The sequence below is a fragment of the Convolutriloba macropyga genome, chromosome 3, assembly GCF_964194025.1.
Source record: "Convolutriloba macropyga chromosome 3, txConMacr16.3, whole genome shotgun sequence".
NCBI classification, from domain to species: Eukaryota; Metazoa; Xenacoelomorpha; order Acoela; family Convolutidae; genus Convolutriloba; species Convolutriloba macropyga.
This window is the reverse complement of record NC_134470.1, coordinates 73289409-73361497: the sequence shown is the minus strand read 5'-3', so window position 1 is coordinate 73361497 and position 72089 is coordinate 73289409. Positions and strand designations below refer to the sequence as shown.

Sequence of the window (72089 nt, the reverse complement as noted above, 5' to 3'; positions counted from 1 at the left end):
ATTATACCAGCTCGTCCAGCCATTACAATTGATATGCGATCGGGTTGACGTCTCATTTTTTGAATTTTGGGTTGTCGGCTAAACCCCCTGTCGGGCAACTCGGCGATCCACACATCTGTATAACTAAATCCGCAATATTGCTTTTTTGTCACGTGCTATAATACAAGCTTTTCTGCTTCATGTGAACATTTCTCAGAAATAGTACACGTTGACTAAGAAAACTACATTGGAATATGGAACAGAAAGTGCATAGAAAGTAAAAAGAACACTCGCTTCTCTACGTGGCACAGAATGTTTGGATCTATTCTGTTCCCCCCCCCCCCCGTGTTTTTATGACCCCCAGTTTAAAATTGCATATAGCACGTTACTATGTAAGAAAACAGCATGTGCTTCTGGGGGTCAAAAAAAACATTTTGCTTACTAAGCTGGGGGGGGGGGGGGGGGGGGGGGCAAAACAGAATAGATCCGAATGTTCATATATTTGCATTTAAAGCATCATAACGCATCATATCACCATATTTGTTATGTTTATTTAGCTGTTGCGAAAAAAGCTACTAATTTTTTAGCTCAAGTTTGCCAAAAAAGTTAAAGAACAAGAGTTGAGTATTCATAGAGGTCAAAAATGTCTAAATCAATCCCATTTTCAAATCCCAAAGAATTCTTTAGTTGTTCCTAAAATTTTCATCAAGATTATCGAAAAAAATATCAATAAAAACACAGTGTTATTGAGGAATTGATTCGGCTTCAACTTAATCCCCTTTTAGTTTATAATTTTCATTTTAAAAAACTGTCAAGTAATCACAGAAAGTACGTTTCAAAAATGTTAGCGAATGTGGCCACAGAGGGTTCGAAACTTGTAATAAAAACCTTAGACCAAATGGGACGGTTATCTGCTAAAATCTTGCAAGAGTCTTGCAAACAACGGTGATCTGCTAAGACGCAAGATTGCAACGGTTATCTGATAAGACATTTACAAGAATCATACCAGATAAGCGTTTCAATTTTTTTGGTTAAAGCACTGAAAAAACTGTACTTTCCGCCCCATTTGAAAACACAACAGAAAGTATCACCGCGACAAACTTTGAAACACAAATTGAGCTAACTAAAAATTATTTCTGTTTTTCAGCATGGCTAATACTCAAAACTTTATGCCGCTCGATTTACAAACTGCGTGGCCAAATTTTGCTGTAATTAAACATGTATCGCCTGGCTTCTGATCATTTGTATCATGTGTCAATTTTTCAAATAAAAATAAAAACAAAAACAGCAACTTTGCAACAAAAAGTCAATTGAGCAGCAAAAAACATCAGAAATGCGTTAACAATCCTTTAAAACGGATTTATTAATAGTTTAAAATAGTAAACAGTGTTTGTTTTAGACCAGAGACACATATGGGTGACTTCAAATAGAAAGCTAAAGACTGACTTTTTGTTGTAGTAAATATAAGAGCTCCATTTATATTTCAACCAATCATACAAAGAATTTTTATTTTGTTACCTAGAGACCCTATTAACACAAAGTACAACTTTTTTGGTCTCAGCCACAAACAATTTTCACTGTGATACTTGCCAAAAAAACAGATGTGACTTCAAGACAAACAAACCGAACAAAAAAGTTACAGATTAATGCTTCTGGGGGTAATGTGGATCAGTTCCATCCGGTGTGAAGTAGGAAATTGTACTCATTGCAAACTACGTTTCTGAGCGGTTTAATCTCGAAAGTCAAAAGTAATCACAAAAAACTAGCCAGTAAACAAGCAAAACGATTTTTTTCCGCTGCCTAATCTTCACTGAAGAACTTCTAGAGGCGCCTATTGGAGGCCATTAAGTTTTTATTCAAAAATGCAGCAGTGAAGCAATTGCGTTCGTAGTAATTGATACAAACTTAGGATCTTTTCCGTTTGTGCCCACAGTTTAGTGGGTTCATGATATTTGCACCCCACGACACATATGCAATGTTTTAACGAAATGATTTACTGTGTAATGACACGTGTTCTGCAACTGGGGTGCATAACGTATTGGGGGGAACAAACAGAAAAGATCCCAAACTGAAATTAGTTGTGCGGCAAAAATTATCAGCCAAACAAAAATTGGCTAAACTCTGGACAACATCTCCGAGAAACTTCGCAATGAATGCTTATTAACAAGACGTATAGAATTCAGTCTACACAATTCAAGATCAATTTCAGATTAAGTTGAAAACGCTGTGAACTTTTATAAAACAAAACAATGATCTGCTTGACTATTAGGAAACAGAGGAAACATATCGGAAAAGACCTTAACAACAAGTCAATTCAATATAATAAGATCTCAACAATTAGCTGATTTAACTGAAACTGGTAATGCTAAAGCAAATGAACCTAAACAGCATATAGGAAATGACCAACAGCGTATAATTTGTCCAGAAAAATAACCAAATTATGAGCTGTTGTGGCATTAGAGTTTTAAAAAAGCTTTTATGAATAATTATCTTTACCACCCTTGGGAAGTTGACATCTTTTCTTGTATCAAATACGCAACAACACAACGACCGTCATTTTTAGGTGGACAACATTTGCAATTTCAATTTGACAAATTTTTGGCTGGAGATTCATTAAATAAGAACTATTTTTCAATATAATTCAATAGAACAATATTTCTTCAGTTCCAGAGCCTAATAAAAAATTCCTTTATCGGCAACGACAACAAAATAATACACAATTTACGAAAAAACAGCATCAGAAGTTGCAGGAAGCAAAAATTCATTGACAATTCTGAAGGAAGGTATCAAAATGGAGAACCAGTAGCTATTATATAATAAATTTATTATTTATCAACCCTTTGGCGACAACCCAAATAAATGATTCGCTTATAAGGCATTAAAAGAAGCATTGCGCTGTTATCGAAAGGCATGGTACGATAGAGATAAGAAGGGAACAAAAATGCCTAAACCAGTTAACTTCAAAAAACACTACGCTTATTTTTTCAAAGCCCGTTTCACACGGGGTCCCAGTGTTGACAAACGCATAAATGAGCAGTAGAGCAGCGATGACGGGGCATATCTTACAGTAGCTGAGATGAAGTGTCGCATAGGGCATATGAAGAGTGGAAAGCTCAAAAATAAGAGTTGAATTACACCTCAACTGTTGACGTTGGTAGAAACAGGACTGAACCCCGTCGTTAAAAAATTTTTCCAGGCACTCTGGGAGAAGAAACAAGACCGCAAAAATACAGAAATAACAAATGTAAAAAACGTGTTCAAGAAAGGTGAAAAACTAGGCTCGAATAACTACAGAAAACATGTAAAACAAATTTTAAAACATTATCTGATACATGTCAAGTTTTTGTCTTTGGGAAAAAAATTCAAAAAATGAGCAGCCAAAACAATTAAGTTTGTCAATTTGAAAAAAGTAAAAAATTTTAGCAAAATTGTGTCAAAACTAAACGGCGTCAAAACAAAAAGTGAATTCTCGCTGATGGTTTTCGACAATCTAAATGCATGCATAGGCAAAAACAAGTGCGAGATACTGCCAAGACAAAATCGGGCCTCACCTGCCCGGATAAAAAGCAACAGGAAAGAGAAACTGCTAGCTAAATTCCCATCACATCAAAAACCTCAGAGTTGAGATCAGCTTCTTTTGTTACGAAACTGAGTAAAAAGTGCAGTTGGCGGCACCCAAGAAAACCGAAACTCTGACTTAAATCTACGGCCTTACACCTAAAAACAAATGTTACAAGATATAAAATGTGAGATGTTCACAGTGTGCTCACTCCAACAGTGACCACAGAATGATCGTAATCACTGCAAGGGGTAACAAGAAAAGGAAAAGTGCTGGCAACTAGAAGGCAAAATGAGAACCAGACAAGAAGTGCGGAAAATTTTGCAATATTGATGAGCAATCTGTAACTCTTAGCTTGGTTGGAAGAAACCGTCAAGGCAAAAGTAGTTTCTTTAAAAACTGTTGCAAATGTCACGGTAGCGCTGTCTTATACAGTGGGGGACTTTAAAAATAAGAGCAACGTCTTCGCTATAAAGCGAAACCGCTGGACAAATTTCGTAACATCGGACGCAAATTAAAGGATCCTAGAACAAATGTCTGTATGAAAACAATATCTTGCAACCAGATTTGACAGCCTCAAGGAAAGATGGTCAGCACTGAACAAAAAAGTGAGGAAAAAACTCAGAGCGTTGGGAGATTGGTAAAAGATTGAAAACCTTTGGCGGCAATCCAGATGAGAGATGCGCTTATAAGGCAATGAAAGAAGCACTGCGCTGTTATCGAGTGCCATAGTTCGATAGAGAAGAGAAGGCAACGAATACGGCTAAACCAGTTGACTTCAAAAACCACTATGCGAGTCTTTTCAAAGCCCGTCTCACACAGGATCTCAGTGTTTACAAACGCATAAATCAGCAGGAGAGCAGCAAAGAATAGGCATATCTAATAGTAGCTGAGATGAGTTGTAGCATAGGGGATTTGAAAAATGGAAAGCTCAGAGAAAATAAAAGAAATACACCTCAAAGGTTAAAAATGCTAGAAACAGAACAGTCCCGTCGTTCTTCCCGGACCTCTGGGACAAAAACAAGTACCACAATGATACAGAAATGGCAATGAGTAAACGTGTCCAAAAAGTGTGAAATTTAGACCCTAATAACTACAGATCACTCTGCGTGCTAGAAGTTGGAGAAGTTGCTCGGCAAAGTTCTGGGAGAAAGATTGGTTAATAAGCCCATAAAAAATTGAAAAATTGCTATTTGGGTTTAGAAAAGGCAAGAGTTGACCGCTACCTATCTGGCTACTCCGAAACGAAATTCAGATAGCAAAAGAGAAGAAAGAAGACGTTATGAAAGTCTTCTTTGATCTGCTCAAAGATTTCGACTCTTAATCGAGAGCGCTGGCAAAAGCCTTCGATGATTATGGGAAAACAAACCCCATCAATTGTCTGATACGAGACAACCATAATGGTGCAAAGTAGAATCTTCAACCGTAATGCTAATGTAGATAATCTGGTCCGCATGGAAAAAAACGCCAAATGCTACAAAAAAGATCGACAACCTCAACGGAGAACTTGAGACAAACGGGTGGGAGATATCATTCCGACGACCGAAACACTCGCTATATCTGATGAACAAATGAACGTGGAGACGGGTGGCAAAGCACTGAAAACGGTGACACGCTTCAAATAACTTTGCGATGTAATCACAACAGGCTCTGATCCCTCAAAAGCAGTGTCAGCAAACTGTGTCAAAACAAAAATATCTCTGTTTAAGCTTGGACTGGCACTGACAAATGGTGTACTGACAATGAACACAAAGATGTTGATAGTAGAATCGTTAATCAAACCTGTGCTTATCTTGGGCTCAGAGACTCTGGTCACACGAACAGTTAACATTGAAAAGCTAAATGCTGTGCTCAATAAATCTAGATAAATGATGCCAAAGCACACAAGGAAATTATACCTTAGTGTGATTGATGTCGAAAAAAAGTCGCGCTGGAGAATATAAGAACTCAGCTGGCTATTCAACGGACAAATCAATGAATTACTATAAGGAGACTAAAAGACAACAGTAAACAAGTGCAAACAAAGAAAAATTTACGCCAAAGAATGGGCTTTAGGAAATAACCTTAAACTATTGAAAGTGGGAGATGTTGATGTGTGGGTGGAATCACCCAGCAGACTGGCATACACTGACGAAATTGCCTCGTCAGTACAAGCTGACGTCGTTCATAAGGACATGGAAACAGGAGAAACTGATAGCACACAGATTTTTCGTGGCCCGCTCTGCTTAAAAATTGACCATGTCAAAACAACTCTACGAAACCACTGTACTAGAGTGCATAATTGGTCAGACACAAAGAATCCAAGCACAGCGTGGAGGAAAAACTGGAGGCTCTCAAGCCCGAAGACACGCCTTCATCCCTGCCTAAGGCCCCTGCCTACGGCCTACAATCTCTAAAGCAGGAGTCTAACGTTACCCTTCTGACTGATAAGCAATCTAAGTGAACTTGCATACATCCCCTCGAAGCTCTATTAGACTAAATACATAAGGTATGGAGTACAAAGATCCTGCCAAGTGGAGGATTCAACACAACAAACTGCAAGGGGACATAATACTTGCATCGGTATTGACAAAAGTCGCTGGCATCAAAATCTCAATGGCGCCGTTGGCCGTGCAACAGCTTCAATCAAAGCGGAGATCAACTGATCTGGACAGTATTCAAGAAGCACATAATTTTTAAAGGAATAAATAACGTGACAATGTGGCTGAATGAGTTAAACGCTAATAGCAACCAATATATACTGCTTGAGAAAACCCATAATTCGTGTCTATATCGCCAATGGTACTCAAGCAAACAACAAGGAACTGTGATTATTGGCAGAACTAAGATTGTTATGTTTGCGCAGCAATTAATCTCAAACGTCAACTCAGCAGTATCTTGTTAGACAATTAGCAAAACTGACTTCGAGTACTAAAAAACTAATTGTTGAATTTTTTATCAGTGGTGACGAAAAGAATTAGTGAAGAGAGAAAAACAGAAAACAGCAGTAGAACAGCATCAACCACTTGAACAGAGAATCGTGAAAACTTTAATCACTAAATTCAAAAGTAGCTTCCTATACCCCTAGCGTACCCGTTTTGTTTTCCTTGCACTGCTCCATTATCTTTAAATTTATATCCCAGATTTCACTTTAATCGATTACAAAGTCATTGAAATTTTTGAACACATCTTTCTAAAAAACGAGCAAAATTCAGCCAAAGCTATGAAATATAGCTCATCAATAACAATTGACTTAGTAGTGGACGCGGCTGGCCATTTTTTAAATTGGTTCTTCTGTTCAATAGTTGAAGTAACTTTCAAGAAAAATTTATCTCAAAAGATACACAAATTGTTAAAATTAAAAAAATCGCGAGAACTCAATATAGCAAAAAAAAACAAAACACATGAAGTTTAAATTCGGTGGCTTTTCTGTCATTTTTTTCTGTGAAACAATTTTTTAAATACAAATCCCTTGGTTCTTAAAGTTAATGACGAAATAACAATTTATAGTCAGATAATACTTGATTTTCTTCTTTTTGAAGAAATCAAAAAAAAATACGAAATGAACCAAAAGATGTTGAAACTGAGGGGCCAACTTTTGTGATAAACCGTTCTGAAAAAAAATTGACAATTTTGACTTGAAATTGATGAAATAATTGTCTCAAGTTCTTCTCTCACAAAAATCAAATTTTTAGGGTTTTGATTCAGGATGGAGAATGTGTTAAAATCATAATTCACAGTGTTTGATAGATGGTAAGTGTTGGCCATATACCCTCAAAAAAGACAGCAAGTCATGCGAAATGATCGAAATTAAACCTAAATTGTTTTGAAGTTGTAGCTAAATTTGGTGCAAACATTTTCACAAAGCAAAATTCTAATGGCTTTTTGTAGTGAAATTATTCTGCCAAGTGCGTTCAGTTGATACCACATATGCTAGTTCCCGATGCCTCAAAAAAGTACCTGAATAAAAGAACGTATGCCTGGCATAGTTTTTTTGCTTGCGTGTGTGTGGATGCGTTTGTGTGCGTGTGTGTGTGCGTGCGTGTGTGTGTGTGCGTGTGTGTGTGCGAGTGTGTGCGTGTATGCGCGCGCGTGTGTGTGTGTGTGCGTGTGCGTGCGTGTTTGCGTGTGTGTGTGCGTGTGTGTGTGTGTGTGTGTGTGTGTGTGTGTGTGTGTGTGTGTGTGTGTGTGTGTGTGTGTGTGTGTGTGCATGTGTGTGTGTGCGTGTGTGTGTGTGCGTGCGTGTGAGTGTGTGTTTGTGTGTCTGTGTGTGCGTGCGTGTGAGTTTGGGTTGGCGGTGGAGTTATTTTTTCAATTATTGTTATTTATGTAAGTTGATGTACGTTCGATTTTCTAGAACCATCAAAAGACGACGGCTCTTGATTCTGTTAGATGATTTTTGCTCTTATTCTGTGTAAAAGAATAAAAATTTTACAATTTACCGCCATCTTAAAAATTATGTTAAATGTAACTAGTCAATATCTTCTTCAAGCTTTCTTTTGCTTTGTCAAAACCGTTAACAAAATGCAGAAACAGCAAACACGCAGGTGCATGATACAAAATGCCGAAAGTCTGCAGTGCCAAAAGTCAAAATGCCGGAAGTTTCTATATTCCTATACCCAAAAAGTTGTTTAAAAGATCTATTCTGCCCCCCCCCACCCCCCCCCCCCCAGCTTAGTGGGCTTAGATTCTTTACGTCCCCAGGCGCATGTGCTATTTTCTTACATATTAACGTGGTGCTATATAATAACATTTAATTTGTAGATGGGTGTAAAACACACTGGGGGGGGGGGGGGGGGCAGAATAGATCCCCATAAACTTTCGTCATTTTAAAACGTGCGAGATGCGTGTTTAAAGCAAGGTTACGAGACTCTGCTTGAAGTCATTGAGATCAAACTTCTGGCGTCGCGGTTCTATATAGACTCCAGAAGTCCTCAGTGACTGCTAGCAGAGTCACGTAACATATACGCAAACTATCAAACTAAGCCATCAATAAGTTTTCACTTTCTCAAAGTCATAAGTCAAAATTTTTGCGGGAAATATTGTGCTAATTTTCCACCAGAGAAACTAACGCTGAAACTCCAGAAGATGGCCTCGCGAGTATTACGTATCTTAGTATCGTTGGCTGCTTTAGTGGCACTAAAAGTTTTCTGCAAACCAAAAGACTGCGATACAGGAGGAGAGTCTAAAAATAACACAGTAACATGCAGCTGCGAAAACGATCAAATAATCAGCTGCCTTTTAACAGCCAAGAAAGACAACCCGAAAATCATCCTGTACAACGTCGCAGCTAAAAACTTCTCGACCGAGTTCAAATTTGAGATCCCAGATAATGTCAAGAAAACTCAAGATGTTCCTGTTTCAGTATCTATCGGGCACATGAAAGACATCCCTGAATTGACATCGTTTTTGCAAGAAGTGGGCAAACAGTTGAAAATAACGAACTTGAAAATAACAGATATGGGGTCACTCGAACCCGAAGTATTAGCGGCCGACCTGGCAACTCAGTCCTCTGCTTCCTTAGAATCAACTGAGTTGACAAACCTATTCGGCGGTTTAAAAAACAAAACGCAATTTGATCTGGGGAAATTCAAGACTATCAGACGGTCGTTTGAAATTTCGGGCATCGAAACAGTTGCTGTGACTATGCCCGACCCGACGTACGTAACTCCTGTAAATTTGACATCTGAAATAGCGACTAGAATCAGTCTATCGACCGTTTCGAACGTAACTGGTTTGGTGCATATATTTCTGAAAGAGAAAGAAGCGAACGAAACTGTCATTTTTAGTGCCAATGGGATGTTTCCTAGATTTTACCGCGAAGATCCATCGCCTAAATTGAAAGTAAGGATTAATCTGGACAAGGGTGCCAACATGATGCTTAAAGAAACGTTCCTCTATAGTGGCGCCAACATAAATCTCAGCTGGGATGCAAAATCTAAGTTCTTAATACCCCCATCTGTGCTTCGTGTCGAATTCGGGACCTTTTCCGACGGAAAGGAAGTAAGGTTTTTAGCTGGACCAAATTTTCCACAGAATTTTAGTTCACTTTTCACTGAAGGCAAATGTTTCGAGCTGAAAGGAATCATAAACGCGGAGGATTTGTGCGAAATTTGCTACATGCATCAGTATCAACTGCACAGAGTTGAAGATAAACTGGAAGAATTGTGCGAAAATGGTCCGAAAAATGAACAAAACGGAACTAACGAAATGAAAATTTGCTACTGGCAAGAGGTCCAGAAAGTACCTGCCTCTTTGGACCAGTTCAAAATTGACAAAACTTGGATTCCGGAGGGAGTTAAAGTATGTGATAACATAACTAAAGATATTGAGGAATTTCTCGATATACATGATAATTTTGACGATTCTACAAGCAAAACGACCAAAAAGAAATCACGCAATGTTTTGCAGTTGTTCACAGTCAGTTTCGGTGTCCTCAAATTATTCGAGTTGATCCGAAATTAATTGGAGTAAAGTTGAAAAAAGCGCTGAAAATATCAAACGGATTAAAAAAGTAGGGATTCACATAAGGATCAAGCATGTCAAACTGAAGATTTTGACTAAGTCAAAAAATGAAGACTTAAATAGCAGTACATTCTAAAAATGAGAAAATTTATGAGAAAATCCAAAAAAAATAGAAAAAGTTACCAACGCTCATATTAATCAAAAAGCTCAACGATTTTCGCCAGCCTAATTAACCGGTAATTTAGTATTTAAAAAGCAGATAAAAACAAGGCAACAAAAACGACAAGAAGTTTGATTTTTTTATTTAATTACAATTACTTAACCAATTACAGAAACGATCAGATTATCTAATCAGTTAGAATCGGAGATATCTCTACAGCAAGGACAATCGGAAAAAAATATGGAGTATGCGCGCAATCAATTTTAGGATGACTTCATAGATTGGCGGGAAATTATTACGGATATTATGATTTTGTCATGTTGATGATATTGATAACTAATTGATGTCGGAGAGTTTAATTTGGGCATAAATTAATGCTACACAACAATGGAAATAGTAACCAAAATTAAATTAAATTTTTCGGAAAATTTGTCTATTGACACAATGCTTTTTGGGTCTTTCCCAAATAGCCCCCCATGAAATTATACCCCCCCCCATTATGGTATATGTACCATGCTCGGGGGGGGGGGCTATAGGTTATCTGACCACTGAGAGGGGGGCTATAATGGGAAAGACCGACTTTTAAGCACGGTTCAATCATTGGGTGGGTCCGTGATGTAATTCCCTCTTGATCAAAAAATGAAGGACTGAGTCTAGAATTGTTCTTTTTGGAGGACAAATGAAGGATTGAGTCTAGAATTGTTCTTTTTGGAGGACAAATGAAGGATTGAGTCTAGAATTGTTCTTTTTGGAGGACAAATGAAGGATTGAGTCTAGAATTGTTCTTTTTGGAGGACAAATGAAGGATTAAGTCTAAAATTGTTCTTTTTGGAGGACAAATGAAGGATTGAGTCTAGAATTGTTCTTTTTGGAGGACAAATGAAGGATTGAGTCTAGAATTGTTCTTTTTGGAGGACAAATGAAGGATTAAGTTTAGAATTGTTCTTTTTGGAGGACAAATGAAGGATTGAGTCTAGAATTGTTCTTTTTGGAGGACAAATGAAGGATTAAGTCTAGAATTGTTCTTTTTGGAGGACAAATGAAGGATTGAGTCTAGAATTGTTCTTTTTGGAGGACAAATGAAGGATTGAGTCTAGAATTGTTCTTTTTGGAGGACAAATGAAGGATTGAGTCTAGAATTGTTCTTTTTGGAGGACAAATGAAGGATTGAGTCTAGAATTGTTCTTTTTGGAGGACAAATGAAGGATTAAGTCTAGAATTGTTCTTTTTGGAGGACAAATGAAGGATTGAGTCTAGAATTGTTCTTTTTGGAGGACAAATGAAGGATTAAGTCTAGAGTTGTTCTTTTTGGAGGACAAATGAAGGATTGAGTCTAGAATTGTTCTTTTTGGAGGACACATGAAGGATTGAGTCTAGAATTGTTCTTTTTGGAGGACAAATGAAGGATTGAGTCTAGAATTGTTCTTTTTGGAGGACAAATGAAGGATTGAGTCTAGAAGGATTGAGCCTAGAATGTTTTTAATTCTTGGCTTGTCTTTCATTTTTACACAGCAAACAATTACAAAGCAATTTAAATCCACAATGTTTTAACAGCATTCCAATTCTAATCACAAAAAAATGAATTTGTTCCCTTTCATCCATGAAAGCACCAATTGTAGATCAGAACGTTCACGTTTTTGTACAATCATATGACCGCAGGAAAACAAAGGCACGTTCACTTGCGGGGTGGGGGGGGGTTGCTTAAAAATTATATGCCATGCACACATTTATTAGGATCTATTCTGTTTCTAATACTTGGTTGCAACCAAGCATTAGAAACAGATTAAATCCAAAAAATGATTTGGAAATATTATTCGAAAAACCTCGGCGCAGCTAATAATTACAAAATAAGCAAATAATGCTCATAATATAACCGTGTTAAACAAAAAATTTTAGATTAGGCGTCCAAAAATCTATACTCTCACTGTGTTTATTATCTGAAAATCTGGTTGATATTCGCAATTTGAGTTTTGTTGTAAATATTGCATCATACAGAGGGCAAATTTTGTCTTTGAAATTCGTTATGGCTCTACTGAAAAGCGATTGAGAGGTAAAACCATATAAGTAACCAAACTGTGTTTTAATAGTCAGTTTTAGCATTTACACATACATTTAAAATTTTAGCATTAACATCAACCCAAAACTCTTAGAAAAAAACTGTAATCCTTTATTGTTATCTTCTGCAGGCTGCACTAAATCTTAGCAAAACCAAAAGTTTGTGAGTATTTCTTGCTTGAAATTTTAAAACCAGCGGACCTTAAATACATTTATGCACGCATAGTTCTTGACTCAAAATTGCTGAATTTAACAATAATCTGTTATAAAAATTACAAAACAAAAGATATATACAGAGAAGAAAAACTAGCAAAGGAGTTGCTGAAAAAATATACTAATTCATAAATTGCTTCAAACATAACCGAATAACGTCGGGCCAATTGCTCTTAAATTACAGTTGTCTTCGGTGGTAGCCAACTGGAGGTAAAAATTGAGAGGTAGCGGAAGTTTGCCGACCTAATTGGCGCGGGTCAACCTCTTAAGAACCGTCCTTCATACCTTGAATTCATGTCTCCCCGAAATAATTTCGGTAAATCGCATACTTAGATACTACTGAGGCGCAAGGTGTAGCAGTGCTACATACAATACAAAACTCAATCAATTTTAGCGCTATCTGATGCTCTCCTACTGTGCTATTGCTGTAGTCTATGTCGACATAGTGAATCAACCAATCACATTATGCCAGCTGGCAAAAAGTATAAACCACCACTATAAAAAGCAGTGAATTTGTAGTAAAAGCACTTTTTCCAACTCTGCGAGGATACAATCCACTGGCTGGCGATTCAAGCCCAGCAGCAGAGGAAAAACCGCAAACAACAAAAAGCTCATCTGAGCGCGGCGGCTAAAAGCTTAGCGATGTAGCTCGAGCAGTAAGAGCTAATGCTTAGCTTATTTCCTCACATTAGTAGTACATACAATTATGCGCTATATTAGATAGTGATGACTGTAACGAAGTACGTTTTTCCAATTCAACGTCTTTTTATCTACGCATATTTTTTACTCTAAAATCTGGTGCGACCGAGCAGCAAAAATTTCACACCTTAAGAATGTGAGACTTTCTTCCTTTCGTTAACTGTTACCACTACTTTCTTTTTTTTTGTCCCCGGAGGGATGAATTTCTTGCCTTCTTTTTGTTGTTATCAATTGTTATTATTCTGATTTCGGACTGCGATGTTCAATTTATTTGTCAGTTACATTCGTTTATTATTGAAAACGCCAAAAAGAGCGTTGCCTTTAATTGTTTGCCTAAAATGGCTTTTTGGTGAGGCAGATTTTGCCCACACATTGGTACCTGAAGATTATTGAATTTTTGCCGTAGCAGATGTGTCAACAAAACACAATAACTAGATGCAACGAAGCAATACAAGAAGAGAAAGTAATTCGGATCAAACAGAGAAGAAGTCAAATTCAAAAACTGAAAAAACTGTTTCAATTTTCTTAAAACTGGGGTGAGATGTAGCAGTGCTACATACAATACACAACTCAATCATTTTTAGCGCTATCTGATGCTCTCCTACTGTGCTTTTGCTGTAGTCTATGTCGACATAGTGAATCAACCAATCACATTATGCCAGCTGGCAAAAAGTATAAACCACCACTATAAAAAGCAGTGAATTTGTAGTAAAAGCACTTTTTCCAACTCTGCGAGGATACAATCCACTGGCTGGCGATTCAAGCCCAGCAGCAGAGGAAAAACCGCAAACAACAAAAAGCTCAGCTGAGCGCGGCGGCTAAAACCTTAGCGATGTAGCTCGAGCAGTAAGAGCTAATGCTTAGCTTATTTCCTCACATTAGTAGTACATATAATTATGCGCCATATTAGATAGTGATGACTGTAACGAAGTACGTTTTTCCAATTCAACGTCTTTTTATCTACGCATATTTTTTACTCTAAAATCTGGTGCGACCGAGCAGCAAAAAATTCACACCTTAAGAATGTGAGACTTTCTTCCTTTCGTTAACTGTTACCACTACTTTCTTTTTCTTTTTGTCCCCGGAGGGATGAATTTCTTGCCTTCTTTTTGTTGTTATCAATTGTTATCATTCTGATTTCGGACTGCGATGTTCAATTTATTTGTCAGTGACATTCGTTTATTATTGAAAACGCCAAAAAGAGCGTTGCCTTTAATTGTTTGCCAAAAATGGCTTTTTGGTGAGGCAGATTTTGCCCACACATTGGTACCTGAAGATTATTGAATTTTTGCCGTAGGAGATGTGTCAACAAAACACAATAACTAGATGCAACGAAGCAATACAAGAAGAGAAAGTAATTCGGATCAAACAGAGAAGAAGTCAAATTCAAAAACTGAAAAAACTGTTTCAATTTTCTTAAAACTGGGGTGAGATGTAGCAGCGCTACATACAATACACAACTCAATCATTTTTAGCGCTATCTGATGCTCTCCTACTGTGCTATTGCTGTAGTCTATGTCGACATAGTGAATCAACCAATCACATTATGCCAGCTGGCAAAAAGTATAAACCACCACTATAAAAAGCAGTGAATTTGTAGTAAAAGCACTTTTTCCAACTCTGCGAGGATACAATCCACTGGCTGGCGATTCAAGCCCAGCAGCAGAGGAAAAACCGCACCAGAGGAAAAGATGACTGTAACTAAGTACGTATTTCCAATTCAACGTCTTATTATCTACGCATATTTTATACTCTAAAAAGGCTCTAAGAGAGCTGCTCAGCCACCTAATACCAAAAAGATTGGAATGAACAGATAAAGGCATCAAACGAAAAATCGGTCAAGTGAAGAATCACAAAAAATATCACATGACTAATATAATTGCTACAAACTTGGTTAGAGAGCAACTGTGAAGCCTTGAGGTATGGTATCGAACTCTTCAGTTCTCACTTTGTTTTTATTGCGTCACATAAAAAAACGAACTCAAAATTCCTTCTCCTAAATTTTAGTTTTCATTATAGAATGTTCTATAAAGTTTCAATGCACCAAACACCAAAAAACACCAAATTTTCAAATACCAAACATTTAAATAGCAAACTTCTAATTGGTCCTTTGTATGTCAGTGTTCTTCTCCATAAGTTCAGTTGTTTTAGGTTTTTGCATGTTTTTTGCACCTTTGTAACTCTTTCAATAGCATTTGAAACCTTCGCTTGCGTTTCAACGTTACGAAGCCGTCTTTAAAACTCAACCAACAAACGTTTGAATGTCGACCAACAAACTCTTTGAAATCAAAAATTGAGCAAAAAATTTTCTTCAAAACTGTGACACAAACTTTAAGAACTGCTTCCCAAGGCTTTGTCTACTCTGAATAGATTAATTATCGTCATCTTTTTTGGTATCAAGTAAATATTTGTGGGCTTGAGAACGGAAATTGTCAACAATTTCGAGACAGAAAATATCAATTTCTTCTCAATGTTTAACTTACCTGCACCGCACAGCTCTCTGTCACGCAACAATTTAATATGGCATCAATCAGCAAACACGAATTATAAACTTATCAAGCGCTTGCTCAGGAAAATGGTAGTACTAATTTCAATTGAAAATCTATAATTGCTCAACAAATTTTTGCTTCGTTTGCTAAACTTATTGCCTTAAAATGACGATAAGACATTTGAGCTCTTTCAAGCTCTAAACAAGGAAGATCCAAAACTATCAAATATGACTAAAGAGGGAAACTATTTAATTCGAAAAAAATGGAATTCTCCGTGCTAAAAACTCTCAAACTATTGACGCAAAAATGTCGATCTAACAAAGTGCTTAATGGCCAAAAATGGAAATTAAAAGATGTTTCAAAAGATGACAAAATGTTCTCTGAAGACATTATTGTGCTAAAACTGAAAAGAAGTACATAATTAGAGTTTACAATGGAACACAGATGCAACCAAATGAAGGAAATTTGGATACCTTGGCTACCTTCATTTTGAAGAAGTGTTATCTAAATCTTCTTCGGCTGGGAAGGGAGGTAGCTTAACTCTTTACAGCAAAGACTTCAAATAGAAAGTCATTTTCTAAAGACAAAATTTGACCGTTACAAAGACTTTGCTCTATTTGTGAACACAAAAGAATTAGCCAGAACGAGGCGCTGAAGGATTTTTCGAAGTCACAATTTTCGTAACTTCTAAGATTTTAGTCCAAAATTAGAGAGGAAGGAACGGTTTAAAACTGTCCGATATAATTATAAAGGTAACATTTTAATCAAAGTATCAAAAGCCGGCAGGAATGATTTTTCCTTATTTTACATTTTTCCACTAGCCTATGTAAATACGGAAATAAATTTGTCAGTCCAGCTTGAGTGTCGTATGCACATAATTTAAATTTCAAGTTTTTGAGAACAACCGAATTGAATTTTTAGGGCGCCCATTACATCCAATTAGCTGCTAATGTAGTCTGCTGGTCAGTCCTTGTAAGATTCTGAACTTTATTAGGCAGCCTAGAACGGGAACTAGCGCCCAGATCTCACAATTCGAAAGGTTTTTGATTGGTGGTTCAATCTTGTTATTAGCCCGTTTATTTGCTCTTCCGGCTCGATCAAAACAGTTAGTGCAACAATTCAATTAATAAACTAAATACTTAAATAACTATCAGGATAATAGTAACTATAACTCCAAGCGATCAAACTATACACTGTAACTCAACTAAAGTAACAATTTAACAGCACTAACTAGTATACACTTAAGAACTACTCGGAGAACTGACTGGTAATCCTTAAGCACAAAGGAACTCTAAATTCTAATCGAATTCCCAAGAAACGATTCTAGACGATTATCTACCCACTATAAACGTCGGTAATCCCGCAAACTATCAGAGCGATCGCTCTGTTACCTAACTAACCCGTCCAGCGATTTTAAACACGCTAGACTACGATCCGAGCTCAACGCTCAAACTTACAGGCAACTCTGCCAAACAACGCGCGTCCGATTTCAGCGACTATTCAGAGCCTCTCGCTCAATCAAATAACACAAGTTCCAGAGCCTCTCGCTCACTTGCAACAGCAATCTGTGCTCGATAATCTAACCGAATCGCAAAGACTACTCAGAGCCTCTCGCTCAATCAACCAGGCAAACTCTGCCAATTAACTCTAATTCTATAACAGCGACTATTCAGAGCATCGCGCTCAATCGCTCCGGCAAAGTTAACGCAACGACGCTTAATAACGATTAACCAGAGCCTCTCGCTCAATAATACCGGCAAACTATGCCAAACAATCGATAATTAACTCGTTCACGGTTTGCAACTTCTGCGCTGCGCTTATAGTGTAAGCCGCTCTTATACTGAGCCGAGCAAACAGTTTGTTTACTCAAACCAAATAACCGTCATTATTGCAACACGTTTCCACTTGCCATAATGCTCTTGGCTACTTTGTTTACATTCCGTCATACCAATGCCGTAAAACTTTAACGTGTCGAATACCGAACTTACCTAATAGATATCAGTCAAGATGGCTACCAAATTTACATATATGCGAACTCCGGATATTTTCTGTTCTCACGTGCAATTTGTTTACATAGGGGAGTTCCCAGGGTACCGTCCGCACGTCCGCTTATGTGCTGTAGGGTTACGGTCCGGTTGCGCCGTACGTCCGTAACAAGCATCAAGTTCAAATTGGCCGGCAAGTAGACTTATACTTAGTTGCTTTACGAATTATGTGTTTCCGGGTCTTTTGTTTACTTAAGACGGTTTGGGGGGCACGGTCCGCATCGAGCCTAATTAGGCATGGGCTCCAGGCCTTATTGCACCCTGTAATAGGTGGCGTTCATGAAACTCAAAAATCAGCGTTTTCGGGTTTTACCCCAAAATTATCTTTTTTTCCCCATATAAGTGTTAATGGCTCCCCACCTAGTAAAGCTGTCGCTACCAATTCTGGTACACAAAGAGCTTGGGGCCCCCTAGGGTGTTGGTGATCCTGGCTGGGTTCAGCCATATCGGGTTCGCAAAATCGGGGGGGTGGACAAAAATGGAGTCCCAACTTGTAAAAATTTTCATATTTGACCAGAATTGGGAATTTCGTAAAACTCTATTTTCTTTCAGTTATAATGGACCCTAGTGAATACCAGAAAATTCTGCATTACAAGAAGCTATCCGCGAACTGTCGAAAGCTGTTAACGAGAAAAGAGCGAAATTTTATGAAGAGGTTGGCCAAGTTCACTCTTGTCGGAAATCAGTTATATAGGGAGGGCAAATTGGTCCTAAATGGAAGCAACGTGGTGGCCATACCTACTAGCGACCACGGAGAATGGGGTCACCCCGGTCGTGAGGAGATGGAGCGGAAAGTAAGGGAAAACTACGATATCACAAATCTGCGGCTCATCTGCCGCAAAATCGTTACAACTTGCAAGGAAAGCCAAAACCGCACCGGTGTACGTCGGACCGGACCTATGGTTCACCTAAACAAGCAACGGATAGCACGGCTGTGCAAGCAATTGGGGCTACCGTCCAATGGAACTACCCCGCTCTCTCAAGCGTTCGTATCACAATCGTTTACGCGTACTATACGATATTAATTAAGTAACTGTGTTGTTTCAGTTCCAAGTCCCTTGACGTCACCCAGTTCAGAATCAAGACCCTACATACTGCTCATCATAGGTACAATTGCGTGTGCTCTGCTTTATCAGTAGTTCTAACTGGTGCCAGCAATTCTGGCGGGATTATCGAGGACTGGGTGAAACGCCTGTGGGAATCGGGACCGAATCGCTATTTGTTCGACCTCCCAGATGGGGTCCGTTCGAATGACTCGTCTGAGGATGTCACCGAACTGAGTTCGACTGACTTACGAATGATTGCTCGGGCACTGTCAGCTAATATCTATGTGTATGTTAGTTCGCCCGGACAATCCGAGGGTCACTGGGAGAGTTACTCGGTCACGCACGCTGGCCCATCGGCTCCCGCAATTTACTTAGCGTTCTCGGTTAACAACGAAGGAACGGGTCACGTTGATCTAGTGCGGAAAGTTGACCCGAAGCCACAATAAACTAAATTAAACTAAATTAAACAAACAGATATATAAAAAAAACACGATAACGATGATGATATGATGATGGTATGATGATGAGAGTTTCAGTTAGTTTTTGTTCTCCTCCGCTCTCATTACAGCCAACCACTCCTCTTCCGATTACTCCTCACTATTTACATCTTCACTCCTGGCAGCGAATAGCCTCCCGTGGGCTATTCGCTCCATGCTGATCAATACGCGTCTTTCAAACTCCAACATCTTTATTCTTCTCCCCAATTCCTGCTCTGCCATTTCTTTTTCCCTCCCACTTATTAACACTTTCATACACCTTGCTCCCTTGCTACTTCTCTTCTTCAACACCTTGCCACTTTCCATTTCTTTAGATCACACAATTTACTACACACTCTACTATACGGTTAATATTGCAATTTTGGTGGGTTTTTGGTGGTTGGTATATTGACTTAGCAAACCTACTATTTCCGTTGTTTGTCAACAATCCGTCAACAACAACGTCTTCATCTGAGCCTTGGTTAGTTCAATTTTACAGTCCTTTATAAAAGAATGATTCACCTGTTTACTGTTTTAAGCGGAGTGGGATGTTTTGCTAAATTTGCAGAGAATTTCAATATAAGCATTTTTCTCTAGATGTCTACTTCGGCCCCCTGACTTTTGCTTCAAAAATTTTTTTTCATAATCTCATCACTTTGAGGATTATATGTTCCGCATAATCTCATCACTTTGAGGATTATATGTTCCGCATAATCTCATCACTTTGAGGATTATATGTTCCGTGAACGCTTAATTTTGAGATATTTGTTATGAAAATCGACTTGTGTGATTTGAAGCAAAGGAGGTTGAAAAGGGAACAAAAATTGTAGAGACGGGTCTTTCCCATTATAGCCTTCCACCCAGTTTATTGATCATATAATCCTTAGACCACCATTTAAGGCAATTTTTACATATTGGGGCTTTGATTTTTTGGGGGTGGGAGGCTATAGTGGGCATGACATGGGGAGACAACAAAAATTGTTACTTTTCCTTATCCACTACTCTATAGTATGATCACAAACATATGGTTACCATAGCCTTAAAAATGATCAAATTCGAAAGAATTTTTATTTAAAAGAAATGCCATTAAGTCAGCGATACGCGCTTCACTCCTCTTTGCGACGCGGCCACTAAACGACTGCCCGAACTAGCAACGTGCAAAAAAAAGATCTAAGCTCACAACTTTAGAGAGCGTATCTAAGCTTTTAAGAATAACATTTTGCCGTAATGAATTCACATTTTTAAAATTTGAGCCAACAACAGTAAAAGATCAAGCAATCAAAAAATCAACCAGGTGGGATTAAATCAGAATTTTTAGCAGATTTTTTATGTTTCCTCTGAATTTGTTCGTATGCACAGCTGGGCTATGTGAGAGTTGAGCAAAGTTTTGTTATTTGAGACAGCCGGAATAAATTACAATATTTACCAACAAAAAAGCGATGTGGTTGGCAGGGTTAATTCCAAAATTTTGGAAATTCATGCGCTGAAAAGCAAATAACAACATTCGAAAGAAGTAAAGTTATCTTAAGATAAGCAAACAATTAAAAGTAATCATTGCTAATCATGTTAGCAGCTGTATACTTAATAAGAATATAAAACATAACTGACTATCTCTCAAACAATCGACAAGCCCGTAAAAAGCTGGTGGCCCGTAAAAGGCTAGTGGTTCATTTTATGGTCCGTAAAAGGCCAGTGGTTCTTGTCTTTTTTTGCTTTGAATCTGCGAAGATGCTAAGTTGATTAAAATTTAAAATATTAAAACCCATTGAAATGTAACTTAGCAAGTATTGAAGTTCAGAAAGTACCTACAAAATTGGGGTCCTTTCCAAAATAGCCTCTCATTATGGTATAGATACATTGATTGGGGGCATAGGATAATAAACCACTAAGCTGGGGGGTCTATAATGGGAAGAACCCAAAAGTTAGACATGCAAAAAGAATTTAGTAATTATGTCCAAAATTATATTTGAAACTTTTTATATACCAAAACGCCGACCTGTCATTAATTCAGTCTTTGCACACCTTTTACTATTGACGATGTTTACAGATGTTAAAAGATCACCAGTTAACGTCGGGCGAATTTCTCAAACGACCTGGCGCGCTGTTGGCTGCAGCAATAGCTAGCTGCAGCTTAGAGGATGATTTTAGCATAATGGGTGGCGACTGCAGGAGGGTGCGTTGTTACGGGTGGAATGAATTGGAGTGGGGGCAAAATGTTTAGAGGAAAGCAAATCAGACTAAAAGTGAGTAAAAATCGAAAAAAGACCAGGATGACTAATATAATTGCTACAAACTTCATTGGAGAGCCATTAAATGACAGAAAAATTTGTTAACCTGATAGGAAAATTTGTTTCGCAGGTCTGGCTTGCATTGACTTTAACACAGTATTTCAAATTAAACAAATAGATTTTCCCTGTAAAGTACGCTCATTTGAGAGAGCACTAAATGGCTGCCTACGTTTTTTGTTTAGAGCAATTGAAAATCAGGTTAATTGATTAAAATGAAGCAGAGCTTAGACGTCCATTTCTGATTGAAAATTTTGAACAAGCTTCTAGTTACCTTTTAGTTCAAGATTCCAGCTTTTATTTCAAGATTCCAGCTTTTAGTTCGAGTCCAAGGCAAGCTTTTAGTTCAAGATTCCAAAAATCTTGGGGCCGGTAATCAATTCTATTTCACTTGCCTGTTCGCCAACTGCCACTAAAGGGAAAAACATTAACTAAAATCGTGTCAAACAGTGTCTGAAGGGATAGCACAAAGGCATCCTATAACAACTTGAGAAATGGAAAGATTTATTTGTATATCTTAAATATATAACAATAGAAATTCACGAGATCTACGGCAAAATCGAGACAAACTCAAGTTACTTGTTGTACTCAAAAACAGGCTTGAGTCTCAGTTGGAAGTTGAGATCCATGGTTCCCAAATTATCCTGTCCAGGGAGAGAGTCTCCCTTCGATTTGGCAATGTTACTGTACTCTTGCTCCTCCATCACAGCTGTGCTCTTCTTTGTCTCCGGGTGGTGGATGCCAAATAGCTGCATGTCTATCAACCACACTCTCCGGAAGCACTCGTAGGCCAGATCAATCTTCTTCAGCTAAAATAAATACATTTTGCCGAGTCCACAGACAAGCATAATCGCCTAGTGTCTGACGAATTGCTCTCAACTGAAGGGCGTTCCGCGTGCCCTTTTATCAGCTAATTTTTAAAACATAGCCGGCAGATTGTCAGAAAATAGCCGCGATAGACGCTTGTGGCCTTCCATGAAATGAAACAACTAAAGAAATGAGATAGACAGATCGACCACCAGTCCATTAATAGAACACTAGCCTTTTTGGGTTAGATTCGGACTGTCAATTTAATGACAAATACGGTTTTTAAGGAAAAATCCCTTAAGTTGCTTTTTCAAAAATGCTATTCGAAATCAAAAACTCAAGACTAATACTCGAGAATTAGGTCATATAGGTTTGGCACTACTTAGATGCATACTATTGATCTTTAACTAGTAAATGTTCAGAAAATTTAAGTTCCATAAGTGAGTTCAGAAGTCATTTTTTTAGTGAGTAAGCCACGCAATAGACCTAAAAACAGAAATGACGTCACCCACACAAATTTTAACTGTCAATTCCAGAAGCCAGGTCGTAAGAATCAACGATTGAGACGCCGAATTAAAAAAAAACATAGCAGGACAAGTCCTCGCATTCAATTGACTTAACGAAAAAATAGACCTAGAACGCACTATGAGTGAATTGGAAAACCATTTCTAAAAAATCAAATCAAAAACAATTAAGAAAACGATCAAAATCAATGTAAAAATGCCTCATGTGAACAAAAAACCATTAGCGAGAAATGGAAATTTGCTTCAAACAAAAAAAAAACTAGGCCTAGAATGAACTATGAATGGATCGGGAAAATCATTCAGAAAACAACCGACTAAACGTCGGAAGAATTGCTCTAGAACGACTAGAGGGAGCTCTAATCAATCGCAGCCTGCTTCAGTCGGGGGGGGGGGGGGAGCCTAAATGGACTAAGAAGTTCAATAGTGGGCTTCAAATAACCACATTAGAGGTTATCATATAACACTATAAAGACTTAAAGTTAAAAAATGGCACCAGTTTCGGCGCACTTTTCATTTGACTTTTAGTATTAAATTGCCGCCAATTGAATTCAGCTGCTTGAAATTGTGATTGAGAGAGTTTTAGATCACGAAAAACGCAAAAAGTCAAGGGCGTAAAAGTCACTCGAAAAGTCGAGCAAAAATTTTGCATAAAAAAGACACACGCTTACAATAATTGCTATAAGCTTCGTTCAAGAGCAATTAAAAAAATCCGATCCAAAAATTCAAAAAAAGAAAAATTGCCACATATGAGATAATTTTAGATCACGCAAAACGCAAAAAGTCAAGGGCGTAAAAGTCACTCGAAAAGTCAAGCGAAAATTTTGCATAAAAAAGACACACGTTTACAATAATTGCTATAAATTTCGTTCAAGAGCAATTAAAAAAATCCGATCCAAAAAATCAAAAAAGGAGAAATTGCCGCATATGAGATAATTTTAGATCACGCAAAACGCAAAAAGTCAAGGGCGTAAAAGTCACTCGAAAAGTCAAGCGAAAATTTTGCATAAAAAAGACACACGTTTACAATAATTGCTATAAATTTCGTTCAAGAGCAATTAAAAAAATCCGATCCAAAAAATCAAAAAAGGAGAAATTGCCGCATATGTACAAAAAACCACTAGCGAGAAAGCAAATTTTTGTTCATATACCATTTTCTCACTCAACTTTGGAATTAGAGCGAAAAAATATCACGCCGCAAAACCACTCGCTTTTTCACTCCACTTCGTTTTGGCGTGACCAAAATCCCTACTCCAATTTGACTTCATAAATCATGGAAATGTGTGAACAGCTCCTAAAAAAAGACAGCGCCCCAATACAATTCAAATTCTTTGAATTGTAAAAACCCACGATGTCCCAATTAAAGCTGCTATCGCTTCGCGGCTATTAATTATATAAAACAATTTTTTTTTTGAAAAATTCATTCTTGGCGCATTTTTCATTTGAATTTTAGTTTTTGTTACCGCCAATTAAGTTAAGCTGCTTTTAAATTCTGAAGCGCTATCAAGCGTAAAAAATATATTGAAAAATGATCAGACAAAAAAAGTTAAAATGAAAATCGATAGAACGAAAACTCGCAAGACGAACCTCTTCAAAAGCCCCTGCAAGGTTGTAATATATCCTGGACATTAGAGTGGAGAATTCGCCGTAAGTTTCATGGCAGAGCTTCCTGGCCTCCAACAATTTTTTGACTCTGTTCTCAACTGACGGTTTCTTGCTCATGTTGTCCAGGAGAGCCTCAGTCATTAGGTACTCAGCATGCAGTCCTTTATCAGGTAGCTTTTTGCTCATCCCACTCGCGAACGTCATCAAAGTCGACACGTCATATGTAAATTTCCTAAATAAGAGTTCCTGACTTTTCGCAGTGTTGAACAATACCCACTATTTTTGAAAAACTAAAATCAATTCGACAAAGCTGATTTCAGCAAAAAAATTGAACTCAAATTTGTTAAATATGAATGAGACTCCATTGAGATGAGCCATATCCTTTGAAAATGAACATTTCTTAACTTTTATTTTGACAACCGTTCCGTCAGTTTAAATTCTGCTTCAATAGTCTCGTGCTCCTTCGCTCCGGTTTGGAATATTGACCTACGTTAGGGTAGTAGGTTTTTCAGAAATCTGACCTTCAATTTGTCATGTTCAATTTGCTATCTTCCAAAAGAAAAAAGAGCAAAAAGAGCTGATTTGAAAAATACTCACTTGTCCCTGGCCTTGATTGCTCGCAGGGCGAACAGCTTCATGATAAGTGCTTTAATCTTCACCTCATTCGGGAGTATTTTGCCTCCCTTTTTGATCACGTCATCACACTTGGCCAGTTGGCCTTTCCAATCCTCCAACTCATCTGAAACAAACTAGGCTATAGTTGCAAATCTAGCATGTGTTACCATATTTTAGTTACATGCGCAAAACTGCCTAAATCAGAAAACTTAATATTTAAGGCTGTGAAAACCAAATATCGTTAATTTTCTATCGTTCGTTTATCAAGATTGAGTTGGAGCTCCGTTCGCTTGTCCACCTGTCGAATATAAGATTTTTTATCTTTGCCAACAAATTAAATTGTATTTAGAGAAATTTTTCTTGTGATGAGAACAACTTTCGTCAACTCAGTGCTCTAATGGGTTCAGTAAACATAGCGTCAACAATAAAAACTGATTACACTGTTCATATTTAATTTTTGTTACAAACTTTTTTATTTGCGCGACCAGGAACTTTTAGGATAACCAGGCTTTTTTGATACTTTGATATGTTTTAGTGACAGAAGCAAAAATGGTACCATTGTACGCTTTGGGAATCCAGGTTTCAAAATATACTTTGATGTAAAAATTTTCAAACAGCTAGCAAAAAGTTGTGCCAAAATCAGTAGCGAAGCCTGTAAGCATCAAGAATCTATAAAAAATGAACGAATATGAACAAAGAATAATTGATGTTGAGAAAGCAGCATTTTGTTCGCATGTCTTTGCGTGCACTGGTGTAGCTTGCCCGTCAGCTTCAAAAGCGCTGGCAGAGCTGACATCGAAGCTCTGCTTGAAAAGAACAGCTACGCTGACATTTCTCACGACAAAAATCAGCTTGGCTCTCCTTGGGAGCTCCATCCTCTGCTCTAGGACACTTCGGCGGCGCGAGATTGTAGGTGCTTCAATAGGAGCTGATGATGAAGAAGGGAGGCTGTTAGGTTGACTCGTCTTCTTTTGCTATTAGTTCTTTATTTTCAATAGTTGTCTATCTTTTATTTTACAGTTTTTTCAGCTATTGTGTAGTATTTCTATTTTTGAAAATTTGCAATACACGAAATGCTTTAGGAAGACGTAGTGCTGGGCCCCGAACCAATCAATATTCACACAGCGTTTGGGAGCGCCATTTCTTAATTTAGTTTTTTTGGCCCTTTCAAATAAAAAGCTCTCTAAAACAATATCTGCTTCTAAGTGTGATATAAGTATAGATTAGGCATATCAAACAAATTTAGGGAAATTACAAATATTATATGAGAACAAAAATTTCAAAAACTTTTTTGTACTTACTTTTGAATTCAATTGTCTCTGATAGAAAATGATATTTAGCAACGTATCGATCCGGTTACATGTACCAAATTCACTTAAAACATTAGAACGAAGCAATATTTGTCGTTTTGACCTTTAACGTTATCGAAGTCGTCACTTGCCAGAAAAGAATTAAGAAAATTTTTCGGCTGATTTGGATTTTCAATCTTTCTTTGTCGGATATTGGGCGTCAAAAACAGATACTATAGTTCTTTGTCCTTTCTTTGTTATTTAAGAGGCAACGAGCTCCGTTTTATAATCTTAATATATGGGCGAGAGCGTTTCAAAACTAATTTTTCGTACTTATATCTTTATTTGCGTTTATTTTCAAAAAGGAGATGAGAATGTCGATTGGAGGTGATACGAAAATACGAGTCATATGAGGATTAAGGCAATTAAGATATAATTAAAAGCCTTTTTATTAACTAGAATCCTATATCCCTAAACTTGCCAATATGTACATAGCAACGGACTGTAGCGATGACAATCTTAAATATTGAAAGACCGTTAACTGCGGCTCTTTGATCTTAAAAAAATTATTTATTTAAAACATTTTGAAAGTTGTAGTAGAAAGTTTTAACTTTTCTATTCCAGTTTTATAAAATTTCTGATAAGATTTAAAATCGAAGTCACTAATCCATGTTTTTTTTGCAATTTGGCTGCGTACATGAACGTACAGCAAAACATTTTTTTAATTTTCAACGGTAGCTGTGAATTAAGATCATTAGTTTTCTGGTATCACACTTGGATTTGAACAATTTCTCATATTGTTCTTGTCACCTCATATTCCGTTTAAAAATGCTTTTTAAATAGGTTTGAGCACTTCCTGTGGGAAACACGGCTATTCCCAATCGCTCTTGTTGCATTTATGTTTCAAAAATTTATTGTTGCTTGAAACTAACTGCAGATTGGCAAACAAACCGGAGATAATCTAAACAGTAATTACTTACTAGTGCTGATGAATTTGGAGCCCTGCTTGATTCTGTTCATCACAGCGTACAACAAAAGCACGTTGGTTATAAAATACTCAGTGGATTTGCTCTTCGCTAATGACATCGAATCAATAGCGAATTTCTCTGCATCCGCGTACAGACCAGCGTCACAGAACACCATCGCCAATTTATGAAGTTTATCCGCTGCAAATTGCCAGTTCTAGTTACTTGAAATTATTTAATTGGTTTATTTTGATAACAGCGCAATCGCAGTTTAGCAATGGTAATTATTCAGACTTAGGTAGCATTCTTTAAATAGGCGATTAGCCCACGTTCATAATTTAAGGTCATTTGCAAAACTAGAACTGGTCCCTTTAGTTTCATTGGGAACATCTTTTGAGCCGTTCAGCTTCACTGCAAATTGCTTGAGCTCCGATATGACATGTTCTCTCTCTTTCTCACTAAAGGCGGCCCAAAATTTCAACGTGTCTCCTGGGATAGTTCCCGTAGTCAGGACTCGGTCATCGTATATAGTTTCCAGTCGCTTTGACTCCAGTGAATCCAAAAGGCTTACAGGTTGTGACTGATGAGAACTCTGGATACACTTCATCAACTTAGCCTTATGGCCTGGTTTTAACCCGCTCAAACCATCCAGATCCTTTGGTTGAAGTTCGAGAACGATATCCAGAAACTCGTAACCTTCTCCAATTAGAATTTTTTGAGCTTCAGATGGTATCGAATTTTTCACAAACCAAATTTCCAGATCAGATCCACTTTTTTCACCGCCACATGCTGATGGTTGCGAACTTCTTGCAGATTGATCATTCAACGAACCCTTCGCAGACTGCGATTCTTTGTACGCATCAATTAACTGATTAGCTTTGAAGTCCGACGGTAGAGCCTCAACTTGCACGTGACAGGTGATTCTACACTTCGGACACGTAAACTCGTTTAAAAATTCAGCCTCTGGCGATTCGGATGCAACGGTTTTCTTCCAATCGATCAAACATTTCAAGCAGAATGTATGGTTGCATGGCAGCAGACGGGGATCTTTGAAGATATCTTGACAGATTTCACAGGTGATAAAATTTTCGATGACGCTGTCAACTTTAGTTGATGACACATCCTTCTCTTTACATAACGTCACAGTTGCTTCTTTCGAAACCACTTGAGAATCTGGCGAATCCTCCAAGCCCGTGAAGAGAGATGGAGTCAAAGCTTGCCGACATTTTGCCAAGACTTGATGCAGAACTTGGTCGCAATGTTCGCTAAGCTCATCTAAACAAAATCTGAAATAGCAAAGAGAAAGAAAGGATTGAAAACAATAGCTGGGAAAGTAACAACCAATTTCCTAATGGCACGGAATAATGATAACTTAGCTCTATTCAATATTCTCACTATTGTATTTCTCATTGTTATACTCTGTATTGCAATTTGTAATATACCTTTTCCGTTTTGCAGACACAAATTCGCTGCTTCCAATAAGAACTCTCGAAGTACATGCACCCTTTCCTCTTTGAATTTCCCATAAAAAAAACAAAAACATTGATAGCAAAACAGTTTAAACACTTACTAGATCGTAGACTGAGGCACTGAAAATTAGCGGTTAGAGCAAAGGCCTGGTAATAAACTCTGGGATCGATCCACTCGAACCCACCAACTACCACGGGTACTATGATAGGAGCTTGCCGCTTGTTGTAACAGGAGTAAGCACAATTGAATTCGGCCTGGCACTCTCCGCTCAATGCCCATGCTATATCTAACACAATCACAATAATTTCACAATATGTGTTCCAATATTTCAGAGAAATTTTGAATCTATTGAATCATTCCCGCTTGGGCAATTAAAGACGGCGCATCAATTTTTGTGCCCCATCTCATATATGTATTCAACCAATGTGTCAAAACCAACGAATTTACAAAGCAACTCAAACTTGCTAACGTTACACCGCTTTACAAAAGATACGTTAAACGTTACTAACTACCGCCTCATATCAGTAACAAATGCTTTTTCTAAAATATTTGACATAACTTTGCATGCTCAAATTTCTGCACATCTAGAGGGTGAACAAATTCTCAACCCATTGCAATTTGGTATTAGACCACAATATTCTACTCATGACTCTTCGCTAATATTCAATAGAATTTTTGGGTCTTTCCCATTATAGCCCCCCCCCCCCATTATGGTATAATTACCATGATTGGGACGGCAATAAGTTATCTTACCACTAAGCTGGGGGGGGGGGGGGCTATAATGGGAAAGAACCGAATTTTTCAGGAAGGCAATTGATTCCAAGGATAGTTCATGCTGTACTTTTAGACCTCTCAAAAGCTTCTGATTCAATATCACATCAAAAGCTACAAAAAAATTGTTCCATTGGTTTTTCACTGAATTCAATATCACTCATGCAAAATTCTTATTGAAAGAAAACATGCGTTTTAACGAAGTATACTTGAGCTGATATGAGGTAAAAAAAAGATTCGTCCCACAAGGCACAGTGCTTGGTCCATGAATGAACTTAGACACTGCATCAAATACAATTCTAAAGACACAATATCCGAATAATATTCGTCTTTCTTTTCAGCCATTTTGGTAGCCTGTTGTTTTATAGTGCACAACTCACGATATTTGTGCACCTCTACGGAGCATTTCAATTTTAATTCCTGGCTGTTTTACTTGTCCCGTGTATTCAGTTGTGGCTTGCGTCCTCTAATGTGTACAACTTTTATGGTCATAAGGTTTTCGGTATCCTGGCACTGATCTATCATTCTATAATTTAAGATTAGAGCTCCAGAGCATTACCCGACAAATTGACCCACGGTTGATCCATCTGGCGGACGCTCCGAAATTCTTGTTGTAAATTGTTGAAAAGTTTGACTAACACAGCTGGAATTGCATCCACCACAACTAAGTTCCTCGACCAAATGAGATTTCAGATTGCTATCAAAACTAAATTTCCGGGACGGTAGGCGTGTGCGTAGTTTTAGCGTTGTGAAATGGTTGTTCTTTTGCACATTTTAATTCAATTTTCTTTTCAGTTGCAGGCTGGTGTTACCCCAGCATTGCAAGAAAAAAATAATGCCAAAGCAAACATGTTTCTGTAAAACACAAGAGCTAATGTTAAATACTAGCAAATCCTATTACATTTATTTTGCAAACCTAATTATGCACGTTGATTATGGGAAACAATTAAACTGGACAAGCAAAAAAACTGATCGTAAATACATCGGAATTAAACTTCACTGTCACTTAACTTTTGACAGCCAGGCGGAAAATTTTTTAAAAGCCTGTAATAGGTATCAAAGCAATCAAAACCATTTGGAATCAGTCCTCAACAAAAACCTTATAAAATTTATCAGGTGCAATTGTTTTTTCCCATCTTGACTACAGTAGATTTTTCGTCATTGGTATAAGGAAAGTTTTGTTACACTCTCCAGAAAAGAAGATGAACTGGGACTGAAAACTGTATTTTTTCGCTCATTAATGAAGTCATTTTCTGAAATTCGCTTATCAAAAAATGTGCAAGTTTTGTTCAACAATATTTTTTCAGTTTTTTTTACTAGACCAAAGGTAACAGAAAGCATTTGAGAAATGTGTTACTTTCCCCAATGGTAGTAATCACGTAAAAATTAGAAAAAAGCATACATATTATAGCAGCCGCCCGTGCGCAATATGTATTATCTTTTGTAATTGAGCGTGGTACTTGTTTAAAATACAAGGATTGAAGTTTAATTAATAAGTAGATAAAAGCAGAAGAGAATGGTTTCAAATAAATGAAGATTTTATTGAGAGATTAACTCTGAAGGTAGGTTTATTATTCAATGAATGAGTTTTATCCTCAGTTTTGCCCGTACCCAATATCGGTTCTATCACCATCCTAAATTAACCAAGTAAATACTGATATGTGACAATTGTTAGTATTGCTCGAAGCCCGAGCTTTGTCTATTTCAATCTGTCGACACCTATCAAGATTGTGTCAGTCATTAATCAAGTAATAAATTAAAAATTAAACTAAATCTTTGACCTTGAAACCCAAGGTTTTTAGTACACCCTTTTTTTACATACGTGTGACACTCACGCTGCCTCCCTCTCAATAAGAATAGAGTGTGCCACTCACTCACATAAATTCAAACAAATTTTACAGCTCTTGATGCATGAACATTTTAAATTACAAAAAGTTTGTACTTTTCATATAAAAATTTAGGTATCAGTTTTTGTCATTCATGACTTTCTCTGCCTCGTCCAGACCGAAATTGTTGTACGCTTCTCGCGCCCCATCGTTCATCAGTATTTGTTATGCTCGAATAATGGTCTTGAAAAGCTCCTCATCTCCACCAGCATCAGGGTGCGTCAACAAGCTCATTTTGTGGTAGTGTTTTTTGAACTGATCTTTTGAAGCAGAACTTTTTACCAACAAAATCTCGTACAATGTCGCTGGCCGAATCAATTTATTTTTATTCCGAATCTCGAATAAACACTTTTCTGTGGCCTTCGTTTTGACTTTCTCGTTCATCAAAGAATGCTTTTGTCTATCAATTATAGTGTCTTTCCTTCGGCACTAACTCGCCAAGTACTGGTTATAGTTTTCCAACTGCTGAAGCTCTGACCTCAATTGGTCATTCTCTTTCTCCATTTTCTCCACGGCTTCGCTCTTTTTATCAGTATTGACTTTTAGATCGGCCAACTCCTGCTTAAGTAAGTCGATTGACTGCTCTTGTTCGGCATTTCTAGCTGCCGCCGCCTTTAGGGTATCTCTTAGCGCCTCACACTCGGCGCTCAGTTTTCCCAATGCTTCTCTTGTTGCCTCCTTGGCTTTGTCGCAATGTTTGTCTAGTTTTTGTCGAAGCTCGACAAGATCTATTTGGAGTAAAGGTTTTGTACTCTTCAATTTCTCTAACTGCGCGCACTGGTTTTGCAGTTCCACTTCAGTCTGCAGAGCTCGGGACCGAATATTGGCGGGTGCCAGAAGTTCTAGTGTAGACACTTTCCGAGTCCGTGACAGAAAAGATTCCACTAGGTCACTCTCAGGGAAATCTCCGAATTAACTTTCCACAACTCTGGCATATAGTACACATATTCACCAATTTGTGGGGTCTCACTGCCTGCTATGTTTAATAGAAACCATTTTGCTTCTAAAGTTTCTCAATATTTTCAGTTTTGATCTCAAGACTTATCCCTTATTTTTAATGGTCTTGACCTCAAGACAACTCTTTTTCATTTTTTTTGGTCTTGAACTCAAGACAAGTCATTTTCATTTTTTTTTCCTCCTGAACTCGAGACAAGTCATTTTCATTTTTTTTTGGTCTTGAACTCAAGACAAGTCAATTTCATTTTTTTTTTCGTCCTGAAATCAAGACAAGTCATTTCATTCATTTTTTTGGCCCTGAACTTAAGACAAATCATTTTCATTTTTTTTGGGCCTTGAACTCAAGACAACTCATTTTCTTTTTTTTTTTTGGTCTTGAACTCAAGACAACTCATTTTCATTTTTTTTACACAACCGACTCTTTCAAGGACTCTTTCTCTTCAATCTTTTTCTTTTGTTCTCGGCGCTCATTAATTAATGTGAGTAGTTGATTATACATACGTGTTCCCGTTACAGGGTCGAGATTCCGCAACAGTTGTTGCCAGGAGGCTCCATTAATGACTTATCCTAAAAAGATGAACAATTTAGGACAACTTGGAATATGAGGTAGACTGTTAAGACTGACTCAGCAATGTCCTTAGCTTTTAACCAAACGTGTAAGCTTTCAGTTTTTGAGTTACGAAAAATTGTTATTTCATTTGTTAGAAAAAATTGTTTTTAGAACTGAGCGTTCCAATGAATAAAATTTTCATGACTGTATTTTCCATCCGAATCTCGGAGTGCTTCCCGACTGATAATTCCTTTACTATTATGGCAAATTGTTCGTGCAATTTGACTCTGTTTCACGTCTGATATGGAGAAAAGGCTGCGATGCAGATTTTCATCACTTACATTTAAGTTATTATTCATCAACCACTGATATATCTCGCGATTGAATTTCTTCAGCGTTTCTCCATATTGTTGAAAACTGCCGTCTTCCGATTTCACAACATTTGGGTACAGCGGGTTGCAGGCAGCGATTGTATAATTATGATACAAATTTTTTGTAATAGTATCCATATATCTAATGGAAGAAAAATTCTGACCCTCTACTAACACAGGAACTTCTTTTGTGCAAAAAGGAAGTTTAGTTATTGTTGCTACCATCTTTGCACATTTATGAACATATAACACAGATCCTGCTCTTTCGACGTGAGTACCTTTCTCGAAGAGCGTTACCGATGGACTAACAATGTTTTTTGATATTTCAATCATAGTTTGAATTTTTAGTTGTTGAATCTCGCATTGGAGCGTTCTAATTTTCATAAAAAAGATTTCTCTCTCCTTGAGAAGTTCGAAATTCAAGGTTTCAACAACGTTTGAAAGAAACATTTTAAAGGTTATTTTAAGACTACCAGTATTCAGTTCTGAACTTTCCTCGGAGTAAAAAACACCTGGAACTCCGGTTGTCTCACCTGCTGTCCACACAAACTATTTGCTTTTTCCTCTAAAATTTCTAATGCAAAATCTTCATATTTGCTTTTGTGTAATATTTTTCCGCTGATTAAAGTGGTCTTGTTGTTACCAAAAATTTTTACAGGGTCCTCCTTATTAAAGTGTTTGATCGTTTGACATGTTTGCTCACCTTGATTTTCGAAAAAATAGTTTACTAAATTGTCTTCAAAATATGTGGTTTTGATAAAAAACAGTTTTCGAGAAACCTAGGGGATCCTTAAAGCTTAAAAGGTTTCTTTGTATCAGCTTTCTCCAAATTGTTCCGATGTAAAGTTTTTCATTGATCATCACATTTCCAATAAGTTTTACTCCTGTAGTGAAACCCAATCTACAGGCTTAGCATACATAGCACCTTCACGATTATTTTTTTTCATGAAACTCTGGCTATGCTCCTCGGCATAAGTAGTTTCACTTGCTCGTTGTAAAATCTTTTCCGTTACTGAATTGTTGACTTTAAAGGTTTTATCTCCAAAACCTGTTAAAAAGCAAAGTTTTTGTTTTGCCAAATGCTCCAACAGGTTCCTTCGTTCAATGGATATATGGATTTTAGGAGTATTGAGTTTTTGGTAATAAAGACAACATCGTCATATACATTGCTCTTTTTAAGTGCAGACACAATATATGCCGCTTCATACATGCAAAATCGTAATTTTATATCGGGCTGAACCTCAGCATATATCAAACTACCTTCTTCTATTGTTTTCGATACCCGAATTTTGTTATCACAGTTTGTACTGTGATCCAAAGAATATATTTTTGTTGATACGATATTGTCAAAATCATAGCCGTATAATTTAATACAAAGTGAAGGAGAAGCAAAAATGGCTAGCAATGCCAGATACAAACACAGTGATATTCCATCACACGATGCTCCAGACGAACTTGTCTTTCTTTTCGATTCCAATATTTTCTTCTGGTATTTCCTGAAACAAAAACATCATCAGTTTCCTGGCTGCTAAAGTACTCCTCATCTTACTCAGTAAAGTAATTTTTTAATCTCTCGGGCACCGATTTTAATCAACTGCTAGACCTTGTAGCCATTTTTGGTGCCTTGGGATTACTATTAATCTTTTCTTCAGTACTTTTTGTTTAACTACTAGATTCCTGTTGCTTTTTTTCTGGCTTTGGAATTTTTGTTTCTGCTGGTTTTTTTTTCAGTGTACTCGGTAGCTTTTGATGAAGTTGCACCTCCTCCCTCGGGAACATTTTGTGCCTTCTCTTGCCCTTTAGAGGTTTCTTGCTCTGATTCAGTAACATTTAGTAAATCGTTAGCATCCTCAGCTTCGGATTGATTTTCTATATTTAGATTGCTTTCACTGTCTGTTGATGATTCTACTTCAATTATATCGCCATCGTTTGAGCTGTTCAAATCACTATTCTTCTGCTCCTTACTGGCTGTTTTTCGTTTCGCCTGAGGCTCAGGCGTGAATGATTTTTCTCGTGTTTTATATTTCTTCAGTCGGTCATAATGGACCTTGATAGCTTTCCTCGTCTTTTTATCTTCTACCTTGAAATTCAAATCGTTTATAAGTTCAACAATTATGTATGGTCCTCTATAGAAAGAAGTAAGTTTTCTTGTTTCTCCTTTTTTAACCATTGGTTTGAAAGCTAACAGTTCTTCGCCAACTTTATAGCTCAACCCATACTTACTGCGATCATAATACGACTTCTGGCGTTCTTGTTCGACATCCATATACTCTCGCATCAACTGGTGCGTTTCCTGTAGTTTTTGTTTCATCGTGAAAACATAGTCACTTGGTGTTGCATATATTGTGGTCTGTGGTGTGCTATAGATGCAGTCTATAGGTAGAGTTCCACAAACGCTGGGCTGTATCTTGTTACACTATGAATTGATGATCGATATGCCATCATCGCTAAAGGTAGAAAATTAGTCCACTCGTGTTGGTATTGTCCTATATATTTGGAGAAGCATTTTTCTACTGTTCGATTTGTTCGTTCAATCATCGCGTTCCCTTGTGGGTGGTAGAGTGTGGTTGATGTCCTCTGAATTCCTAGTTCACTGCAAAGACTACGAAACAATTTAGACATAAAGTTTGACCCTTGGTCTCTGTGTAGATTGACTGGACAGCCGAATCTTACTATCCAGTATTCAACAAACGCTTTTGCCACAGTTTTTGCTTCTTGATTGGGTAACGCTACGGCTTCGTACCACTTACTGATTTGATCACTGATAATCAAAATGTACTTGTTTCCCTGAGACTCGGGAAGTGGACCCATAATATCAAGAGATACTTGCCAAAATGGATGACTAGGTTTCCATTTTGTGAGTGAATGCCAATGTTTCTGCTTAGTGCCTTTCCTTTTTAGGCAAACGTCAAAGCTTTCTATCCAGTTTCTTACGTCCCTTCTCATGCACGGCCAATAAAACCTTTCGCAAGCTCTTTTTTACGTTTTCTCTATACCAAAGTGTCCTGCGCTAGGAGAATCATGCATCAGCTCAAGAACATTGGACACTCTACCCCAGGGTACCAGCATTTGGTAAACAGTTTCAAAGTTAGGTTCTGTTTGGTGTTTTCGATACAAAATCCCTTCTATGAGAAAAAGATTTCTATAGTGAACCCAGTATTTCCATAACTCCTTCGAAGCTCCGTTTCTCATTTGCCGTGGATCGGGTCTTTTTTTTTGTTTATGACCCATGAATATACTTCTTTGAGTATATTGTCACTTTGCTGCGAATCTCGCAGTTTTACTCTCTGCAGTTTGTGTAACTGCCAACCTCGACTACCATAGTCGGTATCGTCTTGCTCTACGTCTAGCGCAATAGCGTTAACGAAAGCTGTTTGTTCCTCATCTTCTGTATTTATGCGCGAAAGACAGTCAGCGTGTGGGATTTTCTTTCCTGCTCTATGCTTGATGTCAAAATAAATTGCCCAAGTTTCTCTATCCATCTTGCGACCATGCCGTCTGGCTCTTTAAAACTATAGATTCACACGAGAGCCCTGTGGTGCGTTATAATTAAACAATGCTGACCAAGTAAAAAGTTTTTAAAATAAATGGTAAAATGAACTATTGGGAATAATTCCCGCTTAGTTGCTGAGTAGTTTCGTTGACTTTTACTCAAAGTTTTGCTAGCATATGCAATAACTCTATCCTCAGTTCCTTGTTTTTGTGTAAGAACTGCTCAGATGCCTGTCAACGATGCATCGGTAGTTAATGTATATTGATCCCTATCGTTTGGATATCCTAAAACTGGGGCTTCTAAAAGCTTTTTCTTCAACTCTGCTACCGCACTTGTGCAGTCTGTACTCCATTCAAATTTGTTTGATTTATTTAATAACCTGTAAAGAGGTTCTGCTGTTTTTCCGAAACCCGGAATGAATTTTCGATACAAGGCCCAGAAATAACCCACAAGGCCCAGAAAAGCCCTGACGTCTTTTAGGGATGATGGTTCTTTCATTTTTTCTACCGCTCTTACTTTCTCTGGTTCGACCTCGACACCACTCTCAGATGTAATATGTTCTGAAAAGTTGACACGCTTTTGGAAAAAATTGCATTTTGATCCTTTAATATTTAATCCATTCTCCGATAAACGTTTGAAAACCAGCTCTAACCGTTTAAGATGTTCTTCAAATTTTCTTCCGAAAACGATAACGTCGTCTAGATAAACTAAAGCTACTTCGTAAGAGAGACCAGCAAAAATAAATTCCATTAGGTTTTCAAAAAGCTCCTGGTGCAGAAGCTAGTCCCATAGGGAGCCTCTTCCACTTATATAGGCCCAAAGGTGTAATAAAAGCCGTTACATTTTTACTCTCTTCTTCCAGCGCCATTTGAAAGTATCTCGACAGAAGATCAATGTTTGAGAAGTACATGTTTCCCTCCAGTGAATCAATAACCTCATTGATTCGTGGTAAAGGTCAGCATGTTTTCTCTATTTGTTTGTTTAGACCACGGTAGTCTACAACTAAGCGGTAGGTTCCGTCTTTTTTTGGTACCAGTAAGGATGGTGCTGCCCAATCAGAGTGTGTTGGTTCGACTAAGTCATCTCGTTCCTAGTCTTCGACAATTTTCTTCATGGCTTTTGTTTTCTCAAAGCTCATGCTGCCGTCTGTACGTCTGAATGGCACAGCATCCAAATTTTATTTTATGATAAATTCGGTCGCAAAATCCCATACCATTTGAGTTTCGCGAAAATATCACTTCATATTTTCGGCAAAGTGACCTCACTTTTGTCATTTCCTCACAAAATAAGCTCATTGAACTTGAGTTCACGTGTTTCTCGAAATCAAATTCGTCCCTATGCTTTTTATTATTGTCAGGGTTATTTTATTGTACTCTTGAAATTTTTTCAATGTTTTCCGCACATGCGATTCTCGCATTTCTGTAAACTTTCTTTGATTCTAATGTAGGGTTCAGAGCTTGAACCCATACGACAACATCAACCATGTCATTCAGCGATCTCGCTATTAATAAATGTGATTTGTCTTCAAACCCTTTAATGGGTTCGACTATAATTTCTGTTTGCTGTGTTATGTTAGCTTTTTCATCGTTAATTTTGCATTTAATGAAACCCTCGCAGCGGCGAGGTAATTCGTGATCCTCAGCAGCAATTAAAAACAGATTCTTATTACTACGTTGGGATGGGGACAATTGTAATGTTTTCCCAATTGCCCCGCAAAAAAGTTCGTTCTTTCTGAGATTTAAAATACAGTCAAAATTGTACAACAATTCCATGCCTATCTCTGTCGCCACTATAGTAGCCGCCCGTCCGCAATATGTATTATCTTTTGTAATTGAGCGTGGTACTTGTTTAAAATACAAGGATTGAAGTTTAATTAATAAGTAGATAAAAGCAGAAGAGAATGGTTTCAAATAAATGAAGATCTTATTGAGAGATTAACTCTGAAGGTAGGTTTATTATTCAATGAATGAGTTTTATCCTCAGTTTTGCCCGTACCCAATATCGGTTCTATCACCATCCTAAATTAACCAAGTAAATACTGATATGTCACAATTGTTAGTATTGCTCGAAGCCCGAGCTTTGTCTATTTCAATCTGTCGACACCTATCAAGATTGTGTCAGTCATTAATCAAGTAATAAATTAAAAATTAAACTAAATCTTTGACCTTGAAACCCAAGGTTTTAGTACACCCTATTTTTACATACGTGTGACACTCACAATATTTCAAGACTACAGCCAATCGGCTTTTGCAGGAAATTCATATTTTCAACAACATTCCATGAAGTTGAACCCCTTACCAGGTGTACTAAGAAAAACTGTTTTACTGAGGTTTTTTTTTAACCGAATCAAAAGACTCTCCACAAAACTTTGTTGTTGCGATTGTAAGGATTTCCGCTTTATACAAAGTATCATCACTAACTTCATCCATTGTGTTTTTTATCCGTCGAAAAAAACTTTTTTTTCTTTACAATTGATACAATTTCAGATTGATTAACTCCTTTTAAAACAATTCCGATTGAATACAAAAGACTCAACTGGCTTTCTTTTAGTTGTAATGGTCGAACAGGATTTGAAGTTCGTTCTACAGTATTTGAACCTATTCAGTTGTCTGAGTCTGTTATTTTTTGGAAACGGTCGCAATTGCCAGATTTGCAAATGGCGCACAAGCAATTTCGGGAATCTCCTTCAAAAATAACAGAATCACAATCGTTCGTTACGACCAGCTGCCAAACGTTCTGCATAAGCGACCTCAAATTCTCCGGAATAAACCAACAGAAAAATAGATCTGGGTTAGCACCACTTGAAAACAAAAATAAGAGCTATCAGACAGTAAAAATTACCTCTTGGAACAGAAAAAAGACCTAAATTCTGTCAAACTCAAAAAGATCAAATCTGAAAATTGGCCAAATCTGAAAAATTGAATTAAGACCGAAGATTTGTATATCCCAAGCAATTTTCAGATGGAGAACACTGAGCAACCCGAGAATATAACACATGCTTAGGGTACTGACTAAGCTATTCACGAACCCAACGAATTTTATTGCATCAAATCCACAGGCTTGGCTTTTAGCACTTATATGGTTGAAAATATGCTTTTTTTGATATTTTGTCATTCATTGCTAAATTTCTTAAATTTCTGTAATTCTATGATATTTTGAAAATTGGCCAAATCTGAAAAATTGAATTCAGACCGAAAATTTGTATTTCCCAAACAATTTTCAGATGGCGAACACTGAGCAACCCGAGAATATCACACAAGGTTAGAGTACTGACTAAGCTATTCAAGAACCCAACGAATTTTATTGCATCAAATCCAAAGGCTTGGCTATTGGCACTTATATGGTTGAAAACATGCATTTTTTGATATTTTGTCATTTATTGCTAAATTTCTTAAATTTCTGTAATTCTATGATACTTCGTTGTTCATTATTGGTCAATTGCCATACAATTGAAGCAATTAGCGCTATGTAATAGGCATCTGTGCTTATGCCATTAAAAAAGATATTTTGCAGAATTTTGACATTTACTTTGTAAACATTAACATAAATCAGTTCACTTGGTTAACTAATCGCAAACAAGTCACAATGACATTTATATGACAATTAATTTTATCCGAATTGTTTATATAGTGCAACCATATTGTTTTTAGAACCATTAAAAACTATTAAAAAAGATTAGTAGGCTCTCAGATTATACTATAAGTTGATTCTTCATGTACTTTACTTTTTTAAGCTAAATGTTGCTAGCTCTTAAAATACTCCAAGTTCTAAGTTTTAGCTTTTTTGACGAGAAGTTAGAAACAGTACAAGCATTAGTCTGAAGCCGACAGGCTTCAGCACGACACGAAACATAGGATATTACTAAAATTATTATGATTTTCAATCAAAGTTAAAGTTACTGTCTTTTAGTACAACCGAGCGACAAATAGCTTTGACGAGATTGTTTGTCAATTGGAACCCAGGCTTAAAAACCCGAAGAAGAACCAGGCCAGCGTTAAGCTCGAAAACCATGCTGTGATACTTTGGCTCCTTGGAGATTCTTGAGATAGCTTGAATTTCTATTTTTTCCAAAAGGTTTTCTAGTTTACTCGTCTTACTTCCTTGAAATTTTTGTCTTTTCATTTCTATGGCCTTATTGGAATTTTTTCTAATATATTGAAAAGGTCTACGATTTATTTTCCAACATGCATTGTCAAATTTGGCAACATGTTCTGGGTGATTCTGAGCCGTCGTGATTCTGACGGAAAAAAATATATTTTGGTTCCCGTCTCCGAGTCCTGAGTCCGGGGCTTTTGTCACCAGAATACGAGGAGCTTCATTTGTTAGAAGCTTATTTTTCTTGGTATATTATAATCAGTAAAATTTGTTCATTTTGGTTGTTTTGGTTTTCCTGTTTTTTGAGCACTCAATCAATTGCTGCCACCACGCTTGTTCCGAATTTTGGTGTTCCGATTTTTTTGTGGCTATAAGTCGGCAAATTGTACCATGTCTCATAAACCTTTTTGTCTCCAGCTCGCTCTCCAAAGCTGACTAAAGTGAAGGCTTTTCAAGTTTGCGGTTTATAATAACTGTTATCTGCAAACTGTTTGTAGACAATTACGAAATTGCAGGCTAACATTTCCACTTTGTTGAAAACAAAAAATGTAGACTTACCGAACTGTTTTTCTTTGGCTTCTTTTTGCAGTATTCGAACTCTACGCAGTTTATAATTTTTTCAGAACAATATTCAAAATTTTTAATACTACACGCACGTTGTTATCTTATCACTTCAACCCAATTACTTTTTTCCTTAATTATAAGCCACCGAAAATTCAAATTTTAGATGTTTTCAGATTTTGCATTCAGCTACATGCCATATGTAAAAAGAAAAATTTACCATGAATTGGCTTATGCTCTGTAACTGGCGGGTGCGTAAAGTACATGGGCACAAACTGAAAAGTGCCAGGAGTTCTCGAGTTTTTATTCGCATCATTATATCTCAATAGGTCCCATTTTTCATGGTTTGATTTGGTTTAATTTATTCAATTTGTCATCAATTTCAAACAATCAGTTTTTTAAACGTTTAATATAATTTCTATGCCGCATTTTATATTCAATCACTTGAAGGTCAACTGGTGCCACCTGTATTTGGTGCTTTTGATCGTTTGTAGATCAAATTTTTTACTCAAATAGTTTTTTTGATCCTAATACTATCACAAGGGAACAAGAATCACTTCTATGCCAATTCTAATTGTTGTTTTTGATGATTAAAACGCTATTAATGTCACTTTCGGATCAGTACCTCAAAGTGTGATAGGAAAAACACAAGCAAGTACTCCACTTTGTGTAGGAACGTCCTCTGGGAATGAGTCTTTTATAAAAACAGATTTTTCACTAAAAGTTCCTTAGATTTGAAATCCTGACTTTTTATTTTTTGATTTTATTTACTCTTTAAAAGTTGCTTTAAATCCACATCTTCGTCGTTTTGCTACGCAATAGCCCTGAGTGGGTCCCTGGCCAAATTGAGCCAACTAAGCGCTCTTCTATCAGAAGCAAGAGCAACCGCTGATGAAACTTCACAAGATAAACAAGATTTTATTCAAGTTCGAAACAAACGCAAATGTTTTCGAAATCAACAGGAGAGGAAATAAATGTCAGATCGAGTTAGACCAATAGTAATAACAATCAATCCAAGACCAACTCAAGTGCAATTTGCCCAAGCTATGAAGACAAAATTACCACGACTGGAAATACAACGAATTAGAGAATTGCCAAACTCATTGGATTACTTTATGCAACCGGGAAAAAAAGCCGTCAGAGATAGTATCATGTCAAGTATAAGCCTACAACAAGTGTTCCCAAACGCAATTGTTGACGCAATTGAAAACTCTGTGCTCTATCCACCAGCCTATCCAAAAGCAGAACAACTGAATCAATTGAATGAAGTACTTGTACAGATTGAACAAAGCTCGCTACAGAAGTCGTAAATCCTACAAAAAGATTATTTCCCTTTGGACATGAAACTAATTAAATTATCCGCGAAAAGAAGAAAAAAAGACGAGAATCACTGAAAAAAGGAAAAAATTTCCTACAAAGAGAAATAAAGACGTCCATGAAACAATCGGAAAAAATCAGACAATTAAAATTGATCGCAGGTGCTCAAAATAGTGGGAGCAAAAGCTTTTGGAGAGCAGTTAAAGCATTATGTGGTGATTGAAAAAACCAAATGAAACTGAACAAAAAGTTCAAGTCTCATCTAAACGACTCAAAGCAACAACAGACATTAAAACATGAGAAATATTCAAAACTCTCCCGCAGGATACAATGAAAGATCATAAATACGAAAGCCTATAACAAAACAACCACTTCGAGAAAGTCGAAAAAAAGACAAAAATGTTTCTCCAATACAAAAACATTCAACCAAATAACTGCTGTGTAATAAAAGTAAATGAATATGATGAATTTGTGAACAAAACAAGTATATCAAGTCCAGGAGCAGACACAACTAGATATAACATCCTGATGAGTTTACCTAAATGCCTCATAGAATATATATTTGTCTCCTGAAAACTAGCTCAATAGACAATTCTTATCTTCCAACAACATGGAAAGAGTCACATGTCAAAATTTTACCAAAGTCGAACAAACAAAAAAGATGCAGAAAATTACAGACCAATCAGCCTAATTAACTGCATTGCAAAAATTTGTGAAACTGCAGTAAGGTATATTGTCCTACAGCACTGTGAAAACAATGGTATCTTCAGTGAAATGCAAAATGCGTATAGAAGGAGCAGCTGCACACCTGATAACTTGCTCAAAGTTACTCAGCACATAACAGAAGCATTGCAATGGTCCGAAATGAGGGATTTTGTCTGCCTAGATATCGAAAAAGCGTCTAATCCTGTGTGGAGACTCGGACTTCAAAAACTGCTAATGAATTGGTGTGCATAAATCTGTGATAAAATGGGTTAAATTTTTCTCTCTCTAAGAAGTATCTTCGTGAATATTAATAACTCAAAAAGAACCACATTTTCAACACTAGCCGGAGAACCTCAGGGCAGTGTTATTTCACCAATACTCTTCATGGCTTATGACAGCGGAATTCATGATTTACCTGCCTAAATTGCTCATGATTTTGCCCTTTTCTAGAATTCGCGCTCCTACAGAATAATTCAGGAGAAACTTCAGTTTTCACTACACAAATTGACCAAAAGGTGCGAAAAACAGAAAATAAGAATAAATCCTGGCGAAACAAATTTTATGCTTTCTGAAATTCCTTCAAAATAGGTTCCCCGTCTAGTTCATTTTTATATAAGTTACAAGAATTGAAGGCGCAAATTTAATCAAACTTCTTGGTGTAAACCTTACCCCGCATCTGAATGGGAACAAACACTGCAAAAATTTGGTGGCAAGAGAAAACAAAAAAATCTACCAGACCAAGGCGGCTCAGTCAGACCAACGTTGATGAAGAGTGCTTGCTTGCTGACTTTGTATATATGAGTTCAACCTCTACTTCTCTAGGCGAATGCCTGCTGGATTGACCAATCTAAATCAATTATCAACAACATATAACTGAGCCAAAACAGAGCCTTAGAAAATTGAATGAGGAAACCCCGCTGGTACAGTGTCGAAAAACTCCATGAAGAGGCCAAAATACCTCCAGTAAGCGATATTCAGATCAGACTAGCAAATGAGTACCTGAAACGCGAAAAGGAGAGCAAGATCGAATCAATACTTGAACTCATACAGAAAAAAAAGACAACGACCGAAAAACAGTTATCAAAGCACATTGGGTCCTCTGTCCTTTTATTGATCTTTACATTTAACTTCGACAAGATTTTCGTATGTACTAATAACGACAAAATACTTCCATCACCTAAAACAGTCGGAGTACAATGAGTGACCAGTTAACCACTTTGGAACGAAACAAATAAAACATTGGAAGATGGTTCGAATCAGAGCAACAACTTGCACTCTTCTTTTCTTATTTTTTCAACTGCATCTCAGAGTCTGGTTCCTACATCATAGAACAGCTGTCAACCAAGGATTCAATGCCAGCCACTTGCTATGTTATTTCGGGATGAAAGTCGAATAAACAACCTATTAACCCTGCAGCTAAGCCAGCCGCTCACCTGGTAAATTCGGGGCTTTGCTGTATGAAACACACGAAAAACACCAGCAATTTACAAGGCTTTTACCTATTGAAAAATTTTATTTGATAGACATCATTCAACCAAAAAAGCGTCATTAATTTTTACATTCACTCCACTGGTATCTTTAACAAAGTCAAGCTAAAGTTATATATATAATGACATAATATAGTGCTATGCGCGGTTTGGTTCAGTGGTTTTAAGGTTTAGGTTAGCATTACACTTTTTACTGCTTTTTATTCTTCCTTCTTTAATTTTATTCTTCTAAACGCTTTAATTTTACTTCTTGAAGCTAAGCTGTTAACTTTTGCAACTGCGCTTTTTCTTATCTACCATCAATTTATTTTGACGCGTCTTAAAACTTGCCCTCATTAACAGTATTACTTTTTTACGACTAAAACAGCGAGCTATAGCGCAGTCCTCTAATTCTTTGATCAAACGGGGCGCAGTAGTTCAACCTCCACCAAGAGCGCAGCCCAATGCCGATTTTTGCTTACTTTTTTAATTTTATTATTCACTCTGCCTTCACTCACTATTAATTGTTTTTTGAATTATTAACCTTAATTAACGACTTTTTCTCTATGAAAAAATGTTGATATCTCACCACGCGTGGAAAAACGACGAGCTAATCAACCTCTACGAGGCTAGACAAAAACACCAAGAAAAAGAAAACAAAGAAAGCAGAGCCAGCAGAAGCCCTTCCCAGCGCTTGAATTGGCTCTCAGCAACAAGAGCAATCAATTGGTTTTCAAAGGAAAAACTCTGTAATAACAGGATCATAAACTCATCTTTCCGAAATCAAACATTCTCTTTTACTTATTATGTTTTTTAAAATGATTGAACTTGATTGTACGTACACTAATAATAATAAGGTCAATCACTTCTATGCCAATTCTATTTGGACTCGTAACATAATGATCTGCCGTTACTTTTATTTTTGTGTGAAAAACAAAATCTGAGCTGAAAAATGTCCATTTTCCCAATAAGCGATGAGTGAAATGGATTGATTGGTCCGTCCCAATTTGGTAGCGGCAATATTCCGTAATTAACTCAAACAAAATGCAGAAGCACAGTTTATTTTACCTCTATAGTTCTGACCTTTTTAAAATAAACGCTCATTATCTTTGATAGAGAAACTTGAAGTTTTAATAATGTCAACGGAACACCAACAAGGGAAAGAATTAATTTAAACATACTAAAATTGAATCAATTTCTTCTTTTGATCCTGTTATAGCTTTGAATAGCCATTTGAATTGGATTAGAAGTGTGATTACACTGTATTGAGCTTACCGTGGAATCGCAGGGCGAATCCTGAATTATGTGTGTTTTACTAAAGTTGCTAGATGGAATCGCATGGCGAATCCAGATTAAGTTGAACTTGAGTAACTAAAGAGCGACTGCAGAGACAAATTAAATTCAGAAGATTAATTGAGATTATGATTACTTAACATAAAATAGTATGAACAAACTATGAAATAATTTAGTAGACTAGCGGGAATATAATTATATGTGAATAATAAAAGTCATCATAACCTTAGTTATAAAACGCATGATATAAATATTAAAATAGAGGGTAATTTATAATTTAGTACACGTAAAGGTTTTGATATATATTTATGTATCCATAGGTATCACATTTCCCCAATGACAGGATAAAATTTTGTAATGTATTTACAATTTTTTAGAAAGAACAACACAAATAAATTAAACATGTGTAAAAGAATGGACAGTACAATGTCATAATCATTAGTGGAAAAGCGCCACAAATGTGAAATTAATTAAATGAAAAGGCATTTAATTAAGGAGAAATTTAATTGCACAAACATTGGATATACTATTGAATACTATATTGTTGGAAGTGAGAGGCGGATGCAGCAATTTGAATTTTAAAACACAAAGAATACGGGATTCTCAGAGCGAATACATAAAAGAATTGCAATTGTGGAAATGAAGAATGAAAGTAATGAATAAATGAATCACAAACACAATAATTTGGATTCGCAGAGCGAATACATGACCAAAAAAATGAAATAGTTTTTTCAACAGTTTTAAAATTTTATCAGTTGTCATTAAATTTCATTCTCATTATCCCATACTGACATCTCTCTTTCTTGTTCGTTTTCATAGTAACGAATTCGGGAATCGGGTGGAGATACTTGAACAATTTGGATATCAGGCCTTGGTGGGGATGGAACTTGGGATTGTTCAGCACTTTGGATTAATGCAACTACCGATTCTTCGGTGGCTGAACTTTTCTTGCTTTGTTTTTTCGTCTTACGTTTCTATGATTCGGAAGGGTTGGAAGATGTCAATGAACTAGTTGGTGAGATGTCTGCCTCTGTAAAGCCGTAGAATTGAGGTCGTTTTCGCTTCCGTCCTTCGTTCTGTGATGTAGAATCTGATACCAGTGACGATTCGGGTTGTTCTTGAGGTGGTGGTACTGGCGGAGCGGGTACTGATGAGGTTCCAGGTTGATCTTGAGATGCACTTTCACTGGGTTCGTTCGGAGGGGTTGTCGTTCGTCGACGTTAAGGTTGCGGTTTTGTAGGTTTATGAACTGTTAAAGCATGGGTTACATTGGAATTCACGGACGAGACTACTGATGTGGTGTCTCGCTGACGGTGGCGGATTTTAATTTCTCCCCTCTTCTGTTTTTTCAAGTCATTGCTATGCTTGGCTATCTTCGTTTCTGTCGTATGTTCATCTAGTGCTGGTCTGCGTTGTGCGTAAGTCCACAGATTAGTGGCTCGTCCGCTTTAGTGCCAAACTTTGCCAAATCACTGTCCCTAACTTTTACAGGTGCTCGTCCTGGCTCGTTAATGACTGTTGTCGTTGGGGAGGATTTGGTTACATAGGATCCGGGTTTGAGTACTTCATACAAGCCAGCGAGTTGTCTTTTTGCTCTCTTCGGCAGTTCGGCAGTTTTCGGGCAAGTTCGATGTTTAAGGATGCCTCAGTCCTGGGAATTGGGTTTGAAATGTTTAGGTGTATTATGAATCGTGTTTCCTTGTTATCGGAGTCACGATAGCGGCGGCCTGCGTCCTGTTGTGCCCACACAAACTTTTTTCATTCTCCAAGTCACTTCTATCGGGACCGATCCCTCCCAACTCATCGAGGAAATCATCTGCGGGGACCGTGTCAGCATCTAAATAGTGGTTAATAATTTTTTCATAAGTTAGGTTTAGACTCAAAGGGACAGTACTAATATTTTTTAAAGGCGTATTTACAGGGCGACCAAAATGAGCTTCGAATAGTGTTATCTTCTGTTTTCTGTAGTTTTCTGTTTTGTTAGACGGAGGACTGGAATAATCTGTTTAATTGCAATGGAAGTAGCAAAGGTTTCTTTATTCTCAGCTTTCATGCAGGATAGACGCCTTTTTATTGTTTGAATCATTTGCTCCACTAATCCAATAGCCCTTTGATCGCCTACAGGAGCGTCGAGAATGTCAATATTGTTTTCGTTGCAGTAACTTTCAACGTGTTTACCTACTAGACAGGTTGCTTGGTCTAAATTTATTGTTCGTGAAATCCGATGACTATATGCATATTCGATCGATACATGTTAGAAAAAAGATTTCTTTATCTTTTTCATTCAATATTGGACCTCCAAAGTCAGTTTGAATTTCCTCATTAGGTTCATGACATAGTTTATGAGGATGCCATTTAGATTTAGGGATAATAGTTTTGAGGTTCTTTCCAATATCTGTGCACGGAACACAATCAGAAGTTTTAGCGAGAATTTCCCTATGCATGTAGAGCCACCATGCATATTGGGATAATGAGATCATCCCCCAGCTTCCTGGATGCGTCGTATAAATTGACTCGAGTACAGCATCTCTGATCGAGTTCGGAATCGCGACGCTTCGCCGACGCAAAGACATCCGGATTTCACGTGGAGGTCATTCCAGAAAGAGTGGATGTAGTGGCTGACCTCTTTACATCTAACCACGTCATCTTGCATTAGACACTCCCTGATTTCCCTTAAGACAGCATCCTTGCTGGTGAGGATTGCGAGGAAGGACTTCGTGAAGAGTTGATATAAGTTATTTTCAAAAATCTCCTCCCGGGAGAGCTCGATGTCTCTGTGTTCGGGTGATGAAGAGGCCTGGGTATTGTTGATGCTCGCACTAGTGTTTGTATTTGGCATCGATTGTGCTCTGAAGGTGACTTGGGGAGTTTGTGGGGAAGTTGAGGGATTGAATTGAGTGGACTCATTAGCAGACATTGTGAAAAGATTTACGATAATGCTAGGATTGGTGGCTGAATTTAGCTTTAAGTTTTGTGACTGGATTCGCGGAGCGGGTACAGTAGTAATTTTGAGCAAGTGATTTGCGTGACAATCGAAATTGGAAATGAATTTTGGATTGTAATTATTTACTTTTGCTAGAGTAGTGAGTGAGTTATTTGAGGAATTTGGAGTAGGTGCGCTACTTTTTGCAATTTTGCAAGAGTGGACGCGCGTCTTGTTTACTTTTAATGGACTGTTGCTGGTATGGTGCTGTTTTTGGAATGGAATTTTATTTGAGTGACTAAATAAAGTTGTAATTGCGTCGCGAATGCGGGAAATTGTAGCTACCAAGAAGTCTTCATCATATTGAGTGATGCTTTTTGCTTTCTGATTTGGTTGGCGCGAAATATAATTAACTAATCCCATTCTAGTGCCAGCGTTATGTTCTATATTAAAATCAAAGGGTAACAAACGATCAATCCAACGTGTTAATCGACTATCATAGGATTCATTTGAACGATGAGATTTTAAAACGGAAAGAAGTGCTCCATGATCTGTCAATACTGTAAACTTTTTTCCAAAAAGATAATATTTAAATTATTTGATGGCCCAAACTACGCTGCGAAATTCTAGTTCATTGACACTGTACCGTTCTTCATTGCTATTAAGCAAACGAGATTCCAAAGCTACCGTTTTCCACCCCTCACAATCCAATTGTTCAAGTGCAGCGCCTAGACCTTTGCGAGATGCATCACAATTGACCCGCGTTTCCAAGGTCGGATAAAAATGAGTGTTTTCCGTAGCATTTGCAATTGTAGCTTAAATATGTTCGCAATGGGTTTGGTGACTTTCAGTCCAGAGAAATTTTTTGTTTTTCTTTAATAGAGGTCGAATGGGGTGACAAATTTTTACCAGATTGGGAATGAATTTGATTAGATGACGAACACTACTTAAGAATGATCTTAGTCGTTTTAATGTTTTTGGAGCCTTGATTTTTGCTATTGCTGCTGTTTTTGGTTCTATAAGTTTTACACCATTTTTGGAAAAAGTAAAACCAAGCCAGTTTATCTGGTGTTTTGCAAAATGACATTTACTTAAGTTTATTCTGAGATTATTGGCGTCAAGTTCTCGTAAACATTTGTAGACGTATTGGATGTGTGATTCCTTACTCCGTTTGCTAACTACAATTATGTCGTCAAGAAAACAATATGTATTAGTCTAACCGACCAATGTGTAATCCATGGCCTTTTGAGACCCTTCCGGCATATCGGTAAGACCATAAAACCCCGTTTTAAAACGAGACGTACCAGTTAATTCACCACAAATAATATTGAAATTACAATGGCGAGAGGTGTCCGGATGCAATTTTAGTTGGCTATACGCGTAAATTAAATCAATTGTTGAAAAATATACGTTATCATCTTGATTGGAATCGTTGATGTGCTGTGAAATAGAATCGATAAGACGGTCTTTGTTCGGCAATTGATACTTTTTTTTATGAATTGCTTTACTCAAAACTTGTGAATTAAGAGCTAATTTAACTGATTTGTCCTTTTTAACTCTGATTACGATTGGTGAAATAAACTTTTTATAGGAGCATTCCTGTAACTTTTCGATATGTCCTTGATCTCAGAGTTTTTTCAGTTCATCAGATACTTTGTGTATGAAATTTATAGGAACACGCCGACCTTTTTGATGTGATGGGGTATAATGTTTATTAAATTTTGAGCGAACTGTATGTAACTTTGATTTACCAATTCTGGAGGTTAAATTAGGGAAATCGGTTGCAATTTGTTTTTTGATTGGACAGTATTCCTGTTCTACCTGATTAACTGTATTCGGGCAGTTAGATTGTTGAATTGAAAGTCCCAGGGGACGGAACAAATCTCTACCCAATAGGGAACGGTGACCATCTGTCACTAATTGAATCTCGATTGGATTCGCGTACCAATTGTTGCTTTGATATGACGTTTGTAGAATACCTAGCGTTTGAATGAGTTCATTAGAGAAAGTTTTCAATTGTTTAGGAACTACCTCGCGTATCCACTTTGAATTTGAGTCCTGGAAAATTATGGAGTTTGCCGGCGTTTCATTTATTATCGTGCAAACGCTGCCCAAATTCAACAAAACATTTGTTGCTGTATTTCCGAATACTACAGGGAGAAGTTCTACAACAGGGAGAAGTTGTAGAATCTGCTTAAAATACTGACGCAACGCAGTTATCTTCATCCGAAGAGTACTTTGATTCCAAATCAGGGTTGAAATCTTCCGAAAGTTGATTAACATTATCAGTCTGATCATCTTTTTTGACATTGTTGACCCGGAGTCTAGGTTTAGGATATGAGTCAGGATCCTTGGCTTTGCGACAAACCTTAGCAAAATGATTTTCAATGCCACAGTTATTGCATTTCTTCCCACTTGCAGGACATTTAATTCGATGTTCTGAAGTCCAACTCATTCCACAAAAATGACAAGTCGTAGGCTTTTTCCGTGCAGTGGTGTTCATATTTGAGAAGGGGGTAGCATTTGCCATGCGCATCCGTTGTACTTGATTGACTGTGGAGTTGAGTTCGGATTTACTTGCAGTCATTTTAAGATGATTGAGAGAGCCTATTTCGATGTTGATTGCAATTGCCAAGGCTTTATAAGGTTCTACCGTTTCTTTTAAAAGCTCTTTTTGAATATCTTCATTGTGCATGTTGGCAATGAAAACGTCTCTGATAATGGTATCTCTCTTTTCTCCCAGGTCACAGTTTTCAGAAAGTTCTTTGAGATGACCGCAGAATTCTGGTTGGTTCCCCCTTCTGCTGTGTTCGCGTGAGAAAGAGATATCGATCAAAAGTTTTAATATGAACTCGAATGAAAGTTTTGTTTAAGATATCCCAGAGATCCCTTGTCGAAATTTTGTCTATATTGGTAGTCGAAATCATTGAACTGAAGACTCGTCGGCCTTCCGTTCCGAGACTCAAATACATCAACGTGGAGGCTTTCCGATCACAGATTTTCCTGGGTTTGTCTCCGCACAGTACACCTATAGCCTCAATGCGTAGACAGTTGTTTTTCCATGCCGTCTTTGCTTGTTCATTACGAGTACGTCGATCTCGTTCCGACTGTGCTGTAGGATTTTCAACCGCATCTTCGTAAGCGGGTTCAGGAGGTAGGACAACATGCTCTGGAGGGTCGACCAAGAGAAGATCCACTATAATCCTTTCACGAGCAAGAATCGCAAGTTTAAGTTGTGTTATGCAATATTCCCATCAAAGAGGGGGCTCTAGAGTTGCTTTCTCCCAAAGTGTTAAATTCCGAGTGGGGATTTGCCATTGTCCTTTATTGCTGACTGCACCATGTTGTAGCTTAGATTAGCTATTTGATTGGGATTAGTAGTGTGATTACACTGTATTGAACTTATTGTGTAATCGCAGGGCGAATCCTTAATTATGTGTGTTTTACTAAATTTGCTAGATGCAATCACATTGCGAATCCAGATTAAGTTGAACTTGAGTAATTGAAGAGCAATTGCAGAGACAACTTAAATTCAGAAGATTATTCGAGATTATGATTACTTAACATAAAATAGTATGAACAAACTATGAAATAATTTAGTAGACTAGCGGGAATATAATTATATGTGAATAATATAAGTCATCATAACCTTAGTTATAAAACACATGATATAAATATTAAAATAGAGGGTAATTTATAATTTAGTACACGTAAGGGTTTCGATGTATATTTATGTATCCATAGGTATCACAGATCCTTCGATGCCAAATTTTTTCCGTTGCAAATGTAAAAGCATACCGGAAAATGTTCAAGCAGCTGTGCATTGTTTCAAAACAAAAAATAATTGAAAGAATTATAGCAATTTTGTGGCCAAAAAAAATCAAAAGCAAAAACAGTTTTTTAAGGACTATTCTAAAATTTTTGAATTAAAAGTCATGTAACACAGAAACAGCAAATTTGCTTTTTTCTTCTTCTTTATGTAATTTCTGATCAAAGATTATAATCTCATAGGATGCACAACTATAGGTACATTGGAGGTAAGCTAAATACATCTTACTGCCTAGATTAGTTGATATGTTGCCGATAGCAAAAAATGGCTTTGGAAAAATGTCCCTTTAATTAAGATCAATCCAATGAAGAGGGAATTGTGAAAAATCCATAGAAAAGCGAAACATTTCATACAGGGAAACTCGGATTTAGGTTCATTGAAGTGAAAAATCATACTGAGTGAAATGTACCTCTTCTCATTTCGAAAGCATATTATAATGCTTCTTGTTTTTTATTTGTGCAGTTGTGCGAATGAATGATAAAATCATGAGAATTATTCTTCTTAGCCAGCACAATAAAAAGTTTTCTTCTTCTTCAATTGTCTGTGCACTAGCAGGGATGGAACTCTACCAATTGAACCGTCATATAGTGTGTTGAAGAAACCAAAAAATAGCCCAACATTAAAAAAAACTGTTACTCGACATTGGAGTATTAGTTAAAAATTGCCCGCAAAAAAACAAAACGTGTTTTGATTTCGAGATTAAAATCGTATACAACGCTAGGACCAAGAACCAATGACGCCACGATTGCGTGGAACAATTATAAACCTTGAGCAAAACCCGTTCCACCAAATATCACAAAATTGCCAACCTGGCCATTTTATAGAAGGTATGGTAGAAAAATCTGTCTGTCCGATTCCGCATTTAAAAATGATATGCTCACATGCCTAACTGTGGAATATGGTGACAAATTTTGGTCACTACAATCCACAGTTGTCAACTGTGGTCTTCCACAAGAAACAAAATGCGGAATATGGTGACAAAATAGGCAATATTGCGGAATTTTTACTTATCTAATTTAAGTTGCATTTGGTAGGGGCAATAGTCGGTAATGTTGGTTTCAATATGCTACCGATATTTAGACGATGAATGAAAAAAATGTTTTTTAAATACTTTCGGAAAAAAAATGATGCTTTAAAACTGATCTGAAAATCTTCATTAACCAACTCATCCTAAACTACAGTAGCCATTTTTATAATAGGATGTGCTCAAAGTGCGGAAATATTTTTTTCCAATTGCTGAAACTATGTAACGAAGGTGCTGACCGCTTTGAATTTCAATTTTATTTGAACTTCTGATATTATGTAATAAATTTTAAGAAATTAAAAGTTTTTTAAATGTTTACAAAAAATAGAACTGTTGAGTTTAAGTTTTAGCTGTGATGAAACGTGTGCATTCTTTGTCAGTAACAATAAATATTTAAAAAAAACTAATTCTTCAAGAATTATTGCGGCCAAAAAAAGATTATTTCAGACATAAACTGTCAACACATTTAGCAAAAATTTCACCTTATTTCAACACGTTCACGGGATCTCTTAAAAAATGATCTCTGAGAAACGTTGCCATGTCGACCTCGGGTGCTTTGCAATATCATTTGTTCTCTACGTTGTTTTTGTAAATCACATTGAACTGTATTTTAACACTAATCACCAACAAGGCGGCTCGCTAATGTGCGATGGCACATAAGGTTCCGACCCCGCCCATCCACAATTTTGGCATAATTGTCTACCAAATGAGGAACAGATAGAAAAACCCAAAAAATATTTTTGCGAATCCCAAAAAAAGTCCAAGTCTTTTTCAAAAAATTCTGTATGAACGATAAGATAGCCTCCAAAGCAAATAACTCAGTGGAGTAAAAATTGATGCATTAGATTGCTGTAATATGTCAATATTAAGAAAGCGAGTCAAGACGAACAGCAAAATCAAACAACAACAACAACAACAACAACAAACATTAATTACATCAAAACATTTATGTCCCTCTTAAAAACTAAATTTAATAAAAAAGTCAACATCAGATAAACCGTCAGATAAACCGTCAGATAAAAAGTGAACCGTCAGACAAACCTAAAACTAAACAAAAATAACTTATCAATAACCAGAAAACGTATGCGACCAGTCCATAAAAAGGTTTGGTAACAATTATACAAAAAAGAACAAAAACAGTAAAGTAAAAAAAATTAACTTATTTTTTTGAAACAGTTAACTACAAAGTAATAAATACCATTATGAGTCATCTAATATTACCACAAATTTGCGATAACCACTGTTTCTATAGAAGGGCATTAGGACCTGTCCTTATTCATTTTTTAAAGCGGCTAAAAAAACAACAAAATAAACAAACAAAATTTCAAATGAAACTTGCCAGAAAAGGCTGTCAAAACCGTCAAGCCACATTTTGGTCCTCAAAATATATTCGATTGCGCCTTCTTGAAACAGCTATATGGTATTACGTGGCCATTCATTAGTAAGACTAAGTAAAAAGTAGAAAAGTAAAAAAACAAAATTACATTCAATGTCATGAAAGGCAATAATTACAAAAAGAACTATTTAAATAAGGTCGTTTATTCATAAAAGAGAAGCCCTCGAGAGCTGCAATTATCCAGAATATTTCTTGCATCTACAAAAAGAACGTCAAATATGACAAAAATCAAATTAATTTACTTTTTTTTGTGAAAAACCGGTGTCGAAGCCAGTAAGGTCATAACAAATTCTTTAAAAAATGGTTTTGGGACACCAATCCCTTTTATTCCCTTGACATCCATAATGTCATATTTGACCTGTAATTAACTAACGAGATTAGGTAACAAAAAGAAACAGAAAAAGAACAAAATTGCGAAATTGAAAAGTTTTGTTATAATTTTGGAAAATGATTGTTTTCAAAGTCATGAAAGCCACCTGCTATCTACTAATATCAGAATATCGGTTCTTCTATTTTTCCATGAAAAGCCAACAAAAGCTATCACTATACAGGAAATTTCATACGACCGAAACGACAAAATATAAATGACAGTTAGACAAAATTTAAAAAATACAATTGATTTCATCAAGAAAGAGGCGTCGAAGCCGTTAAAACGATGATGTCTATATTTTACGATTTTAATATGTGCCTTATTTTGAACGTTTATAAAGTGACATGAGAACTGTGATAATGTGACAAAATAGAAAACGTGAAAAACTGGCAAATATCAAAACAAACAAAAATCTAAAATCTTGTACTATCAAAGCCAGAAAACAATAACTTCAGGCTTAAAACTGCAACCGAGAATGGATGTTAAATCAGTAGAAAGAAGAAGCATTCTTTCTTTGCTGAAAATAAGCTGGAAATTGTACAAATTAAGAAAAAAATAGAGGAAAAGTTAATTAAGCCATTATTTATTTAACAGTCAATTATTTTAAAAAAAAAAAAGAAACGACCATAAACTTTCAAGTAAAAAACTAAATGCATTAGCTTCGACCTGTTTAGTAAGCGAATTGTTTGGACCTATCACTCCTGAGCTTTGATTTGATATGTTCTGTTCTTTATTATTAAAAAAAGAGGTCTTATTTTTTTTTAAAAAAAAAGACCGACTGATTACAACCCGATTTTTTTTGGATTGTAACAGTCCAAGAATGGCCCAAAACTATCCCTGCTAATGCTTATTTTCCGTTAGGAACAACTGATTTTTCGAATGTTGTAGATATAGATAATTTGTTAGTTGAAAACTCAAAATAAATTCTGCATTTTTGATAATCAACGAGTAAAGTTAGCAAAAAAGGCAAAGTTTTAACTACAGAGCACTCTCAGCGGACTTTGAAGTAGAAATAGCCCCCCTCTGAGTCTACAAAGATTGTATGAGTGTTGTTTGGGGGTGTACTGTCGGCAAATTTAATCAAAGTAGACTAAAGTAGCTTATTTCGTGCTGTTTTTTATGAAAAAGGCTAAATTTTGAAATGTTCATCCAGATTTTTTGACCAAAAAAATTAACTTAAAACAATCAACAATGCTTGTTCGTCTTCAAAAATAAAATAAACGACACTATTCTTAAAAACTATAGCAAATTTTAGCAAAACTGACGAAAATTTAGGCAAAAATTCCGGAAAATGTGAATAAAAACAACGTGAAATCACTCTACTTTTTTCAGAAGTTTAAACCTCGATAACTCCCTGTAGAAAACGAAAATTAAAAAAATCTTTTTAATTCCATATTCTACGCTGGACGAGCTTTCTAATGATACCAGTCTCAACTCTCTACGATGAATATATCGATCGGCGAAAATTCACGGAACAAAAAAAAACCCATTTGAGTATATAGTTCCTCCCCCCTCAAGAGGGTCGGAACAATAACAGATACCGTCGATTTGATTTATCACTTTTTATTATGTCTTTCGGAAATTTGTCGTTTCACATATTTATCATTCAGAAAAATTAAAAAATTGCACTTTAGCGCAGTGGTTAACGAGAGCGAATGTGAGAAATTCATGGAACTTCAAAATTAATGGGGAAAAATGCCCAAACAAAAAAAGATGTGCCTCCGCATAAACCTCCTATCATTTCTATTAAAGCAAATAGCTATGGAAGAAATTTGCAGAATAATTTAGCTGAATGATTTACGCAGCTGAAAGACTTAGGGCCTTTAAGTTTGTTTTGTAGATAAAGTTTTACCAAATTCAAATTCATTTCGAAAAACTTTTCAAAACTAGCTCTAACATGTTTCTTTCACATTTTCCGGCCTATAAGTGCATTATTTCATCGCAATTCGCGGTCGCACAGAATACGGAAAATACACCAGAAATTGAGATAGGAAGATCTAGAACGCTGGAAGGAATATTAAGTTACAAGTTGCAGAGGAATTTTACAAAATTTAGCGGTTTTTAGTGCGTTTCTTACCAAATTTCAACATCATTCAACTTTTTTTTTGCATAATTGTCAACTTCGACCAGACGAGACTCTCAAGTGCACGAAAACTTGATCAGAAAACAATGCATGCTATCAAAAATGAAAATAAAGTTGTTTACAATTTACATACCTAAGAAGACGACCATCATCTCGCAGTTAGAAGCATTGGCAATGATGCTGTTTCTAAAACAGAGATCAAAACAGTTAGATAGTTCAGAAAAACAATCAAATTGTTAGGCATAAGTATATCGTATAAAAATAACTCTCTGGTGAAATATATAATTTTGTTCTCCAAAGAGGTTTCCTTTAAACCTTAAACCTCCAAAATAGGCAATTCAATTAAAGAATTAGAGCAAACCATTGCCAGTGCCGGCCTCTTTTGCGGTACCTATACTCCCATACTCCCTGTAATCGGAATTTAGAATGATAGAAGATAAAACTGATGTAAAACTAAGTCTATGCGTAACATTTTGCACTGTTATGGTTTGCTACGTTACGATTCAAAAAAACTAATCCAAATATGTCTTATCACTTAAAACACGGACGAGCTTTTTCCAAGAAGATGCTCATTGAAGCCCAACCCTTATATTTTTGACGCTGGACTCAGTCATGTACATTTCCTCATCTAAGGCGATATCTCAGACTGGCCTGGGAGGGTGAATGTGTTCGGCGCATTTCTCACAATATAATGCGCTGAAACGTGCTCACATCGCGACCCAGGAAAGATCATGCTTGGAATCTCAGTAATCGTACAGGAATCCTTCATCATAAACGTACAACGTCATATTTCCTCACCTGAATTGATCTCCGGGCATCATTTGGGTGCAGATGAATGTTGAAAATCCGCCTTTTTTGCGCAATAGTTCATTCAGCCGAACGGCAACTGGGCCCATAGTGCGCACACAGTGGGAGATAAACACTTGCTGGAATTCCATTCTGTCACTTCACCCAATAAATTCAGACCCGGGTGAAATAGTGATGGGGTGGTCTGCAACCTGCAAGAATAGTGATGTGATCAGGTTTAAATTTACAAACGCAATGTTTGTCTTATTGCAAATTTGACAAAAATATGTTTGTTTTGTACATCTGATTTTTGTTTTTTAGAGTTTGTATAAAATTATTTTCATTTTAAGTATTTCGAAAATAATACAATATACATTTTTTAAACAAATATTTGCAAATCATACATTGCGAAATCTTTCCAGGGTGAAAACAAAGTCATTACACGGCGCCTTTTTGCATTACATGTGCCATAATCTCAAAAAAACAGGTAGAAGATGCGGTTCGAGCAAATTATGAGAACTCGACCAGTTCGGTTGTCGTCAGTGTAATTTGTAAAGTAAACATTGCGTCCGTGTTCATGCTCTAATATCAAAGAATTAAGCCAAGACCTTTTTCTAATTTTTTTGTACTATCGTCAGAATTTTTTATTCCGATCTCACATATAAGGAATAGGTGCAATGTATTGAATATAGACAGAGAACAGCCGCAAAACTGCATTTTTTGTACAGTCAACTTTGGCTTTTAATGTCGTAGATAAGCTTTCAGTGTGAAATGAACTGTAAAGAGTTAACCACGTCTCAGTTTAAGTTTTCACTTCACCTACCTTTTATTTGAGAGCAGAAAAAAGTGAGAGTATAAAATTTTCGATGGTAATTTGATCGCGTACTATCTGCTTCTTCAATGAAAATTAAATTGCTGAGGATTAATCCATGTGATGATCTTTTTGGTTGTTTTCGTTTAAAATTCGCGCTATTCAAAAACTGATGATCATTGTTTGCATCCTTGTTTTTTCCGACTGGATTAATTGTTATAGAAAACAGATGGGGTAATTGCAGAAAAATGTTAAGTAAAGAGCAATCTAATTAAAAAATGACAGGGCATTTTAATTCCTCTAAAATCATGCAAATTTTGTCTTTAATTCTTTGCAAATTTAACAGTGACTCCAGTTCTGATAACAAAAAGTTCGCTCTAAAAAATATATCCATTCAATATTTAAACTAAAAATGTATATTTTTCCGTTCAAATGACTGTGTATATTTTCTGTAGTGTAAATGATAAATAGCCCAGACATCTCAAAATCAGTTGACAATTAGAAATGCTCAAAAAGAAAGTACTTCACTAAAATCGAAGGAATGTTATTAAACATCCATTGCACAAACTCACAATTAATTATTCGCGAAGTTAACACAATGAAGTTACAAGCATGCAGGTTATCGAAAACATTTGCGTGAACGTTACAAACTGAGCACCAGTTGGCGAACTTTATGACTTTTGTTTTTCTGAAACATTAGTTTTCAGTTTTTGTTTTTTTGATTGCCATAGTCTAGGTGTGTGAGAAAAGAAAATTTTTCAGTCAAGGCACCAATTCCAAAATTAACAAAATTGCATAAATTTTATTTTAATAAGCTGAGTTTTCGTAGTATTTGTTTTCAACGCGTAGAATCTTTTCTTTTCTAAAAATTATGATTGCTTGCAGCCAAGCAAACTATTTTTCAAAATCCATTTAGCTCAGCAATGGTAAAAAAAATAAAATACAAAAATACAAACATTAATGAGGCTAGCATAATTTGAAATCATTAAAATTGAATTCAATACTTCAACTATCACTAGTTCTGTCAAACAATGGTCGATATACTGAATTAAAAAGAATCAAAGACCAAATCTTTACACAAATTAGCTGCATTAAACTCTGCAATTTACAGCGTACAGTTAAATTTTAAAACGAACGTCTAACAGATTTTTTCATAAAATTTTTTAGATACTGGTGCCCGCACCTTCACACTCTCAAATGAGTTTCACCTCAATAAAGAAATTAATGAGAATTACTGCAGGTATCAATGATAAATGAGGTCGGAAATTTCACAGCCAAAAATTTGAAAATTCAAAATCGATCAATATTTAGTGATTTAAAAAGGAATTGAGGTTATTAAATTCGAAATGATATTTATCCAATAATCATTTCTCGACTCTTAAATGCAGAAAAAATAGTAAAAACCGTGGAGTTGTTTCAAGTGTATTTGCTTAAACTTCAAACGTGAGCAACTGACGGAGAAGGAGAAAATTGTGGACACAGAATAAGAGAAAGTGATGAACGGAGAACGGACTCAAGTGATGAATATTCATCTTCTCTTAGACGTTGGTTCTAATTGGTTTCTCAATTTTGTATTTTGTTTTTTTTTAATGATTCAGCTTTTGTTGTGACTGAAAACCGGTACTTGACGTTGTGTGCTAACTTCAGTTTGTTTATTCTAACCGAGGGCATTCCAGGCTGAGATGTTTGCTCGAAACTGTCAAGATCAGACCATTTTGAGACCTTTGACCATTTGGCGCTCAAAATTACAGGGCAATTTTGAGCGCAAGCATCTGATCAGAAGCGGATTGGCGCTTTTGAGTCTTATCAGTGCCGGATTTGAGCGCATTTGAATATGATCATAACCGATTTCGAGTGCAATTGATTTTAACCGTAACTGGATTCAACCACGCTTGAGTCTAGTTATAAACGGCTACGAGTGCAAGTGGGTCTGATCATAAACAGTTTGTGCGCAACTGATTCTGACCATAAACGGTTCGTGCCCAGCCGCGTCTGATCTTAATAGCGTGAACGCAAGAGTGTGTGATTAAAAACGCAATTGTTTCTGATGGGATTCGATTGCATTGTTTTTTTCAATTTTTTTGTATTCTTTCTGAGAGATGTTGGTTTTGCGACAATAAATCAGCGTTTTGATAAAAGGCTCATTTAAAATCCGGTGGCCCATTTAAAATCAAGACCAAGAAATTCAGCTGATAGCAAATGCCAGTACCCTTTCAGAATTGGCACTTCTTAAGTATATTACTGCAAACATCAGTTTTTATAAAAAATATTGTATTGTAGCAAAAAACGTCTGGCCATAAAAAGAATTTTTTGTGATAAGACTATTTCGAGCGCATTTAAGTCTGATCAGAACCATTTTTAAGCGCGTTTGATACAGATCACAAATGTAACTGGTCCTAATCAACAACTGTTCGAGCGCAAATTAGTCTAATTATAATGAGTTAGGGCGCAACTGGATGTCATCAGAAGCGATTCCGAACCCAAGAGGGTCTGGTCAGAGACTATTTTGATCGTATTTTTTTATGTTGTATTTTTTATTGAGAGATCTTGTTTCTTCCATGAGGCAACAATAAAACCGCGTTGTTCTGACCAGAGACTCATCTAAAGTTCGATGGCTCTGATCAGAACCAAGGGAACTTGCTGATAGCAACTGCTGGTCCACTTTTATGGATTTTAATTGACTGTAGACCGAGATTTTTCTTATGAAAAGCTGCATAGGTTCATCTTTTGAGTAAAACGTTTGAACTTATAGTATAGCTGTGATTTTGTTCGCCACTTTCTGGTGAGCAGAGATGGTTTTCATTCCCCGCTAACTTGATAGCGGTGAAGAAAATATTACACCAAAAATCAGTTAGCGGCGCGAAAAAAATGACCTCTAATGTTTTTTGTGAATTTAATGGTGAGTTTCTCAAGACTTGTGGTTTTTAGCATTAAATTTTATAAACTTATTTACTTATAAATCTCAATTTTTATGAAAATTCACCACAAATCTCACACTTTTTGGGGATTTTTAGCGGTGACACCACGAGCGGGGAGTTTGATCAACAGTACAATTGAACGTAGTTGGATCTGGTTTGGAATGCATGTCTTTTTGTGAGCACTGAAACTGTCGATCGCGCTTGAGTCTGACAGAGGTATTCGAACGCACTCCAAGCGCACAGAAACTTTCAAAAGCAGTTGAGTACTTCTCAAGGGACTTTTCAGAGGCACTTTTCAACTAGGATGGTTAGATCAGGACCATTGTGAGAGCACATCTCAGCTTGGGATTCACTCACCTGTCAGTTGTTAAAGGAAATAAAGCTTTTTTTGTTTTTTATGTCGTTAGTTTCTGACTTACAGGAAGTAAGATAATAAATAAAAACATTTCAGCTTAAGGTTTGGTATTTCGATCAAACCTTGTGTCAAGAAATTATTTTTCCTCTCTGGGCTTTCTACGGGGGTGCGAATGGAAGATTTCGCAAATTAAGTGTCTTTTTAAAACCTTTTTGTCAACCCTTGGTACTCTTATTGTGGAACTTTCGGGCAGAAAAACAAGAAAAAGAAGAAAAATTAGACTCACTTGAAAGAGTTATAAAGTATTGTACCGATAATATAAAATAGACAAGATAAATGTTTGCTTATAACGCTGTGGCTTTAGATATGAACAACGTACGAAAAACCAAAACGACTGATGTTAATTAGTTTGTTTTTAATCACGTATGCAACTGCATTAAATTGTTAAGTTTTAACATAATAATAATAAAATTAATTACTCAATGCTTATGTGGCTTTGATATTTAGTTCATGAATTGACGCGGCTTGTGTCAACAAAACTTTTTCTTGTGACTGCACGCGTTTTGAACGAAGTCAGTTTAAAATATAGAAATGTTATCATTTGACTCATAATGAGAGTTTAGATGCTTACTTCCCAGGTTTTGGTCCAGACCTAAATTGAGCTATGATCAGACCCAATCGAGCGCACACCCCTGTGTTCCCAGACCGAAATTACAGGGTCTGGAAAGCGGTTCGAGCGCACAATAGTCTGGACCATGGTCTGATTTCGGTCTGATCAGAGGTCAATTCGGTCTGGACGGTCTGATCATAGTCTTTATAGTCTGGACCATGGTCTGGGTTCGGTCTGATCAGAGGTCAATTCGGTCTAGAAGGTCTGATCATAGTCTTTTTAGTCTGGACCATGGTCTGGGTTCGGTCTGATCAGAGGTCAGTTCGGTCTGGAAGGTCTGATCACAGTCTTTATAGTCTGGACCATGGTCTGGGTTCGGTCTGATCAGAGGTCAATTCGGTCTGGAAGGTCTGATTTCGAGTGGATTATTTTTTTTCAATTTTTTTGTTTTTTTTATTGAGGGATGTTGGCTCTCCCAAGAGGCAACAATAAAGCAGCGTTCTGATCAGAGACTCATCTAAAGTCCGATGACTCTGATCAGAAACAAGGAGTCCAGCTTATAGCAAATGCGGTCCCCTTAAGAGGAAATTTTGATTAACTGAAGACCACGACGTTTCTTGTGGAAAGCTGTCTAAGTTCATCCATTGAGTCAGAAATAAGAACTAAGGGGTTTGGTAAATAATTTTTTTTCTCAACAGTTAGGTTTCGTTTTCATTAGCAATATTTTCAGAATTGGCTTTTCCTTAGATGATTTTAATACTGCAAACACCAATTTTTTATGAAATGAATATATTATAGCAAAATTTAAAGTTTGTTCATAATTAAAATCTTTCTCTGATCAGACTATTTTGAGCGCAGTTGAGTCTGATCATAGTCTGATTAAGGTCTGGGCAATGGTCTGAAATTGAGTCTGGACCATGGTCCGAAGATGGTCTGATCATAGTCTGTTTATAGTCTGGACAATGGTCTGAATTGGGTCTGATCATAAGCGCACTATAGTCTGGACAGTGGTCTGGGTTCGGTCTGATCAGAGGACATTTTGGTCTGGAAAGTCTGATCAGAGATCATTTCGGTCTGGAAGGTCTGATCAGAGGTAACTTTGGTCTGGAAAGTCTGATCAGAGGTCATTTCAGTCTGCATAGTCTGATCATAGCTCAATTTGGGTCTGGACCTAAACAATGAAAGGTCAAAAAAGAGGAGTTGGAGGGTCAACGCTAGGCTCCTTGTCTAGGTCTAATCTGGGTTCTAGCCTATATTTGAGGTCACTTAGAAAAAAATAAAAGGTGTGATAAGAATTGTATGAAAAATACAAATAAATATAAAATTAAAGTTTAGTTCTCAATCTAAAATAGGCAATAAAGTCACACAATTGCAACATTGAAAATAGTAGATTTACCTTTCAGTACGTGTTTCGGGCTCTTTGGAACAAAATAGATCTGGTTTCAAACTAACAACCGGAACCCATTAGCATATAAAGGTGCCAGCACTTTCACACTCTAAAGGAATCGACCAAAACAACCTGGAACAAAGTCGACCGGAGACTGGAGAAGAATAAATTGAGATTTATTGCAGGTATTAAGAATAGTTAGAGTTAGTAATTGTACAGTTGAAGTCTTGTTGTTTACTCAATCAGCCCGCATAAACAACGCCGGGCAAACGGACACGTTTTAGCATATGAAACCTTTCGAATGTAAATATTAGGGTGCAGAGCAAATGTTGCGTAATAATTTTGCATTTCAGTTTATAGAATGCTTAAATTGTTCATTTGAAGTAGTTATTCATTTCACATATTTTATAGCGTGCTCTCACTTGTGATATTGTTCGGTGGTTTGAGCGCAAACAAGAGATATATGCTATTTTGCGCAAGATATTTAAGTAAAATCAAATTGAAGCTGAAACTAGAGTGTCATGCAATCAAGCAATTTCATCTTGATATAGATTATGACACATATGATCTATATTTTAATGTTATGGTTTATATTTAATGTTAGAAGTTTGTCCTTTAATTCTATCTCATCATAGCCCCAATTCTAACATGCTGTTCTCGCACGTTAAATCCCTGGAACAATCAACATGGAAACTATTCAAGCCTAATATGAAGCTAAACTTGTTTATTTATGAGAAATTGCATTGTTTATCAGCTCAGCTAAAGTTGATTATTTTGATCGAGAACTTTTTCAAAATACAGCTCGAAGAAAGAAAACATAAGAAGCAAATTATATTCTTTTCAAATCAGACTATATAAGAAACGTATGGGAAAATTTTTACAATTAACGGTCATTGCAAAAATAACCGACCAAATAAAAATCTTGCATAGGGTTTGTTCGCTAATATTTTCTTGAATCTTGAATCGCGTTCCGTCAAAAACTTCTTAAGAGTTTTAAATTTTGGCAATGTTGTTGTCATACGGCAATGGATACCCTTCACATATCCATATCCGTATTTAGTGCAAATTACATTATTTAGTTCCATTTGAAGGGCAAGTGCTGTTCTGATTTCAGTTAAGGTTACTTCCTCCCATTTTTAGTAAAGTAATGTCTGTTCATACTGTCTATGCAGGAAATTCATTTGTTCATACTATAAACAAATCTTAAAGTTGCTTCCATGTTCGTGATTGAGTTGAACAAACCTTTTTCTTAATTTGTAATCACTTAAACTCTCAGTCTCCCATTTGCGGCTCTAGAATTCAGTTCAACTTAAATCTTGCAAAACGCTTCTCAATTTAACTCGACAAGTGTCAAGTAAATTTAACTCGACAAGTAACTCGACAAGTAAATTCGACAAGTGCCAATCGCACCGCGATTGATCATTCTAGATATTAACAACTCAGATATAAGTAATTAGCTCTCCAATTGCGGCGCAATTGCCCACTTCGATTTGTAATCGAACATTCGCAACTCAATTGGATCTATCCATCGCAATTGAGTATAACATGGCGCAGTCAGCAGCGGACTCTAAGAAGACCCCACTTCACATAGAGGCATTTTGGGAAAAGCCGGCAGCAACACCTCCTCTGACGTGGGACAAATGGACACACACTGGAAACTAGCTCTACTAGCTAAAGAGGGAATCCAATTAGACAATCTGCTAAACGATCCTCCAGCAACAGTAACTTACCCGCCTGAACCAACTTATGAAGAACCAGTAGAAAATCATACCCAAGCGACGGAAAGAGATCGGAAAGTCCGTAATCAACAATTGAAAGTAAACTGGCAAAATCGTTGTAAAAAGTGGAGGAGATTGGAATATTGTGTGGAGATAAGCCGTGGGGAATTTGCGAACAAAAAACGATATCGTTGTTGTATTTGAGTATTGGAACGGAGGGACGACGAATTTTCAGGAGTAAACACCCCCACTTGCAAATAGAGAAACAACCTTTCAAAGAATTGTGGCAGGCAATGGAGGATTCTTTCACATAACTTACGATCGCTTTGTTTTCTATTCATGTAAGCAGCAAAAAGGAGAGTCGATTGAAAGTTTCTATGGTCGTCTCATAGAACTAGCGGAAAATTGTACCCTCGGTAGTGAAGAAACTACCTTGATTCGCGATGCATTCATATTGAATATGATTGATCATGAGACTCAAAAAGAACTGTTGAAAGAAACAGTCGAGCCATCCAAAGCATTGGAGATAGCTATACAAATGGAGATGGGGGCGCAGAATCAGCAAAAGATAAACCAGAATTTGATATCAGGCACAAACTCTGTGAATTCATTCAACAGTAACCATATACGTAATCGCAACGCGAATGCTCAACAAACCAAGCGAGATTTCACACGATACGCAACTGTGCCCCAGAATTACCAATACACAAGCACTTGTATGAATTGTGGCCTTCGTTGGAGTCATAACCATAAGCAGATTGGTCCCGCAAATGGTAAGAAATGTAATAATTGTGGCATTATTGGCCATTTCGCAAGAAAATGCCGCAAACCGAAAAAGTCAGAGGGACAAACACAGAGAGCCCAACAAGCGAATGTCAATGAAATTCACCAGTCTCCCAAAAAGAGTGATGATGATGAATCCGTAAATTTCATAACAAGCTACCAACAACTGTATGAACAGGTGTATGACTCAAACTACGACAGCGATTCGGATGATTACGTGGCGGTGATTTCGTCTGACTCGGTACATCAACTGGAACCACTAAATGTAGAGGTAAAACTGGGAGAAATTAGAGCACTCGCAATGATTGACTCTGGAAGTGCAGTTAGCATAATAACGGAAACTTTTGCAAACAAATCCTCCGAACCACAAAATCTGCAAAGTGGACGGACACGAAAGAAAGAAGGAACTTGAAAACTTTTGCAAATGAACCCATAAAAGTTCTTGGACATTTGGAAACCACAGTAACCTACAATCAGTGGAAAGATAGAGCAGCAATGTTGACTGTGGTAGAAGATGGGCATAGAAACATAATCGGGAGGGACCTTTTCACAACCTTGAGACTTGCGGTGGTACAACAACAACCAGAAAATGGTAAATGCGTTAATAACATTAATACCTCTACATGTAAAATTAAAGAGACAATCGCAACGCAATTTCCTCATTTAGTATCAAGAGTTGGTTTGTCTAAAACACATGTAGCTAAATCAAAGTTTCTTCAAAAGTTCACAGCAAAGCATCAAAAAGGTCGACGTGTTCCGATAAATCTACAACCTAGAGTGTCGGAGTAATTAGAGAGATTACAAACAGAAGGTCATATCGAAAAACTATCTAGTTGCTCTGACGAACATTTCATCTCCCCAATCGTTATCACAGTAAAGAAAGACCAATCAATAAAACTCGCATTAGATTCCAAAGTATTAAATAAAGCAATACATAAAAATAAATATCAAATGCCCAATATTGATATGCTAATTGATACAATATCACGGCACTTTACCAACACACAAAACAGTCAACAAGCGTATTTCACCACATTAGACTTAAAGTATGCAAATAGCCAACTAAAATTACACCACGACACAGCAAAACACTGTAATTTTAACATCATCTGTGGAGAATCTACTGGTACATATAGATTCAAAACTGGTTTTTATGGTCATACAGATATGCCGGCGGAATTTCAGAAAGCGATGGAATATACAATTATAGGTCTACAAAACACATATTGTTTCCTGGACGATATCATAATCGTCAGTACCGGCACTGAAGCAGACCATTTGGCATATGTTTTCAAATGTTTAAAAAAGCTAGATGACGATAATCTAAGAATTAATCTCCAGAAATGTCATTTTGCAAAAACTGAAATTGAATGGCTAGGCTATAAATTTACATAAACTGGAATTTTACCCCTAGAAAGTGAAACTGCAGCAATATTAACAATACCACCACCCACGACACTAAAACGCCTTAGATCATTCTTAGGGTCAGTACACTATATTGGTAAATTCATACCACATCTTGCACAATTATGCCACCCACTTCGACCACTTCTCAAAAAATCAGTGAAGTTTATCTGGACAGAAAAACTCACAAAACATTTCAATCTGATTAAAGAAAAAATTGCCAATGGCACAGAAAATAGCCATTATAACCCAAAACTTGATGTCAGAGTCAAATGTGATGCCTCTCGTTCCGGACTGGGAGCGGCATTGGAGCAAAATTCACCAGACGGTTGGAAACCAATAGCATTCGCGTCATGATTCCTCAATTCAACAGAGGAACGCTATAGTGTTAATGAATTGGAGTTATTGGGAATAGTTTGGTCAATTGACTTCTTTAAATACTATTTGTACGGGAAAAATTTTACAGTATTAACAGACCATAGAGCTTTACTGTCCATACTCAAAGAGCACAGATCAAACAAATCGTATAAAAGCCGATTATCACAATGGATAGACAGACTACTTCCGTACAACTTTACAATAGAACATATGCCAGGTGCAAAAATGGGTCTCGTCGACTATATCTCAAGAAATCCATATGCGAGAGCTAAAAACATATCTACATAAGACGAGCACTTTGTTGTGGCAACAATCTCAAAAATCCGTGATTCTATGAAATACCTGATTACAAATAAACAAAATGCAACCAAAATATTTAATAGCATACTAAAGTCAAATTGGCCCTCACACAAGTTAAAACGGCCATTCGCGCCGCAACTGCCTACATTACGAAGTACTAATTCACATATCCGCAATAAAGCATTTGCACGGCAGTCACTCCCTTTACTACCGAAAACACCATTCGCGACACAATTAACACTTACTAACTCTAAATCTAATCCGTATTTTAAACATCCATTTGCATCGGGAATGCCACTTAGAGTTACAAAATTCCAATTTGCACCAAATAACTGTGAAGTTAATAATTCACATTCCATTAACAAATTTGGTGCAAAAGAAGTGCAAATGTCAGACAGTAAAGAATGTGAACACTCTGAACAATTATCCCCAATAAAACCCATTAGTGGTATTAAGTCAAATAATCCACCTAATAACGCTAAATTTAGCGCGAAAACAAAAATTCCAAAGTATAAATACCACTTGCACAAGAATCACTCACTTTTTGCCCAAATTCAACATACAAATAACTTCACAGTAAATAAACAAAATAAATTTTTCATCTTGCATAATTCAGTCAACTCTATTAGTAAAATGTCCAAAGCCAAAGTTACCCGATCCAAATCAACACCAACCAAAGCAAGGGTGACGTTTTCGGATACCACCCCATCTACGCCCGGAACCAACACTACCTCAAACACAGAAACGCCCACTGGTAGCATGATTGAGGAGACAGATGGTATATTGTTCACCGAGACTCTGAACAAGGTCTTCAGCAAGAAGTTCCTGGCCATCTTATCAGGCAAAGATGCAATCCTCAAGGAGGTGAGGGATTGTGTCATTCGGAATGATCCAGACAGACTGCAAGAGATAAGTCCATATCTCTTTTCATATTGGCGGGTCTTGAGTGTCAAACATGGCTGTGTGTGTTTGGATGATCGGATAGCCATCCCAAAGGCAATTAAAGACGCGGTATTGGAGGATATCCATTCAACACTTTCCGGGACTTTTGCCATGCTATCCCTTGCACAGAACATTTGGTGGCCTTACATACATAGAGATATACTGGCAAAAACCAGTGAGTGCGAAGCCTGCACGGAGATTGGTAAGAACCTTAAATCAGTGATTTCGCACCGCAAATGGGCACCTCTACCCAAATGTAGTGAACAAAATGACGAAATACAAATAGACTTTGGCGGTCCTATTTTGAACGAAAAAGGCATAGAACAATATTTTATTACAAGTATAGATAGATATTCAAAATACCCCACAGCAGAAGTAGTAAATAACGCTTCAGGCCAAAATGTACTCAAATTTTCAAATAATTATATATATCAACACGGAGTACCTGGAACTATTAGATTAGATCAAGCTAGATGTTTTACAGGAAAAAAAATTGAAACATTCTGTACAGAAAATCATATTAAACGTACCTATGCACCAGCAAAAGATCACAGAGCAATTGGGTTAGTAGAACGTATTATTCAAACAATTAAACGTCAATTATCTTACATGAAATCTCAATTAAATAAAAAATTTGACTTAGAAAATTCACTTAAAGCAATAATACAACAACTAAGATAATCACAACAAAAAACAATAAACACCACACCATTTGAGGCACACTTTGGTAGGAAATTTAACACACCTATATCAAATATCACTACTAAATCTAATAGTAAAAATCTTAATTATAGTGCCATAATTAAATATTCTAAAGACGAAGATACAATTCCGGGTCGGTCATATCTGTCAGAGGAACAATGGGCAGATACAGCTCTCTTTTTGGACACAGAAATTGAACGCGTCATTTGTGCCGCGAGTTCTAGAGCCAGAGCTGAGCAAGAGAAACGGAAAGACGGGGAACAACGACTGATTAAGTCGGAGGGAATTTCCAGATCAATTCCCTGCTCAGAACGTAGCATCCAAGTAAAACTGGCTCGAAAACTCCACGAGAACCAAAGACGAAAGAAAAACCTGGATGGTTTATACGAAGTATTGGCACCTGGGAGCAGAGTTTGCGAAGTGAGCCCTACAACAAGTGTAATTAAGGAACCGAACAGACAGGAGGTGCGAGTCAGAAATTCTGACATTGCAAAATTCGGTACGCGTGCAGAACGGGACACTGATCTAACACAATATATCGAAAGACGGCCCAAAAAGATAAACGAGAAGACCATTGAACAAAAAATTTATAAACATAAGCGGGATCTGATAAGAAAAAATACAGGAGATAAGAAAATAAATCGAAACCGAAAGCAGTCTGACGATGTTAGTGTAGTCTCATCAGGCAGATCGTGTATTTCCTCCGCGAGTAATGTAGCCAGATCCCTAAAAATGAGAATCCCGAAGAGAAACTCAAAACAAGACGAAGCTTTTATTAATCGGCCCGATTTAACGCAAAGTCTGCAATTCAGTCCAATTTCCTCATACGCACCACAATCAACCAACTCTGATGCGCCTGGCCCATCTGCGACGCAAATGGCTTCATCAAAACCACCAACGCCTATTCTGAGAAAGACAAGTAAAAGACAGCTCTCAATTAGTGATACATCTGACTCGGACACCTCTTCGGTAAGAAAAAGTAAGCGAACGCTGAAAAACAAGACATCTCAAACTATTGTAGAAAAAGTTAGGAAAACTGAAGGTTACTCTGAAAATGAGCGACAGGACATTGGAAAAACTTCTACAAGAAATTCGTCGGAATGGACAGAGGACCCCTAATATTTGACTAGGCAGATGACCGTACTCCAAGCAGAAAATGAAGAAAATTCTGATACAGAATAAA

At 36.9% G+C, this 72089-nt stretch overlaps 1 protein-coding gene across 1 annotated transcript; it reads right to left on the bottom strand.

The window, feature by feature from the left end:
* Positions 1–21937: 21937 nt before the first annotated feature.
* LOC142336440 (uncharacterized) lies at positions 21938–65129 on the bottom strand. Its single transcript, XM_075385276.1, has 9 exons — positions 64689–65129; positions 58611–58810; positions 57946–57998; positions 28823–29008; positions 27616–28527; positions 27268–27453; positions 24981–25122; positions 24366–24615; positions 21938–22259 (listed from the first exon to the last, which is right to left on the bottom strand). The coding sequence occupies exons 2-9, from the start codon at positions 58748–58750 to the stop codon at positions 22026–22028; spliced, it is 2103 nt and encodes a 700-aa protein (XP_075241391.1). The 5' UTR covers positions 58751–58810; positions 64689–65129; the 3' UTR covers positions 21938–22025.
* Between the last annotated feature and the right edge of the window lie 6960 nt (positions 65130–72089).

Excerpts from the sequence above, each read along its gene's own strand:
- LOC142336440 (XM_075385276.1), bottom strand. The coding sequence starts at position 58,750 with ATGGAATTCCAGCAAGTGTTTATCTCCCACTGTGTGCGCACTATGGGC. Across the intron at positions 57,999-58,610 it reads ATGCCCGGAGATCAATTCAG|AAACAGCATCATTGCCAATG; the intron begins GTGAGGAAATAT and ends TCTCTGTTTTAG. Across the intron at positions 27,454-27,615 it reads CAATGAAACTAAAGGGACCA|CGGATAAACTTCATAAATTG; the intron begins GTTCTAGTTTTG and ends GGCAATTTGCAG.